Below are 72,089 nucleotides of genomic sequence, written 5' to 3'. Positions count from 1 at the left end.
TTGGTCATGCTTTCCATACTTTGTATAGCCTCTTTGCATTTTAGCTTGTTGGCCTCGGGTGTGTGAGTCTTTAGCATGCATTACTTAGGCTATTTCAATGATTTGGAATCACTTATCATGCCATTTCAGTCCATGTTTTATGCTTATATGCTTGCATCTACCACCCCTTTACTGTCTTGAAGAGTTGTGGTCTTATGCTCCATGTTTGGGCCATTGTGCATGCCTCTTTGTTTAAGTCATTTAGATGCCATCTAAGTGGGTTTTGGGGGAGATTTTGGCATATTGAAACTCTAATTTTGGTTGCATAATCCATGCCATGTGTGGTCATGATAGTTGTAGTGGAATGCTCCCTTTTATGCCTTATTTTTAGGCCCATTGGTGTGCATGTTTGCATGAGCATTTATCCATCATTTCCATCATTTTTGGCCACTGTTTATGGCAAGGCTGAGGTCTGCCCTTTGCGGTTTAAGCCCACCATTGCATATTCATCGCACGTTTGTTGCATATTTGGTTCATTATGTGTTAGCACATGCTAGTTCCATTGCATTTTTTTTTATATTTGCTACATTGCATTTTGCATGCTTGGCATATTACATATTTGCATGTATAGGTTGCATTGCATTTGGCATGTTTCGCTAACTTAGCCTCATATTGCATATTTGATGCCGTTTTGTACACTTGAGCCATATTGCGTACATACATTGCATTATGTTTGGTTTGGGGTGCCAAACCAAACATGGGGAATGAGGTGTGTTCGTACTCAAAGTGACGAAACACGTCTCAATCCTCGGTCACCGATGCCCTTGATCTCAACATGATAGGGCGTGGAGCATTCACTCGTTTGTTGCATTCATTTACATTGATTTGCAAGCTCAGTGCCTTTGCTCATCATGCGTCGAAATGCGTGGTTGGTGGCCCGAGGACCACACTCCCTTGAGGCTATAGAATGATAGGGAAAGTGGCCATGCACACATTGCTTTGAAATTTCCTTGCCATGCACTATCTGTCCTCTGCTGCTGTCAAAACAGGATTCTGCAGGAATATTTGGCCGGCCGACTACATACAGTGCCGACCGACCAAAAATATCTGGCCTATGGCTTCACAACTGGTCGATGACCATTTATCAATGGCCGGTGGATCTTTACCTTGGTCGGTGGCACCCCAAAATGATCAGGGAGTGGTTCTGAAGCATCAAGAATATTTTCACAATTCTCAAAGGTGCAGAACAGTGCAAACAGAGGCAACAGTGGCATGGCAACAGGTTTCTGGGCGAGGCAAATCGAGCATGCATCATCCCATCATTCCGAGGCTGGGCTGCAGCCACCTCCCTTCTGATTTTAATTTGTTAATTAATTAGAAGCTCTGTAATATTTAATTAGCTAAGGTAGTTAATTATTTATTTGGGTTTGTATTATTTATTCGGACCCTCCGAGAGAGGGCAATGTTGTAATAAGTGTGCGTGTGTGTGATGCATGTCTTCCAACCCCCATTTCTTTCTCCCTTTTATTTAACCGCTTACGATGGTTAGATTTAGGGCATATTTTAATTAGCATCCTTATGCTATGCATGTTTGCATCGTTCATATGTCTTATATGCATCGGGCTCGGCGCATCATACTAACTGCATTGTGTTTCAATTCCAAGTTGAATACGTGTTAGTTGTAGCATCTCACATGCCATCTTAGAATAGCCGAGCCTATTTCTAGTTGCATTTTGCATGTGTTGCATTAGCCATTTTAACATAAACTAGGACCATGCATGACTACTAACTAGTTTCCTGTTTTAGCTCGGAGTACACTATGAGTGTTTATGCTTTAGCATCTTGCATGTATGTGAATGTTAACATGACAGCATGCTTTCCATGAGGCTAATTGCTTAGGTGATATAACTGCCTGAATACCTGTGGGTGAAGGTTGGATTGCTTGAATTGGGATAATTCATTGAAATCCGTGTTTTAGCCTACTTGCGAGTAGCAAATTTCAAACCATTTCCAAACAAAATGGATATGCGATGCTTTGTTCCAAATTAGGCGATCTAGTCTATACTTGTGTGTTGTGCGCATCACATAGTAATTCTAGCTAATTAATCGGAATAAGAACGCATGTGTTTTTAAAAACGAGATATCATGTTTAGTAGTGGCCGATCTTTGATCGGGCGAGCGGGGGTGCTCATAGCTGACCTTCTCCAATCGTACCCAAGTTCTCGAGCCGAGGCAACTTTGGTGATGACGGATATGTGGCCTTAGGCAACGAGTCAGGGTTTCCTAAATTTCTCAAAAATAAAATATTTAGGTGGCGACTCTGTATCTGGCAAAGCAGTCCATGTTTGGCACTTTCTTCTAAAAATTTATTTTTCAAAACGATTTGTTAGATTTGGACTTTTTGGTGATTTATCAGTCTTGCATTGCACTTTGCAAGATCAGGTTAAGAACCGTGACAATTTGAGTCCGAACTGTAGTGAGCCCCAATGAACAAAACGGGATTTCCCTCCCAGGACGTTCGGGGACGTCTACACATGTCTAACACTTGTTGAAATTTGAGAAAAGTTTACAAGTTGAAGTTAAACCGAGATTATGTTTAACACTTGTTGAAACTTGAGAAAAGTTTACAAGTTGAAGTTAAGCCGAGATCATGTCTAACACTTGTTGAAACTTGAGAAAAGTTTTTTAGTTGAAGTTAAACCGAGATTATGTTTAACACTTGTTGAAACTTGAGAAAAGTTTACAAGTTGAAGTTAAACCGAGATGATGTTTAACACTTGTTGAAACTTGAGAAAAGTTTACAATTTAAAGTTAAACCGAGATCATGCCTAACACTTGTTGAAACTTGAGAAAAGTTTACAAGTTGAAATTAAACCGAGATAATGTAAAACACTTGTTGAAACTTGAGAAAAGTTTACAACTTGAAGTTAGCCGAGATCATGTTTAACACTTGTTGAAATTTGTGAAAAATTTATAAGTTGAAGTTAAACTAAGGTTACGCCCAACACTTGTTGAAATCTATGAAAAATTTACAAGTTAAGGCCAAAACTGAGTACTTATGTACTTGCCGATGTAAATCGTTGGCGGGTATAGCCGAGGTATTTGACCCCCAGAAAATTACACAGATAGAGTACATATTAAAGAAATTCAAAATATTCTAAGTATGGAATCATACAAAGAACAGTAAAGAGAATAATACAAGCATGCATGAAAGGACGCTGCATTAACAATCAAAAGGAGGCACATCGGCCACATGGAAAGCTTACATTGTTTCAAAAAAGAAGAAAAAACAAAGTGCAAGGCACAAAATGAAGAAAAAAGACATCAAAATTAAGACTCCTCAGCAACAGCAGATGGTTGGGTTTGAAGCTCCGAAGACTGCTAGGAAGACATCTCGACAGCCTTCTCAGCCACAAGCTCGATATCTATTTCTTGAAGGGTTTGATCGAGGCTCTTGTCAGCGAAAGGCACATCCGATGATGCCTTCTCAGGAGTGACATCCTTGGGAACCTTCTCACCCTCCTCATCTTGAGTCAAGTCTAGGACTTGCTCATTCTGAGCAGGGCACTTGGCCCCAACAACTTCTTTTGATTTCCTAACCAAAATCTCCTCCTCAAACTCAGATTCGTCATCGGATTGACTTGGAGTTGGAGTGAATGGAAGAGGAATGACGTCGACGTTCCTGAGGGGCGAGACCTTGGGGACTTCAAGCTTTTTTAGAAGAGACATTCAACCAAGGGTGAAACCCTTGTTGCATGTCTGCTTCACCTGGTTTTCATAGTCTGCCGTGACATCGACCACCCCCTCGTTATAGCCCTTCTCATCGGCGGCCTTGACTTCGACCTCTTTTGTGGCCAGGGCTTCTTGAAGTTCCTTCTGGGCCTGGGTCATCTTTTCCTCGGCCTCTCTCTTTTCGGCCTCAAGAACCTTCTTGATGGCCTTGGCGGATTCTGTTTTTTCCTCGGCATCATCCTTAGCTTTGATAGCAACCTCGGCTTGATCTTCCAATGTCTTCATCTTTGATTGCAAATTTTTATTAGTCTTCTGTAGACTAGCAGCCTCCCTCTTCTTGTCGGCCAACTCCTTCCGATTCTCAAAATCTTGCAGTAAGAAAGAATGAGCATGCTGGATGGCCTGAAAGTGAACAGAGCAGAAGTTATTAGAAAAATTTTCTAAATACAAGAAAAGAAAGAAAGATACCAAGTATGAAGACTTACTTAAACAAAGTGTTGGAGCATCAAGGCAAAATTTTCATACTCGCTTATATCGGCGTTCCGGTTTAGATCGTCGGGAAGAAGCAGTGCGGTACTAAGGGCGACGCCGACATTAACATCGTCGGTGCTATCGCCAGCTCTGACTGGCCTATCTTCCAAAGTGATCTGAGGGGCCCAGAGGGAATCATGCTTCAAAGATCCCGAGGTGGTTGCAAAGGATGACCTCGGCCTCTTTGATCTAGCAGACTCAGATGGTTGGGTCTCGGCAGGCCTCTTTTCAACGGCAAAATTGGACGTATCACTCTCAGCCAGTTTGGAGATTGGTAAGGTGTCCTCAGTGTCAATCTGAGTCACCTTTGCCTTTGGCTGAGCCTTCTTAATTCTTTTTTTGTTTTGACTTCGGAGGCTGGGTTTGTGCTAGCTAATCACCAACTTCATCAGGAATATTGGCCAAGAGGTCCTTTGCAACTGCTTTCTGACGGCCCATCTCGGCAGCAAAAACCGTTCGTCGCCGGCGTTGGCGCTGGGATATTGGGATCAGATATGGAGCCGAAGTTGAAGGCTGCTCTGCTGGATCAGAAGTTGATCCTTGGTCTAGCCGAGATGTGGAGGCAGCTTGAGCAGTTATGGAGGAAGGAGGAGACAGACTCTTCTTCCTCTTCTTTAGAACGTCAAGAAGAACCGACTTATAGGTCGGGATAAAGTTGAGTAACAGAGGAGCTTTGCGCTTGTGGACTGGAAGGTCCAGTAGCTTCTTCAGACCTTTGCTGGGGAAAAAAGACTTTCGAAAGCCTTTTTCTGGTTTTGGAAGAGCTGCAAGAAAAAACAAACATTAGAATAAACAAAGTATTGAAGACTTTAAAAACAAGTAAGTGTGAGCACAGGACTCTTACCATTACCCTCTACAAAAACTGTTCGAGGAAGAGGGTAGAGGTAGAGGTCCTCGTCTGGAGCGAACTCCCAGTTTCCCGAGGTGATGAAGTAATCATCCCCAGCTTCCTTGTTGGAGTCTGGGAGGTCGGAAATAATTTTGTACTCTGTGGACCTTGGTTTGAGGTAGTAAACATAGCCTGTATCTTTTTTGAGGCCACACATGGTATAGCAATATTGGATGTCAGCTAAGGTAACCCTAACATTTTCTTGCTTGGCTAAGGCAATTATACCATTTATGACTCGGTAGGAATTGATGACAAACTGCATTGGGTTCAACTTATAATAATGGATTATCTCACGAAAAAGGATATCGAGTGGAAGCCGAAGTCCACACTTGATGAAAGCTACAACTAGGAGAGGCATAGAATCAGCTGTGGGCATGATAAAGTCATCCTCCCCAGCCAACCTCAGATTTACGTCGGCAGGGATAGAAAACTCTCGCCTAAAGTATTCTAGCTTGGTCGGGGTGTCTATCCTATGCCTCCACATACCCATAATATCGGCTTAAGTGAAAGGTGTGAGACTTCGGAAGGGAATGTTTTGTGATGATTTTGAATGACCTCGGCTAAAATTGACGACTGAATACATTTCAGTTTTTCCTAAGAAATTGTGGGCTTTACAAACAAATTCCAAATCTAGATCTATGGAAACAAAGATTGGAGGGAAACAAAGATTGGAGGCAGGAATCTGGAAAAAACACAGAAAACAGAAAACAAGAACGTGTTTTAGAATCAAAAACAAGGATGAATTACCAAGAACACTGTGACAGAGTGTGTGCAAGGGTACAAGGCCAAGAACAATGGCAAAAGCGAACAAATGTGTGTGCAGGTTGTGAATACTCAAGAAAAGATTAAGTAAAAACAGAGTCGCGGGGCAACCATACTCAGAGACATGAACAGATTAAACTAATCAAGGTCATAAGCAAGTTCGCAAAAATGGCAGAGATTCGAGATACCATCAGAAACTGAAATGAGAAGTTAAATCGGGAGGAAACAGTAACTCACCGGAGAAAAGAAGTCGGTGTTGAGTTTGTCGAGGTCAGACAAACAGCAGTTGCGGAAAAGATTAGTAAGAACCTCGCCGGAGGAGGTGGACGAAGCAAGTTGCAGAGCTTTGGAAGCTTGGAACAATGGAGGATTTGAAAAAGCTAGAGAGAGAGAAAGCCTCAGAAACGATGGAAAAAAGTGAAAAGATGGAAGAGGGGAAAAGTTTTGTTAAAACTTGAAGCGGCGGCAAAATAAAATTAATGAGCCTAGAACGACGGATTCGTCAGACAGCGCACGCAGGCGCGAGACAGCGTACAGGCGCGTCACAAGCACAATCCAATAAGGGAAAGGTACGTGGCTAAAACGGTTGAATTATTGTGTATGACAACTCATATGCTTAAGAAAAGTCCTTGGGATCCTTGTTCTTTAAAGAGGCATGTCGGCCTTAACGGTGGTCTCGACTGAGATACTTTAAGCCGACGTACTGGAAGGAAGTACTGATATAGGTTCCATCACCTCAGAATGCCGAGGTAATAGAACCTAGGGGGCAATTGTGGGGATATATTTTCTAAGTCCCAACACGTTGCTAAGGTGACGCCGACGTGTCAGCCGAGGTGCCACATGTCCAGGTTATGACGCCAAGGTGATCTCGGTTAGGCCAAGGTTATCTCCGAAGATATCAGAATCCGAGATAAACGGATAAGGAACAAGAGTCCTAGAATGAGGAAGGACTTCAACATGGATAAGGATAACACTCTTAGGGAGTTTATCTTTATCTCTTGGAGAGTCCAGGATAAGCACTGAGCTAAAATCCATTGAAGCTAGGCTTCTATAGGGACTAAGATTGAGTTAGCTATAAAAGAAAGGCACCCCCGATGGGTCTAAGGTACGTAATTTATACTCAGAACAGTGAGTTTAGCAATTGATTATCTTTGAGAGATATACTGACTTGATCGTCGAAGTGCCCCCGGGTGGACGAACCACTGCCGGAATCTTCTCTTTCTGTTGCAGGTCAGCCAAGTGTCATCTATTCTGTCAGTACTCTCCAACTGAATACTAAGTTGGCGGTGTGATCGGAAATTCACTCACACAGTCATCTATTCTGTCACTATGCATCCGAATGCCCAAAAATGGGTGACTTTTGGTGTAGTAAGTCTTGATAATACAGTTGTTTTCTTTCCTACCAAATCGGGTGATGGCATAGAAACTTCGATTTTTTCGAACGAGGGCGACCTGCGAAACTTGAAGTCAATAAAGAGCTCCTCTCATTTGTTTCCACTCCTCCCGCAAATGCTAAATTTCCACTTCTCAACTCCTTATAAATTATGTGTAATTTCTTTGCTTGCATCACGTTGAGAATATAATCTAAATAATAAAATAACAATGCTATTCAGATTTAAAAATTAAGTCTATTTTCTAGATTTAGTGTTGTGTTAACAAGATGATTAGTTGATAATTAAATATTCTTTAATTATCAATCAATCAGCTTCTTCACTTATTACTAACTTTAAAAAATAAATTTAAAAGTAAACTTTTATATCATTTTTCATAATAAAATTGTCCCTCTCTCTAATAAAGTTTAATGTGTCAATTTTAGTTGTTGATGGTTTTTTTTTTTCCTAGTCTCTCTTTTTGTAATTTTTTATTATCATTAATAAAATATTGTGTTTTTTTTACCGATTAAAAAAAGGGAAGAAAAAAGATGTTCAATTTTTAGTCTTCATATTCACATTTTTTTTTTCGATAGTACTACATGCATCAATTAATTTACATACTAATGTACTAATTAGTGTTATAATATTATTATTGACCATACTTATTATACAAGTTACAAATATCTAAAATCATACAAATAATATCACATTATCTGTTAATATATTAATGTGTACATTAATTAACATATATAATTTTTTTTTTTTTTGACAAGTCATAGTCACTTTCATTGCCATTAATGTTTTCTGGCGTGGCAAATCTCTGACACTATTTAATTATGGAATGTATTGTTGAATTGTGATGGGTTACGAGTACCACATATGAGTGCTAGCACGATTGCACTCAAAAATTTCTCGTACTAAGCCTCTCACGTTGGTAGAATTTATATCGGATGCCTTCTTCCCTTTCGACATTAGGACACTATCAAAAATATCAGAATTTATGCCATTACCCAATCAATTTTTTTTTTTTTTTTTTTTTTTTTTTTTTTTTGGATCTTTCCCTCACCAGACTCCAAAATGTGGCAACAAGCACACCGGGCTAAACCCAAAGTCAGGACGATGTGGTGAAACCCAAAAGTGGTAGCCGTAGTGGGGATTATTTTAGTTTAACCCAAAACAATAACTTCGTATATTCAATCAAAATTTTGAAATTTTAATTCTTATTATTTTTAGATAGAAATTTACTAATAAAGGCAGTGACGGAGTCAGAAAACTAAATTAGAAGGGACATTTATTGTTTATAACTTTATTTTTTTTTTCATAACCACCAATAAGAAGATAATAATAATATTTGAATTAATATTAAGTACAAAAATTTTAATAAATTATTACAAAAGTATTCCATATAAAATTTTACAGTTAACTTCAAGTAAAATCGAAAAGAAAGTATTGCATGTAACTAGTGTATTATGGACAATATAAAAAGTCATATATTTAAGTCTTAAAATAAATTATATAATGGTAAGATAAATCAAATTTTTTGAGTAAAAATTTCATATAATAGTAATATCACGTCATTATTGACATATGATATCACGAACCAATAGTAAAGCAACATATGAAGGGTGAACTTCAAATGCAAATATAACTAACACTCTAATAATTTATATATATATATATATATATAGTGAGATTAATTGTATTTGCATATTAATAATGATGGATATTCGTTTTATATTGAGATTTTTTCACAAAATTTTCATTCATAAAAATATAATTTGTTGTAGTCATTTCATTTTCAATAAAACAATAAATTTAAAAAATGCTCTTGATATTTTATTCTAAATATTATTTTTGTTTAAAATTTTATTTATATACATATATAAATAAATAAATAAAATTCAAGAGGGGCATGGTCGCCATTGAAGACAACACATATTAAACTTGAAAATAAAAAATATATATTTTCTCATGGTATACCTTAATCACTTCTACGTATTTTTCATATTCAAGTCTCTATCTTTTTTCTCAAGTTTTAATTATTTTATCTTTTTCTTCCTCACTCTAAACCTCCAATCCATCCTATCAAAATCACCATTATCATCAATGTCATTGTTTTTTTATTGCGTTGTTACTTGCAAATAGAATAAAGTTTGAATAAAATCAAATAATGATGAAAATAATAATTAAAACTATTTTTTAAAGCAATCCATTAAAGAGAAAGTAAGTATTCACATAAATATCAAAATATAATTATCACTACAACAAATCTATGTTTTTTACGTAAAAACAAATATCCAGTCTCCTTTACGTCAATACGATTCAAATTTTTAAATCTGAACAAAGTGAATTTGTTTGGATCTAAAAGTTCGAACAAAACAATCTTGCTCAGCATTAGATAGCCGAACAAGATGACTATATTCAGCTTTATAAGTCTGAATATAGTGACTTTATTATTTGAGTATATATAAAATTAAAATATTATATTATGATAATTTTTAAAAATATATATATATAATATATTAAGTCTAAATTATATATTTAAATAATTTAATAAGGAGTAATGAGAAATTGAAAGATGCTTGTTTCCTCTCTAAGTAGTCCAAAAATAATTTTTAGGAAAGATTTGTAAAACAAAGCTGTCTGGTTTGTTTTTATTTAACAAAAAGGGGTGATTATACTTGTACTCAAATGATAATTTAGTACGCTCAATGAAAATTTTAATTTTATTATATCTTAATATAAATTTATTAATAAGGATAATACAAATTAAATTTTAAAATAAAATATTATTTTTTTCTTATGATACACTTAAACCACTTACATGTATAATTCATATTCAACTACCTTCATATTTTTTTCTCAAATTTCTATTATTTTCTTTTTATCTTCTTTCTTACTCTAAAACTCCAATTCACCCTACCAAAACTCATTATTATCATAAACATCATTATTTCTTGTTATTCTATTACTTGCAAATAGAAAGGAAAAAAAAAATTGAACAAAATCAAACTTTCGAACATAGCAAAGATATTATAAATAGTTGAAATACAATATACAGCACCACCCTCACTCCTTAGGGGCCCAACAACCACGAAGGAGGGACACCCTCCCAAGTACAGCACCCACTTCCATTAATCTCAGACTTAGCCACCAAATGAGTAGCCTTATTCTCAACCATTCTGTCATAGCATAGCTACTAACATTCCTAACTGAAACGAATCATGAATAAGCATACCCACACTCTCAACCTCCTTGACCCCATTACGATATCTATAGTTAATACTAATGGATTTAATTGATATTGACATAGTACGGACACCGTACTTTTCAAAGTTATTTAATTTAGAATTTTTGATTTTTTGAATGATAATTTAGAAAGAAATATTAGTGTTTTAAGAATAAATTATAATTCTAAATAATTTAATAAGATGTATTGAAAAATAAAACGTACTTAATGATTTTTTATGGGCGAATAAAATTCCTTCAAAAAGGGCATTGGTTTGGGTCTTGACACTTTTAGGCCCATTAGGACATCAATAATGACTCTGATTCACGAAAACTTGATTTATCAACTTGCCAAATAGCTTCTATGGCCAAACCAGTGTTATTTTAAATGGGCAAGTTTTTGAAAATATAACTTATTAATATTTATACTTCAATAAGACTTGTTTTTGACAAAGGAAAAACCTTCATTTTACAATTTAGCACAAAAATCCCAATTTTACATATTTTCACATTTTTATTAGCATAAATTATAAATACACCTCTTGAGATTTGCTTAAAATACGAATTGTCTCATGTGGTTTGAAAAATTATAAATACCTCCCTGTTAGAATTTTTTATTTAACAGAATTAATTGAAAAATAAAATTTATAACTGTTCTCCTATACAATAATAAAATTATCTGAATTATTAATTGAAATAAAATTTTAACATCATTAAAAATTGTTAATTAACTTGATGATTTATTAATAAAAAGACTTATTTATTATGAAATTAGAAATCTTAGGAGGCATTTTGTAATTTCTAAAATTACAAGGGGTAATTCGTAATTTAAATAAACTTCAAGGGGTGTGTTTGTAATTTCGTCTTTCTATTAATTAGCCCTAATCACGTGGATTCTAGGTTCTCTCAAGTGAACACACACCAATACATTCAAGATAGCTTCAAAATTAAGCAAAATAAGAATTCAAGTTAAGAAAAAAGACCATTCATTTTTTGAAAAACAAATGTTATGAAATCATTTGGTTTCAATTATTAGATTAATTTGATTTTTTTTATTATTAAATGTTTTACAATTGGGAGTCTAAAAAATTAATAGATCATATCATCGAAATAGGGTTCGTAGTGTACACTACTGACCTTGATCGAAGAAAAGTTACATTTGACATATATATATTTCAAAACTGGAAATATCATAAATTTAACTTCACAATGCTTTTTTTTAAAAAAAGAAAAATTGACTTCACAATGCTTGTTTGATACATGAAAAACACAATACCCTATCCCTATGGTAGTATATAATATAGTCTGTAACTCCAACCATTGTGTGAATACATAGTCCAACTAAAAATCACCCTTTAAAAATGATACAAGAACCTGAGTCCATTAATATCATCATCATTCAAATCTTTGGTAAAGTCAGAACCAATACTAGGCCACATGATAGAACCACCATCACTACTGTGTCCAAGTCCAAGAGTAGGTCCTATTTCATGCAACCCAATAGTCCCTATGTCTAATGCACCTGGTACTTTACCAACACCCCATTTCTCGTCTGCATCGAAGTCAAGCCTTCCATCCTTCAGTCCAAATGCATGAGCCAAAACTCGACCAGGGCCATCAAAGTTGCTTCCATCTCCATGATTCCAAGTCAGAAATGCAATTTTCATATCAGCATGATCAAAATCTGTATTTTTATTAAACGTGAATCGTCACACATGTGCCCATTTATGAAAAGCTTGAGCTACAGGACTGAAGGCATCCTAGGTGTCCCCGGTTGAAATGCATAGGTAAGATGGTACTTAGAAGGAGGCCATATTATTTTCCCGGGGAAGAAAGTATAGTAAGAGCCTATATCGATGGAGTTAGGATTTCCTAACTTTAACTGCATCAAGTTAGTGCCATTGATGATATCTGGCACTCCACGAGGCATCATCATCATTGACACCGTATTAGCATCGAGTGTTCTGGTGACATTAAGATGGAAATTGAGTTGGTATAGTTTGATGGCGGACTCTAAGAGATTGTCAAATTCATCATTAGTGGTTTGATAGCTTAGGTAACCAAAATGTTGAAGCAATTTTTTGACCTTTTGGAGCCCTTTTATGTTGTCTCCCTTCCTAGCACCATTCAAGTGCTTAATTAAATGAAAGGGTGATGATGATTTCTCATCTTTTGTGTTGTGGAAAATTTTGCATTGCATTGGAGAGGAAGGAGTATGAAGAGAAGAAAACTGCATGAGAAGAGGTGAGAAGCTTTGAGTGCCATGACTGAGAAGGAAAATGAGTTATTACTCTCCCATATGTTTTGATATATATTTATAGTACTTGTCAAGAGAATGAAACTTCAATAGAGTATTTAGCACTTGGTCCCCTCCTCTTCTCTCATTGGTTAAGAGAGTTGAAATCACAAATTTGTGTTGGATGATTGAGAGAGCAATATAGCAAGCCATAGTACTAGTGATTAACAGAAAGTTCCGTATGAATTGATCTTGACACTTAAATTTCCTTTCTTTTTTATTTATTTTTGTTGTCCACAAATTTGTATACAAATTTTAGATCCAAATACAATCTTAAGGGGTTATTTGGGGTGCCCTTAATAAGTGCACCTTTTGACTTTTTGGACTAAAAAGTACAGGGAAAAAATATGGTTGTTTGAAATAACTTTTTGTCTTTTTACAAAAAAAATATGTATTAAAATATTGTATAAAATAGTAAAATTACTTTTTTATCCCTACGTTCTAGACTCATCAGTGACAGTGCTGCAGAAGGACCGTACGGAATGGTTGAAATGGTGAGAAGAATCTAAACCAGTTTCACAGGTACTGTTGGGCCCGTGGGGGCCCACCACGGGTCCCGTTTCGATAATCCAACCGTTCAATGTGTAGAACTCGTTGAGTACTATATGCCTATAAAAAATCACTTTGATTGGATATCGATAGATATGTGATCAAAACAGTTTTGTATGAGAAAAATGGACGGTGAAAAATAAATGACTGGAAAAAATTTAATTTGATCACATAGCTATCCATATCCGATCAATGTGATTTTTTTCAGGCATATAATACTCGATAAGTTCTACACATTGATGGTTCGGATTATCGAAACGGAATCCGTGGCAAGCCCCCATGGGCCCACCCTCCAACTTAATGAATATATATATTTAATTTTTTTTTTTTTGTACCATCACTACGAAGATTTTTCATCACTTCAATACCATCACAGTGTAACTTTTTGGATTGTACTAGTATTGTGAAAAAAAAAAAAAATTTATATTTTTAATTTGTGAATAGTGATAATTTTTTTACTTTTTGAGTAATTTTTTGACTTTTTCTCAACATGCCAAACCAACCCTAATTTGACAAAGTAAGTGCAATAAGAAGAAAAGGGTATCCAATTGGTAATTAGGTATTATAGACAGTTATTTAGACAATTCTTAACTAATTACAAGATTAATGTTTAGGCCTCAAAATAAACCAAGGGAAGTGTAAATTAATGATATCAACATTTTTAATGCATAGGTAAGAAGATATCCACATTTTTACCCATTCTGGTGTCTGTGTATTGGAGCACGCTAAGGAATCTATAGTTGATTAGATTATCATGTCGAGAAATTAGTGAGAAGTGAGATAAATAATTACGAAAAAAAAAATGGAAAAAACAGAAATTTTTGTAAAGTGGAACATTTATTGTGTTTTTCTACTCAGAAAAGAATTGCGCTCAGTCCACTTTGTCACAAACAGGACACTGTTTTTGGTAGAATATCACGTGTCTAATTTTTTTCACTTCTCCATCTCACTTTTCTTTTTCCTTCTATAAAACTCTAATCAAATCCAACATCTAAAGCATAAAGAAAACACCAAATTTTATTTGGCCACACTAATTGAATAGAATTTTTCACTCAATCTTGTAATGAGATTCAAATCATTTAGATTGTGTTTGGATCATAACTTCAAGTAGAAATTTAGAAAGAAAAAAAATAAAATAAAAGAAGAAATATAAATAAATAAATAAATCCATTCCCCTTGCCTTTTTCTTTTTCTTTTAAAATTCCTAACTAAATCTATGATTTAAACGCTACTTCGGCAAACATGTGCACGAGTTACATCTTACACTTTGGAGATTTTGTGCATTTTTTAACTTCTGTTTGTAGATTTTTATTTTAATTGTAGATTTTGGGGGGTAGTACGTTAAGGGCATGAATTCAACAAAAACTAAATAGTTATGCTAGAGACCCCAAATAATTTATTAAATTTTCTACCAAACCTCTCACATAAATGTATGACCCACTCACATAAATTTGTGTGGATCTCACATCTATGTGAGAAATTTAATAAAAAATTTGATAGATTATTTGAAATTTATAACATTTTCCAAAACGAAATTGCACAAAAGCATTAAACATAAAGGCCAGATATAAATCCGAAGCTTGATATTATTACAAGAATATCTAACATTACACTTTTATCAAAATCTTACTTAATCCTTAGCACTATTATATTTTTACTTAAATCTCATTGTAGCCCATCTACTATAGTCCATCAGTCAATTTTCAAATCTACGTAATAAAACTGATCTCAATTGCAACTTCACTCGAAATTTAAAAGTTGGAACAACTTAACGGTAAATGGGTAAAATGAAATTAGGTGTAAAGTACATAAATGCAAAGTAGAGATTATCATGATCTCACCATCACTTCTCTGAGAAAGGAGAGAGAGAAGGTAAGGTAGAAGATGCATTTGGAGGATTGTGTGCATATGCAACGAAGACTTGCTAAAAGGGGTCATATAAAGTTGGTTTGTACCTCTATAAAAACATACAAAATGGATTAGTCTTTGCACCATAGAAACCTTGCCTACCATAATATACTTGCTAGTATTGCTCTTTTGGGGTGCATTTGTCACCATTCCCTCAATTGCTCATAATAACAATCATAGCAATAAACTCCTAAATAAGGAAAGCCAAGTAGTTCTTGCTAAGCATCAAGATTGGCAACTAGAAAACAAGACAACTGTTCAATTTCATGGTGCTAATGAGTCTCATCATGGGGACAATGATAATTTATTAGCCTCCTTAACTCAAGAGGATATGGAACACCAACTGCCGCAGCCTATAGGCCGCTGTGATATGGACGACCACGGCCAGAACGACCGACAGGACCTTGACGACTACAACGACAACCACCACCAACAGAAACGCCAGATGAGGAAACCCTATGGCCAGAAGATCTGTCACCACAAAGATGGCCACCTCGCGGACCGCCAATAGAGCCACCAAAAAGAACCCCCACCGCCAGAAGATCCGCCACCATGAGGTCGACAATCGCAGCCACCACAAAGACGACCACCACGTGGACCAAGAGGACAACCACCTCATGGACCGCCAATAGAACCACCTCCACCAGAAGAACCACCACCACCGGAAGAAGAACCACCAAACGAGCCACCTGATGAACCACCACCAAAACCGCCTCAAGAACAACCGCCAAGGAGACGACCACCACAGCGGCAGGGAAAACGGGCAATAAGACCACCAGGAGTGTTGCAGCTATGACCACCCACAGAAAGCTGGTGGCTAATAAAGCAAAAGCCAGCAGTGTTACAACTTGATTTCTACCCAAAAGGCCGTCTGGTGAAGAGTGCTAAAGAGTAACAGAGCTACAAACTACCTAATAAAGCTTTACACCAACTCCAACTACAATATACAACTCAGTCAATAAATAGTGAATGTGAAATAAGAGCTATTTTTGCTCCACAATTGTATGATTCTAGTATAAATCGATACAATGCACCCATAACACATCAAAAAAAATGTATATATCTTCATTGGAACCTTTTGCAACATTATTTTACCAAATAATAATATGATAGTATACATTATCTTGATAATTTACGGTTTGCTAAAAGTAATGCAATGATGATGCAATTGATAGCACAGAACAAGTATACATTTTTCTACTGAACAAGACAAGATGCGCAAAGCTTATCAACATGCTGTAGACTCAATTTAAAGAGCAAGTATTGAAAAATAAATAAATCATTTTTTACAAAGATGGAGTTACTACAAAAGCCAATTGACTTTCGAGTGTTTAATAAGAATATCAAATCGATTAAAAGCATCAGAGACAACTGTACAGATACTTCAGCTGAATCTAAAATTGTTCCTTTACATGCATAATTTTACCTGGCTTCCGGCATTGATGAACAGAGAGTATCCATTCTTTAAATTCAGGAAGGTATAAAAATGCACATAAGAATGTCCCACGCACTCCTGAAATCACAACCATGACAGAATGTGGTTGAAAATGTAAGCAAGCAGATTCTTGCAAGTGGGAATGCTGATCTGCAAAGCAACGTTCAATTGAAGCAGATTAATAATTATTAATAATAATAATAATAATCATTATAAAAAATTTAAAAAAAAAAAAAAAACTAGAATTATATAAATAAATGGAGTAAAGTTGAGTAACATACAAGTTACAACAATTTAATGAGATACATTTGTTGAAGTTGATCAAGAACTTCTAGTTCTCAACATAAATTCAATACTCAGCAGTAGAGGAAGCACCTGAACATCAAAGATAAGTGCATATTTTATGTGCAGAACTTATGATAGAACTCACAATATGAAGTTGATCATGTTAAGCTTAATCCAAATTCAAATCATGGAGCACAACCACTCCAAAACAAAAGATAATTTTTTGAACTCATACAATGCATGTCATGGAATTCCGCAAAGTTATAATGAATTCCTAGCACAAGGGCTTTATGAATTTTGCAGTCACAATGATATAATCATGTTTCCAAAGTGCATCACACAAAGTAGAACAAAGGTCTAAGAAATTTTGAATATTCTTTTTGACAAGAGCTAGGCCCCATATCAATTACAGGATACCACCTAAGAAAGAATAATAGGTAATATGTTTTGGTATTTTTAGAAAGTTGAATTAACTTTCTCAAATTGGTAAAAAGGATAGGCAGGAAGTATTGTAGTTTGACAGGTGGCATTTAAACCAGGTGCCCAAGCATGATTTAAATAACTTCTAATTCGAAAGATTTCTAAGGAACTCGAGTAAATTAATAAGAAAACTTTTGAATAGGCAAAACAGATAGGTTCGGGATTTGTAGGTGAAACTGGACTAAAGTTGGTTTGATTTCAAGTGTTGTTGCTTGCTGAATTTTCAGAGCTAGTGCTGTTAGAAGGCTTGGAAAACAGCTATTTAATGGGGTTACCATAGTAGGTAAGGAAGCAGTTAGGGTTTACTTGGGGTTTTGGGCTAAAATGTTAACTTTTGGAGGGTTGTGACCTGAGAATAGTAGTTAAGTATTTCGCTAAGAGGAAAAACAAAAGAGAGAGAGAGAGGCATTTTAACCTCACAAGAGTAGCAAATTCACACAAATAGAATCTCGAATTTTATAAACTGAACTCCATAAAACAAAAGAATTAGATTGACATTTGCAAAACTATCTTTCGTAATTCTATAAGAATTCTCTCCAACTAACAAACTTTAACCAACTAGAATATTGTAGACCTTATAAAGGCTTACCTATCTGAGTTCTTAGAGGGCTCATCTCCATCCAATGGCACTGATACTAGTACTCTCTCAACAGAATGTGGACTCTTAGGCATTTGAGGACCAAACTTGAATCATTTTCTACCATCAGTCACAACTTCCACTAGTACCCATGCTAGTACTACCACTGCATCCCCTTTTGCCCAAATAGATATCTATGCTAGTTCCTATTATTCCTCCACTGTTCTTACTCTCTAGATTATCAATTTCGGTTGCTATTGACCACATGATAGGTTCTTCAAGTTCTTTCTTTAATTATACCCCATATTCTGACAAGAATAAGGTTAGGATGGCAGATGATTCTTTCTAATCTGTTTCAGGAAAAGGATTTATTCACTGTTCTCCATCACCAACTCTTTTCGCCATGCTTCATGTTCCTAATTTTACTACTAATCTAATTGTCCATTAGTAGAATTACTTAGGCTTTGAATTGCGAAGTTACATTCTTTCCAACCTATTATGTTTTACAGGAAATGGACATGGGCATAATGATTGGCTGGAACTCGTGTGTGTGGGGTTATATCTACTGGACTGTGGCTCCTCTTCACCTTTACCTCAAATTTTCTAAAATTGGTCAAGCTCCAAACTACAACATTTGAAGATTTACATCTATGGCATAGGCAACCAAGTCACTCGTGTTTTAGTGTTTTAGAAAACTTTCCATCTATAGCTAAGTAGGGTAAAATACTAATTTATTTGATACTTGTGAGTTTGCCAGGCATAAACGTTCAACTTATCCTAGTTGTAATAATAAGAGCACTGCTCTTTTTGTGCTTGTTCACTATGATGTTTGGAGTCCATCTCAAATTATCTTTTTATCATCAATGGTTTGTTATATTTGCTGATTGTTATTCTAGAGTAACACGGAGCTGTCATATGCATACCAAAGTGAAATGTTTTCTTCAATAATTTTCATAAGATGAAGAATCTTAGTTTGATTCAAATATTCGAGTTCACAATAATGACAACGGAACTGAATAGATCATGGCCAAGGTTTCAAATGACAGTTGTGAAACGAGTGTAGCATAACAATTGTGGCAACTAGAGCTGTGAAATTTTTTTTATTTTTTTGGATAAATTACAAATACACCTCCTAAGATTTGCCTAAAATACGAATTGCCTCCTGTGGTTCTGAAAATTACAAATACCCCCTTGTCGGGATTTTTTTATTTAACAAAATTAACAGAAAAAATAAAATTCCTAACTACTCTCTCATACAACAATAAAATTACTTGAATTATTAATTGAAATATATTTCTGACATCATTACCAATATACCATTTTTTTTTTTTTATCTAGAATCACATTTGTTGAGGTTTAAAATAATTTTTGAAAGATTTAGTATATTTCTTTTAATATTATCTAATATATGTCCTAAATTTTATATTATTTTTAAGTTGCTATGAAGAGAGATTTGACATCTTTTGCTTTGAACATTTAATGATTTCATGAATCACAAATTCATAATGTACCACTTATTGTTATTTATTTTGTTAATAATAATTATAGACTTATAATCTTATGTTGTGTTTCAAATTTGCAAACGTATGTTCAATAAATAAATGTGACTACTACTGATGTTATTTATTAAACAAACTAAAATCATATAATTCATATATTCAAGTTATACAAATAACACAACATACAACTTAATAAATTACAACTATATATACGTCCAATCTTTAACGTTGAATAAAAAAATAAATGAGTAAAAAAAAAGTGCTGCTATTAGCATCCCATCAATTACTCCCCATTTTTTAGCTTTTTTTTTTTATTACAATAATAATCTCAAATGAAATTACTAAAAAGGATATCAATAATTTTAGGACACCCCATCTCATAATTAAGTTTGCACACCCACTACATCATGAGTTAGAATTTATGAGAGCTTCCACCTCCATCACCACCACCACCCATTCATCTTTCCCTAATCCCACCTTCAAAACCTATCCACCCTCAAAACTTTAAAAATCCTTCGCGGCAATATTCCGGCAGTAATGGTGGCAACCATTTAATTACCTACACTTCTCTTGTAATGACAATGAGTGAAACTTTTTCCGACAACCGCAACTCCATGAGACGAGAGGCGTACAACAATAAAAGCTCAGAAGATGTTCATAACTTTAATGGTGTTCTTAGCTCAGAGAAGATTGGCCTTATAAGAGTAAGTTTCTTGAAAACAATGGCAAAAATAATAAAAATTGTTCATCATTTTTTCAGGACATATGACCGAAATTCGAAAACACAGGTCCAAACATTGTTTATTTGTTCGGGAACAGGTAACCGAACATTTCTTATTTGTTTGGGAACAGATAATCGAACATTATTTGTAAAATAAATTGATAGAGAGAAAATAACTTGTATGTATTATTGATTGATGTATCTTATATTACAAATGGTGAGGGGCTCCTTATATAGGAGATGTAGTGGAGTAGGTGGTAGTAGGTGGTAGTGGTAGGTGTGTAGTAGATGGTAGTAGGTGGTGGTAGGTGTAGTAGGTGGAGTAGGTGATGGTAGGTTTTAACAGCCCCCCGCAAACTCAAGGGGGATAGGAACTAACCAACTTGAGTTTGGAGAGAGTAACAAAACAAGAAAAATAATCTGAAAAATAAAAAATGGATAGAAGACACTGTATGGTCGTGTCAGACCGTTGTAGAAGACTGTATGGTTATGGCAGACCGATGTAGAAGACACTGGCTCGTGTTGGACCGATGTAGAAGACAGTTTATAGGGTCATGTCGGACCGTTGTAGCAGACAATGTTGTGACAGTTGTTGTGACAGTTTACGGAGTCTTGCTGGACCCTTGTAGAAACTAACCGGAATCAATGTCGGGACAGTTTACAGAGTCTTGTCGGACCCTTGTAGAAACTAACCGAAATCAATGTCGGGACAGTTTACAGAGTCTTGTCGGACCCATAAAGGAGCTAACCGGAATCAATGTCGGGACAGTTTACAGAGTCTTGTCGGACCCTTGTAGAAACTAACCGGAATCAATGTCGGGACAGTTTACAGAGTCTTGTCGGACCCATGAAGGAGCTAATCGGAATCAATGTCGGAACAGTTTACAGAGTCTTGTCGGACCCCTAAAAAGTCGCACCCTCAAAAGGTGGGCCCAATCTGTCAAAAGGCGTGCCATCAAAAGGCGTGCCCAATCCATAAAAAGGCGTGTCATCAAAAGACGAGCCCAAGTCATAAAAAGGTGTGCCGGACATGATGGCGAGGCGCGTCACCACATTGGCTTGCGCGCCCGTTTTGTCGTCTGGCGTCAAGTGGCGCGCGATGCGCGTGTCTACCTTGGCTATTTAACCAAGACGGAGGCTGAGGTTGAGGCAGAGACAAAAACCTGCTAAAAAACCTTTGAAAAACTCTTTGTGTGCTGAGAGAGATACTCTGTAACACTCTGTTGCCCAGTCCTTCTCTGAAAGTACCAGTCGGAAATCGCTGCTTCGCTGAAACACTCAGCAACCCAAAAACATGGCCTCTTCTTCCCGTCCAGCTACCCAGAACATGGCCTCCTCGTCCCGTGGTCTGCTCACGCTCTTTCCAGACCTGAACGAGTCCACAAGAGAAATAACTGGTGCGGTGGCCAGTGAACCTCAACCAAGCGCCTCTGGTTTTGCTCCGTTGAACTTTCCGATGCGGTCGGTGGAGCAAAAAATGGCGGTGCAAACGGATATTGAGGCCAATCAGTATACTTTGAAGTCATGTGTTGAAACCATGATTGCGGTCACAAACTTGTCGCACCGGCTGCAGAGTAGGACAAATGAGGTACACCAGTTAAACGCCCAGCTGGCTCTGCTCCAACGCATGTATAAGGATGCGCGAGCAGAGATAAGCGTGCTAAAGGCGGAAAACAAGGAGCTGAAGCGGAAGGCCACCGTGATGTTCCGATTTGGAGGTCCACCATATGCTGCAGTGGAGGAGCAGGGGGGAGGGAACGTGCTCGGTGGATTAGGAAGCACGGAGGCAGCACCGTCAAGGGTCGCCCAGGACGGAGGCAAGAAGAAAAGACCGGCGGAATAGGCGAAGAAGTGAGGCCGGTTGGTGGCCGGCTGCAGAAAAGAAAACAAAGCTGTTGGTGTTGTGTGGTGGTTTGTCGTTGTTGTAGTTTTTTTTTTTTTTTTTTTTTTTTGTGTGTAAAATTGTAATCGGGGTGGATCCCTGAGATGAATAAAATATGGTTTGGTGTGCAAAGTTATATGGTATGAAGGGAATTGGAAAAAGATTAAAAAGAATGTGAAAGAAAAATAAAGAAAAAATAATAAAAATATATTGGAAATCAAAAATGAAATATGGGGGAAATAAGGAAAGTGGTTTGGAGAAAATAAATAAAAAGAATGGAGTTGGAAATCAAACGGAGGAGAGATGATGATGTTTTTTTTTTTTTTTTAATATAATATAATAAAAAGAGATATATATATATATATATATAATAAAGAAAGTGGGGAACAAGAGTGTAATGAAAAGAAAAAGTATAGGTTGCATCGTGGGTCACATGGGTGAGTAAAAGAAAAAAATAAAGAAATGAGTGGTGGTGGAAAAAAGTAAAGTGGATGAAAAGAAAAAGGTGAAGATGGGTTTAAAAATAAAAAAGGAGTATGGGTGTGTGCAAAAAGTGGGTGGAGAGGTTGTCTGTGTGTTTTCCGGAAGAGAGAGTTGCCGAGAGGGAGAGGTGATGGGTGTGTCTCGTGAGAGACCCAGCTAGAGAGAGGAAGAGAAGAGAGCCCAATGAGTCTTCCGTTCCGTGGATATCTCGCCGTGGAGCGTCAGGTCACTTGGCTCTGAAAGAGGTAAAATGAAATGTTCACCTCAGAAAAAAATAAGCTACAAGAAAAGAGTGTCTTATTTGCTCCTCTTCTTGGCTTCACTGTACAGAACAACTCCGATGACAGTAAGCAAGTAGCCCATCATCCCTGTTGCTGAGATGGGATTCTTAAATATTAGAATGGAGATAACCACAGCAACAGCACCTTTAGCATTTCCCAGTATCTGGAGAGTCAGATCCGACTTGAGGAAATTGGAACGCCATTGCTGGAAAATCTGTGTAGCTGAAAGATCTTCAAGCCACGACGCCATGGTTGAGATCGAGAAGAATCATGGCGGCAATGGAGAAGACAAGACAATGGTTCAAATCTCTCTCAAAACCATCGGTCCTTCTCCTCCCTCTCTCCTCAATGTCCCCTCTCTCATCAAAGTGCAGGATCTGAGAAGATTGATTGCTGGGAAGGCTCATTTACCTATTGAGAATTTGAGGCTTATTTTGCAAGGGAATGTGTTGCATGACAACAAAAATGGTTTAGATGAATTCGTCCAACTGAATAATGAAGATTCGCTGATTGTTGCTGTCAAACCAAAGCCACCAGTTAAACATATTCAGGATGGGCTGGATGAAGATGATGATGAAGGTATGTGTAGAAAATTTTAGCGGACTAGGTTGAGGTCCGGCGGGCGGCCAAGGCGAGGTTGCCGCCCGCCGGCGAAGCGAAAAATACTAAATGCTTAACCTTGCCCTGATACCATGTAAAATAAATTGATAGAGAGAAAATAACTTGTATGTATTATTGATTGATGTATCTTATATTACAAATGGTGAGGGACTCCTTATATAGGAGATGTAGTGGAGTAGGTAGTAGTAGGTGGTAGTGGTAGGTGTGTAGTAGGTGGTAGTAGGTGGTGGTAGGTGTAGTAGGTGGAGTAGGTGATGGTAGGTTTTAACATTATTAATGAACATTTGTCAAACTTTAAAATCACAAAACCTAGGAAAGATAAGGAATAAGAATTGAAACTATTAGAGAATTCAAAGAAACCCACCTGAGAGATCACAGATCCAAACTCGTGGAGATCGCAGAACCTACAAAAATAGAATTTTGAATCAACAACAAAAAAACCCTACATTTATTTTCTCAGGTCATGAACAAATATGTAGCGATGAAATAGTAATCACTTTCGTGGATTTTGTTAGGGTTTTTGAGAGAGAGAGAGGCTTTTTAGGATGTGGGGGTGTGCATTCAATTGAATGGGTGGAATGTTTTCACAATGATAATTTTGATATTATTTGGGGTGAGAAAAGAAATTTTAAGGGTTTTAGAATTTATAAGTGAGGTCCAAAATAATTGATAGAGTACTAATAACAACACTCTAAAAAAATGGCTTCTATAGTAGACATTGTCACCACTGTTGCATAACTGCCATAACGGTGTCATAATGGCTAGTTATGTGACGGTGTAGCTAGTCGTTAACACCCATGAAATTCAATCATGTTGCTATAGCAATTGTAACAAGTAGTGGTGACTACCCATACAATTACATAACAGCATTACGTAATTGTTGCGGTCCATTTTTAACCACAATCATGGCATCCTCCATCAAAAGAGCTACGTTGAGATACTTCACCAGAAAACAATGTTTCAAAATGGAAAAACCGCTATTTTTTAGAGGCTGCTAGACCTTTTCTATTCACAATAGCTTTTCCAAAACCTTATTGGGGTCATGCAATCCTAACTGTTGGATAGCTTGATATGCATTGTTGGACCCATTTCCTAATAGCTTAAGCTTTTGGGATAATTGGTGACTTAACATGGTATCAAAGTTCAAGTTCAGATAAGTCTAGGGGGTTCAAGTCTCTCTGTTACTTCTTGTTTTTTTGTCCCCATTTGATTTCTTCTCTATTTGTTTGTTTGTTTCTCCTTCTATTTGATTCTCTATTTATCTCTTTACATGCAAGACGTGATTGCACGTTAAGGAGTGTGTCGAATAGCTTGATATACATCGTTGCACATGGTATCAGAGCTCAAGTTCAAAGAAGTCTTGGGTTCAAGTCTCTCTCTTTGTATTTTGTATTCTATCCCCATTTGGTTTGTTCTCTATTTGGTTATTTTGTTTCTCCTTCTATTTGATTATCTGTTTGTCACTTCACGTGCAAGATGAGGTTGCACATGAGGGTGAGTATTGGATAACTTGATATAAATGCCTATTAGGCCTATTTCCTAACAACTTAAGCTTTTGAGATAATTGATAACTTAACACTGACTAAAGCCTATTTCATCAATCAAATGTCTAGCAGTGTTCATGGGTTTAAAACTCCTCTTGATCTTTTATTAGATAGCCAACCTTTGCATCCAATTGCTCCCAATGCTAAGTAGAACAGACACAAACATGCAAGATGACATGGACACATTAAGAAGTCAATTTTCAAAAAATGCAAGACATCATACACACGGGACATATTAAAAATATATTTTTCCATAAATTTATCATATGTTAAATATATAAATAATTTATTCAAAGGTAATGAGGAGGGAAAAACACTAACTAAAATTAAAAAGTCATATATTCCATAACTTAAACATCAAGATATCATTCACATTACAATTGCAATTTAAAGAATGCAAAACAATTGTAGAAAATTAAAACACACACGATGTATTCATCATATAAATTATTCAAAACATATTTAGAATATAGAAGTTGCATTCCGAAAAATATAGAACCTTGTTATTATGAAGAGATTCATCAAATTGGTTATGTTCAAAAGGTTCAAGAAGTGCATGTAAAGTGTCAAATATTATAAATTTTAATTTTAATTAAGATACAGTGCAAAAATGTTGAATGTGCTTTTCAAACTGTTGTATCCGACACTACACACCCTTCTCCATTGAAGTGTATGTTCTTAGTCCCAAAGTGTTTAGTTGGGTGTCTACTATTCATGAGTATCATTGCTACTAGTACTAGGTAAGATTAACCCTAAAGCTCTGAAGTGTACTTTTAATAGGTATTGATATTTTAGCCCATACGACCAAGCTAGGATGAATTGTTAGGCCAATTTATTAAATGGGCCAAGCTTGGGAATGTTTCATGCAGCCCGCGCTGACCCGATTATTAATATATTATATACATGCATATTTATTAGTGTATATTGTCTTACATGGACTCCTCCATTTCGCCCAAAGTACTCGTGTCTGCCGGATATGACAAGGGTAAAGGTGTTCAAGGGGTCGTGTCTACCGGATATGACAAGGGTAAAGGTGTTGAACGACTTTGACACCCCTACTCAATTAAGACACTCGTATCATTTTTTTTTTCTTTTCTTTTTTAAATAATTTTTGAACAAGAACAAGAAGAAACTCACATTTCTAGCCTCCACACATAGATGAGAAATAGAAATTCTTATATTTTTCTTAAATCTTATTTTCTTCCAAGTACATTTCTACAGAATTTAAAACATGTTATCTAACAATATATTATACAATGTGCAATATATACAACTATCTATAATGCGTGCTCGTACTCATATCTAACTTTCGAGCACATATCCTAATATCCCAATGTTATGTTTGGTTCATTGAAACATTCTTTAGTCTCCTAATGGAATGACCATTCACTTAACTAGTGAATGATGAATCCATTTGCAATGTATATTTCATATTTTTTTAGTGAATCAAATGTGAGAATGGGTATTCTAATGAAATAGTAATTCCATTCTACCTTCATTCCAATGAAACAAACACCACCTAAGATTCAGATTTATAAAGGTTTGAAGCTTAAATAAGCACCCGCACCCAATACTCATATGATGTAAAATAGTGTGCATATACATTGTTAGACTTATTTATGTGCTGTTTGGTAAGTTTAAAAGTTACTACTTTTAATTTATAGAATACATTAAACATGTTTTAAGTTTATTTGCTATAAAAAAAAATTATAAAAAAAAAATTAAACAAAAAACACATTTAGTTCACACATGTTTTAAATACTTTAAAACAAGTGAAAGGGTGGTCCGCATGAGGTTGTCGTTGATTGGAGATGATGGGCGGAGGTGGTTGTCAACCGCCAGAGGTGGCGGCCGAAGGTGGTTTGCCAAATGCAAGAGATGGTAGACAAAATGGTTGCTAGTGGTCAAAGTTGATTAACAGTCAGAGATGGTGACCGACTAGCCACCAAAGATGGTAGCTGAAGGTACTTCCTGGCAAGAGATGATAGCCGATGGTGGTTACCAATGGTTGGAGGTGGTTGGTGGCCATGGGAGTTGATTGCCAACCAACAGAGGTGGTTGTCAATGGAGGTTATCAGGTACGGTGATGTGGTAGTTATGAGCAGTGGGTGATGGTCAAAAGGGGTGGTGAACAAGTGAAACCAACTTTTTTTATAGTTACAAAAGTTTAGTAAATTTTATAAATTGTGATCACTTATTAAAAACGAAAATAGAAACCAAACAAATCCTTTTTACAATTTTTAAAAATTCTGTAAACATAAACAAAAAAAAAAATAGTAAATATAAGCGTTAATAAATTGATTGATGGGATCAAGCCAATGGATATCAAAACACAATCTTTAAAGCAATTGTTTGAAAAGAAAAAATAAAAGAGAGGGGGGAGACACAAAGGACCATTTCAACATTACAATGAGTCAAATAATATACATAATACAAAAAGAGAGCAGATATAAAATAATTATATTTCATCTATAACATTATAAACATTGTGCATCAATAATAAACAACAAAATCAAGCATTAATGACTTTGACACCTTAGGTTTGATATATTTAGGCCAACTGTAAACAGCTAAACCAAAGAAGCTCAATCACTTCCTCTGGTGCACAAAGAATGCTGAGAGGACATTACAAGCACTGAACTGAACCTCTATAATCTTATCTAAGTTCACCATATATCTGCCTTGAGAAAATGGCAGGCAATGAGGAACAGATTGTTGAGCAACGCAGTCTGTCTCCGAATTGGAAGGATCTCACTTGGGCATATATCAAAGACGAGAAAGTTCTGCATAAGGAATATGCAGAAACACATCAGTACAGGAAGAACAAGAAGAGATCATAGCATAAACTGTATACTGATGAAGATGAAACAGACAAGAAATTCATAGGAAAAGAATATTGAGTTTGAAAGAGCACAAGCAGACACGTTTCACAAAGTCGAAGCAAACTAAGAAAACAAAACTGAGTGTGAGAGACAGAGAGACCACAAATTGAAGTAGAAGACGTCACCAATGAATATTATTACAAAGAAAATGCCAATGGCAGCTTGAATAGCACAGATGCGCACTCAAAATGTAGAAGATAGATGGGTTCCTCAGTGTTGTAAGGCTCATTGTTGGACCAGCAATCTTCCATTTAGACTAATATCTTTACACTATCTTTTCTTCTTTTTTTCACTTTTCACGTTTCCATCTGAAACATGAGCATCATGTTTTGCATACAGAAACAAATACAAGCACTGTGTAGTCAGACACACAACTATACTCAATTCAACTAAACAAGCAGTTGTCCCAATTACCTGGGGTAACCTGCATGGATCCAGTTCCTCCAATTGACTCTATTCGAAGTTGTATCCCAATATCATTAAGTCAGGTTAAGACAATCATGCCATTTTTCTTCACTTTAACCTATATTTTCCTTCGCCTTACTCTATTCTTACTACCCTCCACATGAATCAAAACATTCATTATGGGCACATTAATGAGTTCTATGATCCACATGGTCATGACTCATACCATCTCAAACAACTTTCCCTCATTTTATCATCAATTGGGTGCCACTTCAAACTTCTTTCTAATGAATTCATTTCTTATCTTATCTTTTCTTGTAACACTGCTCATCCAACTCAACATTCTTCAACTTCATAAATTTTCAGAGCATGTTTTTCTCTTAACTGCCAAACATTCAGGCCTCATTTGGGAACAGGCTAATTTAATAACTTTTTGGTTATTTGGCTAAAATATGAGCTAAAAAAAACTAATATGTTTGGGATGACTTTTTGGCTTTTTACGAAAAGATGTGCAAAAAGTAGAGAAAAAAGAGAATCTTTGACTTTTTGATATGGGTTGTTGGCTTTTTGGCTAACTTTTTTGGCTTTTTGGCTAAACCGGCCGCTTCCCAAACGAGGCCTCAGTCCCATAATCTTTCTTTTTTTGTGCTTGACAACTAGGAAATATTTAATAAATACAAGAAAAAATGGGCATACAAAGAGGTTCAAAGACTATGAAAGGTCTTCTAAATTGAAAATAAACAAAAACAAAAACAAATAACATGTAGCTCTACAATCTCTAGGATTCTGATACTGTTATTCTGAACAATATGAGCTTCCAAATCCTTTAATGTTCTCATCCTCATCAGAGTCATCAATATGCTCAGTAGAGCCATCCCTGGAATCATCCTCATGGTCTTCAAGGCCAACTACGCCTTTCTCATGGTGGGCCACTTTGTCGATGGTATCGTGAAGATATGTGTGTATATGGTATTATGAGATGAAAATGAACCAAATGTCAATTTCTTTGGAGGATTTGTGAAGTGGACCAACTCCATTAATGTTGTGTGCTGCTATCACGAATACATTCTCTTTGTTTGTTCATCATCATTGTTGATAGAATGGAGAGCATGAAGATGAGGGGTAAAATCGTTCAAAGTATAATCTCATGCCAATTGTGTGTCTGTCAATTCGGAAAAATCAAGGAACCTAATCCATTAAAAACTGTTGGACTGTCCAATGATAAAACTGTTGTGAGGGACTTTGCCAATTTCCTATAAAAAGCAAAATTGAATATACTCTTGTTTTTATTCTGAAAATTCTATGCAACAAATATAAACTGTTTTAGCCTAATCATGGCATTTAATATTTGAGGATAAAACTCTCCAAAAAATGAAAAAAAGTATAACTTACGAACCTATAAAAATAAGAAACACCATGCCATTCCACCAATAAAACAATAAGAAATAATAACTAAAAGATCCTTAAATTTGCTAACCTCATTCATTCTCCCCTCCAATCTATCAATTCGCAGCGTGGTACATACAACTTTGTCACTTGTACCTCTGCTTCAATATCATTTACTACACCGCGGCATCTTGGAAAACCACAATAACAAGCAAGCTGCTCGTCAATCGAAAAAAATCTGCAGTATAAAACAAGAATGGAGAATGCATAGTTAATATCAGATCTGAAGGTACAGGATTTTATTATGCAAGCCAGTGTTTTAAAAAACTCTGGGCGCATTGAGGCACTAAGGTCTCTTGGAGCTTAAGCGTGAGGCGCAAGGCGAAGCGCGCGCCTCACCGAAGCGAGGTGCAAGTTTTTGAAGATAACCAAAATATTAATATAGGCAAAGTTTTTAACATAAAACATATATTCTTAGAATTTAAATTTTTTTTAAAAAAAAGAAAAAGAAAAAGAAAGAGAAAAAAAAAATGACATTCAATATTTCAAAAATCATGAAAAATAGCATTCAACATTTCAAAATTTTCTCAAAAATAACATTCAATCTTACTTTGCCCTATACTATTTATCTTGCTTTATCAATTTCTTAACGTGATTCATTTCTTTTTTAAGATAAGGAACTCACACTATATAATATCTTAGTGGTTTTAATTTTAAATCGGGACCAAATTGCCAAATAACTTCAATCATTAGCCCGAAACTATTGTAATTTACTATATTGAAAGGAATCCCAAAGTCATATATCCATCTTGCAATCCCAGAGTTTTTGCTTAACGCCTAGAGCTTTTTTTGATATGAAAATTGAGACTCAAAACATGTGTTTACATTTTATATTAACAGGGTTGTAATTCCATATGCTTACACAAACAAAGAGTAAGGATGGAGCAAAAATTTAAATAAAGCGCATGAGGCGTGCACCTCGTGCCTAAGCCTAAGGCGCACACCTCAAACGGGCCTTTCCTACTGCGCCTCGCCTCAAGCTGTCTAAGGCACCTCCGTGCGCCTCGCACCTAAGCATGCAGTTAGGCACGCCTTTTAAAACACTGATGCAAGCAGTATAGGAGACAGAAATTTTAAACAAAAAAATCAGAAACCGTGTAGTTAAGAAGAATGTAACTACAGAGAAATACTTCGAGAAATACCTGTAATCATATGTCAGTTCTTCCCAATGTTCAATATCTCTTTTGGCAAATATAATTATATGCTCATCGCCATTCACACTTATAACCCTTGAGTAGCAATTAGGCTGCACAAAAGAACAGAAACTTTTGTCTAAGAACCAAACTATAGTACCATGCTTTCATTTAGAAACAGATGCAGCGTTAAGTACATCCATACACCATAGTAACGCTACTCTCTCTGAAGTATTCCTGAATGGCAAAAGAAAGTTGAGAGTTTTAGGCTGCGTTTGGTTCATGGATTTGAAAAGGGAAAGGGAAAAAATATGTGAAATGTTGGTGAAATCACCTACCTTTTCCCTTTCCTCTTCCAAATCCTTCTCCAATCCATGAACCAAACAAAGCCTTAAGCAATTGGCCATGTTTGGGAAGAGAGCCATTTTGCAAAAAAGCCACTACAAGTTGTCAACTCATCCTCTCTACATTTGCACATCGTTTTGTAAAAAGCCAAAAAGCAACTAAAAGGCTAATTCCCAAAGAAGCCTAATATTACAATTTCCCATATGTGAACAGGGAAAGACGTGGTATTCACATTTCTTATAAAAACAGTAAAAAAATGCAATACGCCATATAGGCCTTCAAATAAGGAAGACATTGATTCAAGGTTGACTTCGAGAAAGCAGAACCGGCCCTAGGCTTAGGCCATTGAGGCCTATGCCTTAGGCCCCAAAAAAATGGCCCAAAATAGGGCCCCCAAATTTAGAAAAGTATTTTAGTATATTACAAATATAAATATGCCCAAATTATTTTTGTTGTTTTAGGGCCAACCTAAAGGACCCAAAAATATTTTGTTGGGCCCATATTTGTTTATAAGCGTGGTTTGGCCCAATTGAAATTAAAATATATACAAAATAATGGTAGCCCTTGAATGAGAAACACTACATACACATACAAAATGTTAGTGGCCCAAAATAGGCACCCTAATTTTTTTTTACCTTCTTTCTTTATCAGACTTTAGTGGAATAAATAAATTTGCCCTATTTTTTTTACCTTCTTTGTTTATCAAATTTTAGTAGAATAAACAATTAACTCAATGTCAATCACACTCATACACAACATATTCAATAAACAACTATGCAACCACACTCATAAACAACATATTCAATAAACAACAATTAATTCAATGCATATCCAATACAATTTAATTGAATAAAGTTTTCCTCATTTTGGTAACTTTTTTTTTGGTATGAATACATTTTGATATCTATTTTGGTATCAATTGACGGTAGTGAGACCAAATAGGGTGAATTTTTTTTTTCTTTGTGAATATAGGCGTCCGTTTTTGTTTCGCCTTAGCCCCCAAAAACTCAGGGCCAGCACTGCGAGAAAGCCATGTGGAATGGGGATTTTTGGATTTTACCACAAAGAAGAAAGCATTTGGAGATAGGTGAAGGAAATGGAATCAAGGTTACCATTTTTTGTGTCTAATCTTTGGGTGGTGGTTAAAGCAAAGATGGTACTTGTTTCAAAACTATGAACATATCACCTAGTAGATAAAAGTTTTTTGTAAAGAATGTTTTATTCAAGAAATACACGAGTAATACAGCAGTGGATAATACATACTTCGCACGAGTGATTAATTAAATGTGCAATGCTTCCGGCCCTTGTGGCGTCAATGACACGCTCATCATCAATACGAAACATGTAAGTCCCAGCACCCTGAGAAAGAGGAGAGGGAGAAGGGGACAAAGAAATAGAGGAAAAAAGAAACCGTCAAGTACTTTTCCAGAGATGTTACTTCCCACTTTCAGCAATCCAGTATCTACACATCAATTAACTGTGGCAACTAATCCCACGATTGAAATTAATGCTGTTCTTTATGACTTTCAACACGGGACTTACAACTACATAGATTATCAGATACCACATGCATGAGTATAGAGAGAATATATTGCATCATTCAGAGGAATTTGCAGGAACACTATACAAACATATTCAAGGCAAATTCGTTAGAGATAGCTCAAGAAATTAAACATATATGTCTTATGAAACAGAGTGCACAGAACCACAAGCAAATGATTCAACCATACAGCTCTTCTCCTGAAATTGTACATGTACATTAGTTGTATATCATTAGGTTGATGTTTGTGCATAAATATAAATACACAATAATGCAAGTATGAATGTGAAGAAGATATGAACATTCACACAAATCAGGTTGATACGGAATTTTTAAAATCATATCATCACAACAAATAACATGACCTCCTTCTCAAGAAGATAATACTGCAAATTAGAGAAGACAACCCAATCTGCTCGTGTGATAGAGTAGGGGATTCGAATGTTGAAGCAGTTTAACCAACAAGTTGATATGAACTTAATGTTCATCATTGCAATACTACTCCATTGATTATGTTTTATCAGAATGTAGCAACATCTCCAACCAAAAAAGAAAACACATCCAACCTATCTCAAGATGAACTTGCTTACTCTTTCTCTTCTTTATATTTGATTTTTTTTTTTTTTTTTTTTGGGTCCATAAAATCAAAGGTATCTGATTTTGGTTAACTAATTTCCTTAATTTCCGGTAACCTCCTAATAGCTTGAGGAAGAGACTCTTGAAAGACTAGGTTAGAAATTTAAATGAAGGAAAAGTGCTCAGTACTCAGATACGAAAACAAGGGTTATTTCATGCCAAGCCTTAGCCTAGACCCCAACTGTACCTCTTAACAAATAATGACACCGTATTTCAATAATTGGCCGTGCAACTTTTTGGCCACCAACTTCGCATATGGGGGTGTCCAAAAACTTAGCATTTTGCAGTCAACTTAGATAACCAGTAAGCACCAATTTCCAAAAATTCCAATTAATTACTGCAAGTTTAGTTTTTGCTGCCTCCCACAAAAATGTATAATATGAAATCATTTAAGTGACAAACAACAATTTGAGTAAAGCGAACAATTTAGCTCTGTAGAAGCAATATATATTAAAGCAAATATACATGTACATATATGAACATGGCAAAAAATTCTCTGGTAGAAATAACAGACACTGAAAGCAATACAATCAAAATGAAGCAACCAAGGGCATAGATATCAAGTTGAAAAAATCCCCCTTACAATGCAAGAAGATCATACAAATGCTTCTCAGTCACTTGTTGCTTTCAACAAAAGACATCAATATAACACACTGAAATTAGATTTTTTAGGTAACTTTTTACATATAATAATTCTATCACTTATGGTCAAGGTTCTGAAAAGCGGTTGCAGTCGCCGTAACGGTGGCGGTGACGCGGTTGCGGTTGCGGGGTGTAAAGGCCGTAGTGTAACGGTTGTGGTAATCAGAACCGTGAATTTTTTTATTTTTCGCACAATTTGAAAAAAATTTACCGATACGCATATTTTTTTTCCATGATCATATTTATTGGGTTAAAAATAAATATTGATCAATTTTTGCAAATTTTTAAGTATGATCCAATATATTTCATATTTCTAAATCACTATAAACTGAGTTTTTTACATTTTATTTTAATAATTAATGACTTTATATTATACAAAAAATCAATTACTAACTATTATATATAAAATAAACAATGACAAAAGTAAGAGAATAAATAAAAGTCTATATACATATTTTAACCAAGCCAAATAGATAATGACCACACTTATTATTATTATTATTATTATTATTATTATTATTATTATTATTTTCAAACAATATATAGATAGACACACACAAACAAAATGATTTAGTGATAGCAGCTGAATAGAATAGCATAAGTCTTACAGTTTTAACAAATCAATAATATGTTAATCATCTTCCCTCTTCTCTCTCTCTATCTGTTGCTCCTCCATTTTCTCTCTTTTATCTTCCCTCTTCTCTCTATCCCTCTTCCCCCATTTTCAGCTTTTTTTTTGTGTTTTTTTTAAAGAAACAGTTTGGCACCGTTACGTAACGGTGCGTAACAGGCCGTTATGGCTGTTACGGCACCGTTACGACCGCTACGGCAGCCGCTACAGCCGACACACCTGTGAATCTCAATCACACTGCAAAAGCGGCCGTAACGGGTGACGGTAACCGCCAAAACCGTTACGTAACGGTGTTACGTAACGGTTGCGGCCGCTTTTTAAAACCTTGCTTATGGTAGAAAATGTCAGCCTTACAGCTGAAATTGATGCTCTGATGAATGCACACATAGTAATTAGCGCGCAGAACATATTTTATGTACTAACCACCATTGAATTGTATATCAAGTGTTCTCTTCGGTCAGCTACTGAGGGTCTAACAACTTCGCCTGTGTATTCAATCACCTACAAGGGCATGAAAAAAATACTAAACATTTCAAGTACTTCAAATTTTCAAGAAGTCATATGTTTAATCACAATCAAATCATTTACCATGTCTCCTGCTCTGTGTGGTTGTTTTGCAAAGATTCCAAATCCATGTATTCCAGATTTCCCTGGAGCCATTGACAATCCCAATAATCAGCTACAGAAATATGTCAATCAATCTTCTTCAATAACAAAAACAGTAATATAAAAAATCATATATACGTAAATTTTGGTTATATGATAAATTTAAACGAAAACAAGATCTCATGTATATAATTATTTTTTTATTATTATTAATTTATATATTTACAGGGTAAAAAAGCACCCCAGCCAAATCCATGTTATCATTCCTGAAACCTTTATGAATGTATATAATGTATTGGAGGAGAAGTAAGACTACCAGAAACGAAGATGGTAAATATATCACAATATGAACTAAGCTAAAGAGATTAAATTAGTATTATCTATATAAACTCAATGAACAACAAATGAATGCTCCTCCCAACTTATGCTACAATAATTCTAGAATCAGCAGAAAATCATTGACTGTGGGGCCCCGATTCCATCAGGTTACTAAAAGATTTAACACAATCTCAGTAAATTAAAACACCAAATAGTTTTGAAAGAGCAAAACAGAAAGAATACGAAGAAATTCCAATATGACCAATTAATGCCATAAAGATATAAACAGAAAAGGAGAACCAAGATGTTTAAAAATAAAAATAAAAAGACAATAAAACAAAAGAATAGACCATTTCCTGGATGGAGAATCTATATGTCATCTATTAAGGAGCTTTTGAGCATTAGACATTTTAGACAATTTAATCAAGCCTTATTAGGAAAATGGTTGTAGAGACTTACCTTGGTGGAGGGTTATCTTTCATAGAATGTGGTGAAGAGCATGGCATGGAGGATGGCAATTGGATATAGAGAGATTAAGGCCACATTTGTTTGACGGATTAAGTTGGATGAGATTGTTAGTGAAGAGATTGTTAATGTGTGGATTGTTAGTTAGGAGATTAGGTGAAAGTGTGTTTGTTTTGATAATATAATGTTGAAGATGATTAGTGATGGGATTGTTAAATTATTTTTTTTTAAGTCTAAAAAAAATAATTTCTATAGTAAAGAATATCTAAAACAAATATAAAATTTTCTTTTTACAGGTTGCAATTCCCCCCCCCCCCAAAAAAAAAAAAGGGTTCCGGTCAACCGACCAGATAGACCCAATCCACTCACTGCTTTCCTAATCCCAGGCTTTTCCCAACCAAGCCAATCCCCTTACTGAGGGGGATTAGTAAGCCGCTCACACTATCAAGCGGCCCTTCCAAATCATCACCAAACATACGGTGGGTGCGACCCACAGCCATCCTACTCTGGTCGAGTCGCTCGCGCGGCCAAACAAACGGGGCCTAAGGGAGTTTTTAGTTATGATGTTAGATTCACGAATGGTGACGAGAGCATACTTAGATTTTTGCATGAAATGTGTAGAGGGAATTTGCCTTTATCACTAGTTTTTTCAGATATAAATAACATTGCAGTAACCAAAAACACATTGGTCTTAGACTATATGAAAAAAATAGGGCAAATTACAAACACCCCCCTCGAGGGTTGGTAAAAATAAAAATTCCCCCTGAGGTTTGAGAAATTACAAATTGCCCCCTGAGGGTCAAATTTTCATAACAAATTAGGGGAAATTAGGAGAGAATCTGTATGAAAATAAAAACCTCATGGGGCAATTTGTTATGAAAATATAAACCTCAGGGGGCGGGATGTAATTTCTCAAACCTCAGGGGAGAATCTGTATTTTTACCAAACCTCGAGGGGAGTGTTTGTAATTTGCCCATGAAAATAACAGGATTAGGGACAATTTGGAAATCTGCCTTCACCCATGCTCTGCAGACTGACAATAGGAAGCTGTTAGTGAGTTACTTTGACCATTATCTGTGACAGGTTTTTTGTAGAGTGAACAAGAAGATAAGAAAAACTAATGAAAGAAGGTTCTTGATTAAATCCTAGCATTCTTTCTCAAAAGGTGAGGCAGCTAGTCCTCTTGAAGAGGCAGCTAGTCCTTCTCCTTTGAAGAGCATATGGAAGCTCAGCATTCCAACCAAGATGACATTCATTGTTGAACTGCTGCTTTGGATTTAATTCTAACCTTGGATAACTGAGGCAAAAGAGAAATATGCTTCCCAACTAGTGTTGCAAGTCTCGTGAGTGTAAAACTCAGTCAATCATGTTTTGCTTCATTGTGATTGTACGAGAATCGTGGAGCATTCTTTTCTCTGAGTTTATTATCTCTTGGGTCATATCAGACTCAGTTGTTTGTTTCTACAAGAGTTCAGGAGGTGGGCGCTATGTAAATAGGGTGAGAAAAACTTGGAACCTTTGTGTTTAACGTGGTGTATATGGAGTGGACCATAGTACTTTTATGCCAAGGTGACAGCAATGCATAGCCTAAAGCCAACATTCCTACTTTCCTTTCATTTTTCTCTAAAAGTGAGGTATGTGTCATCTTTCTTTTTTATTGATTTTATAGGGAAGTTCAATTTTTTATTTTTTTATGGTGATTATTTTCTGTATACATCTTGTATAAAACAGTTGCACTCCCTTTAGTGCCTATAATGAAAATTCATAAATAAAAAAGCAAATACATGAATAGATGAATATTAATGAAAATTACTAGACCATTAATTAAAAAATAAAATTTAACCCTAAACTAACTCAAAAGTCATCAATCAGATAATAATTGGGGACTCGAATCCAATAATTTTTTGACAGGCATTCCTTGAAAAAACACTATTCAAGGTTAAAGTTCAATAGTGTCCTTGGCAGAAGACACTTGAATTCATAACAATGAAGCCACACCAACTATGAAGTAACAACTTTCCAATTTTAAAAGGGGGATCAAAGGCCCAGAAATAGTTTGGCCTAAGCATGGTGGTAAAATTCTTAGAAGTAGCTTCAAGGCCCCATTGCAAGGATCCATTTGTCTCATTGGCCAGCTAACTAATAGAAACAAACAACGTTCTATTCCAAAAGCATTTAACATTAGTTTCCAAAATTATAAAGCCAAAAATAAAATTGTCCCAAGGAGAGGCAAATAATTTAAATCATGCAAAAAACAATCAAATAAATAAAATAAGATTAAAAAAATTACACCAACTTTGGTCCCCATTGGATGGGGGATCTGGGAGGGGTTGAATTGACATAGACCCAATATTTGGGATATATTGTGCACAGTAACTTCCAACAAGCTCGAAACCAAAACCTCAAAGTTAACAAGCCAAGTTTTAACCACTAAACCAGTTGCCCCTATTAAATAAAATAAGATAAAAGAAAGAAATATGTATTGTTCATATGCCATTTTGTAAGGACCGATTTAATGTAACTTTAGCTACACCTCCAATCACATAACACAAGAATGACAAAAGAATGCAACAAGCCTCCTTCTGTAAAGCATGTCAAAGGTGCAAACGTCTTTCAGCTAACACCACGCCATCCTAAGGTCTTTAATCATAAATGCACATTGAATGGTAATTCAAAAAAATAATATACTAGTGTTTTGCTGGCTGTGCTAGAAACAGGGAACAACATAAAATGGTATCCAAAGTAAAAACATTTAAACAAAAAAAAGTAAGTATGCTTACCAAATGCCAGTCTCTTTCTAAAGGTTTCCCTCATGTATTTGTATTTCTCAGCCATAGAAATTATGCTCTTGGGAGCATCAAGCTGATAGGTCTTTAGCTTTTGAAGGCCAAAGGAGAATTTAGAACCAGAAAGTGCAGCAGAAGATAGTGTATTCCGCAGGGCATCATGTTGGCAGCATCCACCAATCAAGTAAGGTCTATTCTCTACAAATAATCGCTTCAAGGATACAGCAGCAAGAGCTTCGGGTTCCTTCCTCCCTCTTCTCCCAAAATAATTATAAGGCTCTGCCCAAAGGGAAGAAAATATTACAATGGCTGTATATATGCCAACAGAACCAAACATGATATAGAACTTTAAAATTCAAAATAAACAGTAAAACAATAGAAAAAACAAGGTAGCATCAGAGAGAGAGAGAGAGACAAAGGAGTTTCCGTCTTGTGAAGTGATCAGGTCTAAGAGAATTATAATTATAACAATGAATATATGAAAACATACCACTGCGAGCACAACCAGATGGGTTTGATGGAGGACTGTAGTCTGAATATTGACGGGCAATTGGCACAATTTGATCATCAGCTGTTAAATGCCGGCTAGAAGGTGGCCTGTGCTTCTTGCAGTAGGAAAGCAGCCGAATGCACTGTTCATCATCATCATCATCATCCATAGAAATGAGATGTAGTCTGTCCTCATCTTCAAGCTATATAAATATACAACAATAAAAATGTGAATAACAGACATATAAATTACAATATCTGTGGGTGTACCCAAAATAAATGTCAAGCAAAACATGTCTACAATATTTTACATATATTTATTCGTATGCACATATGGAATCCAGAAAGGCACATAGAAGGAGAAGGTACCTCAACACAAAAACCAGCAGCACGTGCACAAAGTGGATGATATGCCACACGACAAGTATTGTTCGAACACTGTAATTGCAATTTTGCAGCAAGTTACTATAGCTAGACAATATATATGAAGAAATGCTCAAAGAGCTTATACCACAAAATTAAGTCAATTCCCATTAAAGGAGAATATGAAGCAATCACCATCTAGTCATATAAGTACAGTATGGATGCTAGTTTATTAACTACACCTACTGAACTATTTTCCAACTACAAATTCCCTTTAGACGTACAAAGATCATGCTCATTCTTGGGAATTAAAAATAAAAAATAAAGGTTGTGTTTGGTGCAGCTTTGTAATCATAATTCCCCCCCTCCGTTGCATGCATTGTTTGGATGGAGTTTTGAAAATGTGATTCTGTCACACATTTCAAAACATATTTCTCTTTTACGTTTGGCTACTCTCTCTCTTTTGTGTTCTCCATTCTGAAAAGCAGAAGATTTTTGAATTTTGGGTTTACCCGGTCATCCTCCCCGACGTCCGGCCGGTTGACCGGAACAATGTTTTTTTTTTTTGCAATTGCCAATCGCCACCTGTTATTTGGAAAAAAGTATATATATATTTGTTTTTGATATTTTTTAAATATAAAAAATATTTTTTTAAGACCAAAATGACACCAAAAAAAATTGAATTGAATTTTAAAAAGAGTTTGGTCATGAGTTTTGAATAGAATTTTCAATAGAGTTTTGAGTTGTGTGTTTGGTTATGAGTTATGAGTTATAAGTTTTTGAATTAAGTTTTGAAAACTCTTTTCAAAACTCATAACCAAACAACTTTTCTTATTTTATATGTCACATCAAAAATTCAAAACTCATAACCAAACAAATTTTCTCTTTTGAAATCATAATTCCAAAACTCACAAACTCAAAATACAACTATATTCTTAAATCATAATTCTAAAACTCTACCAAACGCTACCAAAAAAGGCCTAGAGAACTTTCCTAAAGCAGTCTCTGAAAAACAATATCCTCTATTTTGTTCAGGAATTGTCACCCAAATTGAACAGGCTGGAGAACAAGCCAGCCCGAAATTGCTAATATTGGCTATTTGTTAAGTTGTGCATAATACAGAAAGAGTATAGAATTACGTTTGACCATCTGGTACCTTCTTGGGCCCAACAGATTGCTGTTAGAAAAATATTTCAACCACCAGTCAACACAAAAGTCTTCGAAATGCAAAGAAGGCCCAAGGATGATGGAGCACACACCTGGACACTATTCTGATCAAACAACACGCTAACCTAGAATTTTTACAGAGCAACAAAAACAAGGAAGAGGGGAAACTTAAAAGAGAGATGCATGCCGGAGAAAGATGTGTGAAACAAACCCCAAATTACGAGGATAAATCTCACACGGTAAAATCATAATTACAATAATAATGATATTTCATCTCATGCATCTATTTTTCCTTGCAACTCTTTTGAATTCAGCAAGCTTATGGCACTTGGCAAGTAATTTTGTAACCAAGATCGGACCCAAGAAGTGGAGAATAGAAAAATACACCATCATACAAAGATTAAGGCTGAACAATAAACAATTAGAAATAACACCCACAGTGATTATACAATTACAAGCTTACCTGGATGCAAGCTCCATAAGACACACCACAGATGCTACACAAAAGCTTCCAACGGTCCTGTCAGAGAGAAACAAAAGCATTACAATAGGGGAAAAGGATGATCTAGCTCAACCTCAAACACTCTGAATATTTTGTGTTCTTTTGTTCTTTTTTAGTCCTTTTTGGACAGAAATGACATAGTTGTAACTCCTCATGTTCATATTGGAGATTACAAGTAATAATGAGGGTTATCTTTATCATCACAAGGAAACCATTATAAATCTAATTTTAAGAAAAAAGAACACTGGAAAAAGGTCATTGTAATCCAAAGTATAAAAAAATAACAAAGGGAGATTACCTTATTGATTCTACTCAGCCCATCAATCGGCTCCATTTTCTTGATATCAGATAAGCATGTTTCTGAAACATACTAGGGAAGTCAACAAACAGATTATAAGATGCCATAGAGGAAAAATAATATGTTAACATACACTCAAAAACCTGGTATCCATATGGCACAAGCAAGATGAGCCCAGCGTCCATCTGTTGTAGGCTTCATAGCACCCCCTGGAAAAAAAATTAATTTCATATTTAATGATGTATAACCATTGATGCAACATAAAATAAATAAATTAAAAACAAAAAATGCTGATAGGGCAAAAAAGGAAACAAACAAGAAAGAAAGAAACATTAATGACACTGAACTACCTATAACAGGACAAAGACAGCAACGTGGAGGAAACTTGGGAGCCCCCGGACAACATAAGTTACATAACCAAAGTACCCCATCAACAGGCTCTAATTCCCCGTAGCACTTAGCATGAACCTGAGAAAGCATAAATATCTGTAAAATTATGAAGTGGCCAAGAGAAGTATTATTAGCATACAAACTTCTTCCAACCAGAATAGCAACATGATCTGAAACTGATACAACACACTGAGACTATGATGCATTGAAAATTGCTCCCTCCCACTTCACCAACATCGATATACTAATAATAGTCCATGTATAACGCTGACAAACATGTCAACACATACACAATACGACACTGATGCATTAACGTGGCAAACTCTACAGAAGAGATAAACAAGGCAAGGAACACATTTTAATTGAGGACTATGATTAGCTTTCTAAATTAATATAGTAACAATTACATGATGTGGATGATAAAACTCAGCGAAAGCTCATATACATAATTAAACTACACATACTACGAATAGTATTACTATTATAATCTCCTCTTCACAACTTGTCTTTTCCCATATTTGAAAGCATGCATTGCATGTTTGACTTTGGAAAACATGTCTACATATTTAATTCTTATTCTTTTCCTTTTTAAATAAAGTGGGAACTCCAAGAGGGCAAGATATGGCTGCTATTAAGTACTGGCCACATGTCTAAGAAGCTATCACAGGAGTGTGGTTCAAGAGCCAAAAAAACATTTTTAAACACGTACTAGCATCTGAATTTGAAAATAATTTTCAGATGCAGATGATGATCATGTCACTAATATCCAAAACAATGTGTAATTTTCTATTTTTCATTTTAATAAAATCATAAACAAGTATGAAGATAGAGTAAAACTTGATGGCCAAGTGCAGTATTTTGGATCAATTATTCATAGAGAGAGAGAGAACTAAACATGAGCATATTGAGGGTCTCACGCACACATGTAGATGCGACGAAATGGTGCATCTCACGCAATCCCATCATAAGGCAAACTAAACACGCACACATTGAGAGTGCTAAAAGAAATAGAGGAAGAGGACATGCATTCAGGCAATAAGAAAATACATGATTGCCTTAGATAAGCCAACTAAAGGAGATAAATCCATGTAGTCAACCTTACGTAAGTGGGACAAAAGCTTGAGCTCAGATGAGTTTAATAGATCTTAAGCAATCACTGAAACTATAAAACCTCATAGTTAATGAACCACAACCAAAGTCACTCATCAACACGCTAACCAGAATCTTAGCATTGGGTTGACCAATATTGTCACAAACATTAATAAGAAAATATCAATTCCATTTATTAATAATTGACAATGCTGAAAATAAGTTTAATTATTAGAACCACTGCAATGACAGGATCCCATGGTACCAAAAGCTGCATTTGCAATTAGAAAACATCATCAGTGTCATGCAAAGAATGGCCTCACCATCATTCTGCATTTATCACACTGCAGAAACAGATTATTTGTGTATTCCTGAAAACAAAAGAATCTACATCAGCCGATGACCATTTAAAATGACAAAAACTTTATACACTAAGAATGACTAAGAAAAGGGAGAAAATTAGACCAGAAGAAAGGCACAATGATTTTCATTCAATGCATTTGTTGGAGGTAAAAGAAAATCTGGTTTTTCACCTCATCCATGTGACAAACATTGCACTTATCAAGGTCTTTCCATTTAACATGAACGGGTCTGCAACCAATAGGCAGATCTTGCAATCTTCGAGAAGTCAACTTAGACAAAGAGGATTTTGAGTGAAGTTTCGAATTTGATAATTCCTGTCAATAAAAAGGATACTAGTTTTAGGCTCAAAGTTTCAGTAAGAAAGCAGAAATACAAGTAAGAATTTCCAACTATAGAAATAGCACCCATTTATCTCCATTTATGTTCCAGATAAATGAACAAACCAGGATTACAACCCAACAACCGCCAGTATAACGGTATTCACTAAAGACAGAAAACAGTAAAGAACAATGACATCAGTCTGTGTTTTAACTCTTTGCCTATGCATGAATTATACACGTAGGCATAGACATATATAAGAACAAACCATTATAGAGTGATGTATGTGCATCTGCAGATTAGATGTGACTACATGTTGAAATTTATCAATAAACCTACCACCACTACCACCTCACCTACTCCACTAAACCTAACCCACTACACCACTACCACCTCACCTACTCCACTAAACCTAACCCACTACACCTACATCTATATAAGGAACCATTTGTAATAGACAGAATAAATCAATCAATAACAATCAATATTACATAAATTACAACATGGTATCAGAGCAGGTTTAGCACCTAATATTTTTTTGCTTCACCGGCGGGCGGCAACCTCACCTTAGCCGTCCGCCGGACCTCAACCTATTCTGCTCATTTTTATACACATACCTTCCCATCACTTGCCATGTCTGCAGTGCTTGCTACTTGTTTCTTTGTTCGAAGGCATCGCATAAGACGAGAAAGGCCTCGAGCTTCACATGTTCGTGAATTCCACGGGATGAGTAGTCGTCTAGTGAAGGCAATGCCAAGCCTAATTTTTACAGCTGTAGTAGAGGATAATTGTACTTCAGCAACGTGCGCTATATGTCTTGAAGACTACAACGTTGGAGAGAGGCTTAGAGTACTGCCATGTCGACATAAATTTCATGCGTTTTGTGTTGATGCTTGGCTAACCACATGGAGAACCTTTTGCCCTGTCTGCAAACGTGATGCCAGAACTAGCACAGGCGATCCACCGGCATCAGAACGCACACCGTTGCTTTCGTCAAGCCCGGCTTCTGTTGCTTCATCTTCGGTATTGTCATCCGTAAGATCATCTTTAGCATCATCTTCAGCAATTCCAATGGCTGATGCTTCTGCAACGCCCCTACATGTGAAACAAGACAATGAAGAAGAAGAACAAGATCAAGAACACTCCAAAACCCAGAAACGAATTTGCGATTTCTGTGGAGAATCTCAAGCTCTCTTGTACTGCAGAGCCGACTCTGCAAAGCTCTGTTTCTCTTGTGACCAACAAGTCCACTCCACCAATCAGCTCTTCACAAAACACACTCACTCTCTTTTTTAATATTTCAACCCACTCTTTCTCTTGCCCCACATGGGCATGTCTCCCCCCACTCATTCTCTCTCTCCTATTTCTACTTTCCAACCAACCATTTTAATATTTCAACCCACTCTTTCACCCCGTGCTTTGAGCAGTGATTGATTTTTTTTTATTTTTTATTTTCCTCTTCTTTTTTAAAACAAACATCATCATCTCATTTTTTAAAACCACTCTCTACGCACTAGCATCTTAATATTCTTTCTTTCTTCTGTTTTTTATTTTTCTTTCCCTTTCACATGCCCCAAGATATTTCCCTTAAAAAAAAAAAAAAAAAAAAAAAAAAAAAACCCCAACACAATTTACAAATTTGCACAACCACTCATATTTTATTCATCTCAGGGATCCACCCCGATCACAATCTTACACACACACACACACACAAAAAAAAAAAAAAAAAAACAACCCAAACAACCACATCCACAGGCGGGATTTTTCTTCTCTACTCTGCCGCCGGTCTCTTCTTCTTGCCTCCGTCCTGGGCGGCCCTTGACGGTGCTGCCTCCGTGTTTTCCACGCCACCGAGCACGTTCACTCCCCCATACTCCTCCACTGCAGCATATGGAGGACCTCCAAATCGGAACATCACGGTGGCCTTCCGCTTCAGCTCCTTGTTTTCTGCCCTTAACACGCTTATCTCTGCTCGCGCATCCTTATACATGCGTTGGAGCAGAGCCAGCTGGGAGTTTAAATGCTGCACCTCATTTGTCCTACTCTGCAGCCGGTTCGACAAGTTTGCGACCGCCGTCATGCTTTCCACACATGCCTTCAGAGTATACTGATTGGCCTCCACATCCGACTGCACTGCCATTCTTTGCTCCACCGACCGCATCGGAAAGTTCAACGGAGCAAACTCCGGGGCGCTTGGTTGAGTTTCCAGTGCCACCGCACCAGTTCTCTCTCTCGTTGACTCGTTGAGGTCGGGAAAGAGGGTGAGCAGCCCGCGGGAAGACGATGAAGCCATTTTCTAGGCAACAGAGTGTCACACAGTATATCTCTCAGAACTCTCTCTCAGAAAACAGATTGTTACAGAATCTCTCTCAGAAATCTCTCTCAGACTATCGCTCGCAGGTTTTTTTTTTTTTGCCTCAGCCTCAGCCTCCGTCTTATAGCCGAGGCAGCCACGCGCATCGCGTGCCTCTTCCCACCAGCCGACAAATGGGCACGCCAACCAAGGCACTCACGTGCCTCGCCATGATGAATCCGGCACACCTTTTGATGAATTGGGCTCGCCTTTTGATGGCACGCCTTTTTATGGATTGGGCACGCCTTTTGATGGCACGCCTTTTTGAAAGATTGGGCACACCTTTTGAGAGTGCGCCTTTTTAAGGGTCCGACAAGACTCTGTAAACTGTCCCGACATTGATTCCGGTTAGTTTCTACAAGGGTCCGACAAGACTCTGTAAACTGTCCCGACATTGATTCCGGTTAGTTTCTACAAGGGTCCAGCAAGACTCCGTAAACTGTCACCACAACTGTCACCACATTGTCTGCTACAACGGTCCGACATGACCCCATAAACTGTCTTCTACAACGGTCCGACATGACCCCATAAACTGTCTTCTACAGCGGTCTGACACCGCCATACAGTGTCCTCTACAACGTTATGACACCACCATCCAGTGTCTTCACCAATGGTCTGACACGACCATACAGTGTCTCCTATCCTCTTTTATTTTTATGTATTTTCTTGTTTTGTTCCTCTCTCCAAACTCAAGTTGGTTAGTTTCTATCCTCCTTGAGTTTGCGGGGGACTGTTGAAATTTATCAATAAACCTACCACCACTACCACCTCACCTACTCCACTAAACCTAACCCACTACACCACTACCACCTCACCTACTCCACTAAACCTAACCCACTACACCTACATCTATATAAGGAACCATTTGTAATAGACAGAATAAATCAATCAATAACAATCAATATTACATAAATTACAACACTACATATTCAGGTTATTCAGTTGTAAATCAGTTTAAACATGTTCGTCAATCAAATGTTGAGGCCCTATTAGAATACTCTTTCTTTTTTATAACCAAACCAAACTAAACCTTGTGTCCCAATCCAACTAACAAAATTTAGAATTGACTGTCAATAATTGAAATATAAAATTGGATTAAATTTCTGAAACAAAATTAATTATCAATCTAGGTCAGACATAACATTAGTTATGATCATATAGATTGGTGATTCCAGCCATCATTAGCCATTTTATCAAAATAACAACCGATAAGACATAAAACAAGCCTTGCTGCGGTAGAGCAGTGCTTCATTATAAGAAAAACTATATATAAACTTATTTTGTGATTATTGCACAGAATTGTTATATTGTACTAGTTAAGTAATTTTCACAATTATAAAATAGTAGGCATCACAAAAAAAATGTCACAGAAAATAATGGACTGTATAATTGAGATATTCTTATTCAACTAAACTATAAAATTTTCTTCCTTTGACAGGCTAATAACTTTCGGGACCCTGTTCTAAAGGCATTTGGACATGACCATGTATGTTATGAATCTGATATTTCAAAAAAAACAAAGCATCAATATCGTATGTTATTATGCTCAAATCAGCTCCAAAAAAAAAAAGGAGGAAGGCACAACCACTTTTCCTAATCATTCCAACTCTCCTACGATAGCAAACTCCACACCAACATTGTAGCATTCTTACTACACAAAACAAGATCTAGTAAACCCCAACTATGCTTAGTAGCAAACTCCATAGCTCCCATGCTACCTGACAATGAGGGAGAAGATGATAAACAGTTTCCTTCTCGGCCCTTTGATCTAAACATGCGCTAAAAGTTGGGATGTGGGGCTTTCCAATACTTCTCTGGCCATTTTTAAGGTTCATAAACACGGATAAGCGTGGAGTTTGTAGGAAATAAAGAATTTGTTAAATTTAAAATTATAGTTGTAAAACCATTTGCGTACAAATACAAAAGTAAAAAATCAAAAATTAAAAATCAAATAAACATAAAAATGTATAAAGGAAAAAAAAATTCTTAGAATGTACAGACTATATATATCCTTTGTTGGGTCCCTGCATGGTTGTGACTTGTAATTCTTAAATTTAGATTAGTAAGTTTTTATACTTTTGTATGATGAGTGGATGTAAAAATACTATTTACTGTGTTTGGTTTGAGTTTTCTGGATTAAATTTTTTGAAAATTGAGTTTTTTGATTTTCGTGTTTTTTTGTTTTTAGTGAATATTTTTAAAATTTTAAACGTTTTTTTTACTTTTTTAGATGCACCTTACTTAGATGTGTCTAAAAAGTAAAAAAAATTGTGAAAAAATATTTTAAAAAATTAAGAAATACATAAAAATACAAAAAATGTACTAAATTCTTAGATTTTTTTTGTATTTTTGGTATTTAGTGAATTTTAAAAAAAAAAATTTACAATTTTTTTACTTTTTAGGTGTATTTATGTTAGGTGTGTCTAAAAAGTAAAAAATTTGCATAAAATATTAAAAAAATTCAATAAAAACAAAAAAACACGGAAAATAAGAGTGTAGAATTTTCTGAAATCTGTTTTTAAAAAATGGAAACCAAGCAAAGTGATTTTTGTTGTATCCTGAATTTCTTTTAAGAATGTTATGTCAGCTTGTCCATGTTGTATTGTATCCATGTACTACGTCCCATGTTTGTGTCCTTTTTAAAAAATGGATGTAAAAACTACGCAAACAAAAAGGGGCAAACCAACTTTTTGTGGCATCTACGGGTTTTTTACAGCGTTAAAAAATATGTTCAACCACCAGCTTGAGGTTTAGATTAAATCAGAATAAACAGTGCGTAGCATAACTGTGAAAAGCTTGAAAATTGGAGGGTAGTAGTGACAACAGAAGCTAACACAATTAGAACTGTGAAAACCTTTAAAACATGTTCAAGCTTGAGTAAAGCTTAAACATAAGTTAAGACACCATTTAGAGAAATATATGCAAAATATGTATAATGTTTTCAAAATATTATGCAGACATGTACGTAATCACATACCTGTATAAGTTTCAAAACCTCAGGATTAGAAAAACCAAACATATCAGAACCAGAGTCAAAGATCCCCTCAAACCCCCCTTTGGCTATAAAACCATTAGAACTGTCTTGTCTCTTCCTTATCCTTTTGCGGATTTTATTCCAGCAAGCAGATGGAGTGGATCCTTTGAACTACAAGAAGAAATTATTAAAAAACAAAACTACATTCAATAAATGAAATGGCTCAAAACTGTCTTACATCAACTGAAATGGCTTATAAATAGTCAATAGATATATAATAAAGTCAGTTGTACAATAATATTAAGATTTTAGTAAACACAATATTGATGAAGGGTTGACTCAAATTTATAATGCTCACACTTCAGAAGTTCTGCGCAATTGACTTCACAGAAACTAGAAGACTAGATGTATCATGCAGGAAGAAATGCTTTGCCACTTCATTCAGTGATTAAGAATCTTAGCAATCATTTATAATTTGTATATATCACACTGATCTTCTATTGTTATCAAACTGTTAAAACCTATCACCTACTCCACCCACTTAAACCTACTCCACTAAACCTAACCCACTACACCACTACCACCTCACCTACTCCACTAAACCTAACCCACTACACCACTACCACCTCCACTTCACCTACTCCTTACCTACTACACACTCACCCTCTTCTATATATAGGAATCATGAATCATTGTAATAAATATCAAGATACATCAATCAATAATACAATTATCTATTTCTCTTTATACATTAAATTTCTACATGGTATCAGAGCAAGGTTAAGAAGCTAGTAATTCTGCTTCACCGGCAGGCGGCAGCCTCGCCTTGGCCGCCCGCCGGACTTCTACACATACCTTGAATTTTTTCACTAACAAGGCCCGGCATGTTGCTATACAACCATCACCTTAAGATCAGCTGTGATTCATGATCCGACGGTCCAATTTTGTTACTGCTTTTCAACTTCAATAGACCGTACAACTTCCGTATCTCTTTCACTGGACTCGCCGGAGTCATCCGCCGACGGTCTCGGCGACGAGCTCTCCCAAGATCTCCGGCCATATTTTCCGGCCACTCTGAATCGCCGTTGGTCTGCAGCACCGCCGTAATCACAGATTTCAACGCCCTGCTTGGCGAGGTCCGGTTGGCGACCAAGATCTCGCCGATCTCCGCCACCGTCAACATGGGTCGTATGCACAGTCGTGGTAAGGGTATATCAGCTTCAGCTCTACAATACAAGAGGACCCCACCAAGTTGGTTGAAGATCTCTTCTCAGGATGTTGAGGATAACATCTGCAAGTTTGCTAAGAAAGGCATGACCCCTTCTCAAATTGGTGTCATTCTTCGTGATTCTCATGGGATTGCCCAGGTGAAGAGTGTCACTGGAAGCAAGTTTTTTTGCGTATTCTCAAGGCCCATGGTCTGGCCCCTGAAATACCTGAGGACCTGTACCACCTCATTAAGAAAGCAGTCGCAATCCGGAAGCATCTGGAGAGGAACAGGACGGATAAGGATTCCACGTTTAGGTTGATCCTGGTTGAGAGCAGGATCCACAGACTTGCTCGTTACTACAAGAAGAAAAAAAAAAAAAAAAGCTTCCACCCGTCTGGAAATACGAGTCTACCACTGCCAGCACTCCACTTCTATAAAGATGAGACAATTAATGTTGGAACAGACATCTGCTAAAGCCATTGCCCCACATGGGCATGACTCTCACCGCCCACTTTCTGAATATAATATAACCCACTCTCTATCTGATGTTTGTCCTCCACAATGGACAACCACCCACATGCCTTCTCTCTCTCATCTTTCCACTGTCCAACCCACCATTTTTTTAATCACTCCACTCTCTCTCCTCACTTTGCATCCACCGCCCAAACTTTTTTATTATACAGCTTATTGGTGCACTCCTTGTTCCCCACTTTCGTTATTTTATATATATCTATATATATCTCTTTTTATTATATTATATTTTTTTAAAAAAAAAAACATCATCATCTCTCCTCCGTCTGCTTTCCAACTCCATTATTTTTTATTTATTTTCTCCAAACCATTTTCCTTATTTTCCCATCTTTCATTTTTTATTTCAATTATATTTTTATTATTTCTTTCTTTATTTTTCTTTCACATTATTTTTAATCTTTTTCCACTTCCATTCATACCATATAGCTTTGCACACCAAACCATATTTTATTCATCTCAGGGATCCACTCCGATCACAATTTTACACACACACACACACACAAAAAAAAAAAAAAAAAACACAACAACAGCTTTGTTTTCTTTTCTGCAGCCGGCCACCAATCGACCTCACTTCTTCGCCTATTCCGCCGATCTCTTCTTCTTGCCTCCGTCCTGGGCGGCCCTTACCGGTGTTGCCTCCGTGTTTCCTTGTCCACCGAGCACGTTCACTCCCCCATACTCTTCCACTGCAGCATATGGCGGACCTCCAAATCGGAACATCACGGTGGCCTTCCGCTTCAGCTCCTTGTTTTCTGTCTTTAGCACACTTATCTCTGCTCGCGCATCCTTATACATGCGTTGGAGCAGAGCCAGCTGGGAGTTTAACTGTTGCACCTCATTTGTCCTGCTCTGCAGCCGGTGCGACAAGTTTGTGACCGCAGTCATGGTTTCCACACATGACTTCAGAGTATACTGATTGGCCTCAATATCAGTTTGCACCGCCATTTTTTGCTCCACCGACCGCATCGGAAAGTTCAACGGAGCAAAACCAGAGGTGTTTGGTTGAGGTTCACTGTCCACCGCACCAGTTATCTCTCTTGTGGACTCGTTCAGTTCTAGAAAGAGCGTGAGCAGACCACGGGAAGAGGAGGCCATGTTCTGGGTAGCTGGACGGGAAGAAGAGGCCATGTTGCTGAGTGTTTCAGAGAAAGGTTGGTTACAGAATGGCAACAGAGTGTTCTAGAATCTCTTTCTCAGAAACGGAAGAGTTTTTTTCAAAGGATTTTCGGCGGTTTCAGACTGGTTTGCACAGCCTCCGCCTCAACCTTGGTTAAATAGCCGAGGCCGACACGCCACTCTGTCGCTCACGTGCCTCGCCGCGTCTCCGGCTCACCTTTTGATGGCTCGACGCTTTCTGTCAGGCACGCCTTTTGATGAAGTGGGCGCGCCTTTTGAGGGCGCGACTTTTGAGGGCTCACTATATATCTCCATATATATATATATATATTTGGGCAGCCTATATACACCATCATACAGTGTATTTTTTAAGGATCCGACAAGACTCTGTAAACTGTCCCGACATTGATTCCGGTTAGCTCCTTTATGGGTCCGACAAGACTCTGTAAACTGTCCCGACATAGATTCCGGTTAGTTTCTACAAGGGTCCGACAAGACTCTGTAAACTGTCCCGACATAGATTCCGGTTAATTTCTACAAGGGTCCGACAAGACTCTGTAAACTGTCCCGACATTGATTCCGGTTAGTTTCTACAAGGGTCCGACAAGACTCTGTAAACTGTCCCGACATTGATTCCGGTTAGCTCCTTCATGGGTCCGACAAGACTTTGTAAACTGTCCCGACAATGATTCCGGTTAGTTTCTACAAGGGTCCAGCAAGACTCCGTAAACTGTCACAACAACTGTCACAACATTGTCTGCTACAACGGTCCGACATGACCCCATAAACTGTCTTCTACAACGGTCCGACATGACCCCATAAACTGTCTTCTACACCGTTATGACACCCCCATACAGTGTCCTCTACAACATTATGACACCACCATCCAGTGTCCTCTACAACGTTATGACACCACCATACTGTGTCTTCACCATCGGTCTGACACGACCATACAGTGTCTCCTATCCTCTTTTTTTTTATGTATTCGTCTATTTTCTTGTTTTGTTACTCTCTCCAAACTCAAGTTGGCTAGTTCCTATCCCCCTTGAGTTTGCGGGGGCTGTTAAAACCTATCACCTACTTCACCCACTTAAACCTACTCCACTAAACCTAACCCACTACACCACTACCACCTCACCTACTCCACTAAACCTAACCCACTACACCACTACCACCTCCACTTCACCTACTCCTTACCTACTACACACTCACCCTCTTCTATATATAGGAATCATGAATCATTGTAATAAATATCAAGATACATCAATCAATAATACAATTCTCTATTTCTCTTTATACATTAAATTTCTACACAAACTAAAATCCAAACTTCAAAAACTAAGACTAAGAAGCAGTGTGAAGTGAGCAAAATAAAGCTCCAAGAGAAGAATAGTTTATGACAGAGATTAGAGAGCAAAGAAACAAAAAATCATACAAAATGAACAAGAAAATCAAAGTAACCACACATTAATAGTTTTAGCCTCACATCATCAGGTTACATCATACCTGCTCTCCATTATCCAATGTAACTCTAAATACAGGCCTGGTCCTTGAGTCGACATCTCTCAGGACTTCCATCTTATACAAGGCACAAACACTTGGATCTGAAGCCTCAAAGCAAAAGTGAATAGAAATGAAATGTTATGAGAACACTTAGAATGACCAAAATAGGTTGAGTGAAAGATATGTCAGAGCTGCAATACAAGAAACTTGAGAGAATTTTTCAAGAAATGGTCCACCTGTTACAGAAGGAAACTTCCTCACAGCAGTATATCCTTCAGGCCAGATAAATCTCTCATCCTGAAAATACTCCGAGTCCTTAACAATCTTTCCTGTATGACATTTGTATGCACATGAGTTGAAGGAATGAGTAGTCCTCGAACTCAATCAGTTAAATAAGAAGCAATGCTATAATTTCCTATATGAATTTGAACAATTATTAGTGAAATTGCATGATCCACAAACATGTAATTTTTCCTTGTTGATGCCTTCAAATAAATCAAGTATGAAAAAACAAATGAAGTTGTCATGCCCTAGAATAGTTAAGTGAACAGTAACATTGAACTCTCATCAATGACAACCTCATCATCACGGGGTTGCAATGCATGTTCAACCACAAATAAATATAATGCATGTTCAACCACACATAAATACAATGCATTAGATTTTAAGGAAGGCAGAAGCAGCTTAATACTACATAGAATTACCAAGACTTATCACTTGCAAATCCCCTATCTCAAACGAGCAAGCTTCAAGGCCCTCTAGCTTTCTATGTATCCCTTCATCTTCTATGCGATCTTCACCTGAATCAGCACTATCTTCATCTTCTTGACTTGCACTGTCGCAATCATCAGACTCAATGCCATTTTGCATACTTAGCATTCTTTTTGGAAGCTTCTGTTCACTGAGATACCTGATAAAAAGAAGGATATGTATTCTTCTTTATTATGGGAAAGTTTAAGTTGGGAAAAAAAAAAGAACAACGGAAATAAACCGGTGACAATAATCTTATCAAATGGCATCCTTCTCCTTTTCCTTACTTTCAAATTAAGTAATATATATACACACACCAGGTTACATGGCTCCTTCTAAATTTGTGAAGTTCCTTTGTCCCCATACTCAACGTTTGGGCTAGGGTATGGGATATGTATTCAGTTTCCTTAGATGGGCATGCACCCAACAAATATGTATAAATAGTAGAGTTTACTATGAAACTATGCATAAGACTTTCACTCTATGCAAAAAATGCTTATGTTAATTGGTGAACACCTTTTTACCCTAAATAAATGAAAGAATTATTCAAGAAATAGAAAATTTAACCGTGTCCCGATGTCCTTGAGCATGAAAATTAGACAAATCCGACGCTTAGACACATAGCCGCATCCGACCCCATATCCTAGTCCATGGAACATAGTGTGTATATATAATAATGTTATGTTTAGTTGGCCTTAGTAACCCAGCCCTAGCAGTTGAACAAAGTGACCTGGCCCATGAGTAGGTTGAAATCCATTCCATTTTTTATAATTATGATGATTGCAACCATAAAGAACGAGCTAATGTTACAAATAGAAACATCAGAGTGCTTCATAGCAGAACTCCCAGGCAAACCCACATTAAGGTGTGGAAAATGATACCAAAACAGGGACATGGACTGGAAATCAACAATAAAGAATAGGCCTGGTTATATGATGCACTACAAATAGCTTAAATATTAGACACAGCAAACTGGGTAGACTGGGCAGCACATGGGTAAACTGGGAGGAATAATCAAATTACTTACACTTACTACCCCGTGTCTATATACTTCTGTATTGTTTAAAACTTTAGGATCCGCCTAATACGGAATAAACACATAAAAGATGCCCTAAGTTGAAGAAATAAAGGCATGATTTTATGATAGCCACGTTGGTGATAAGGAATATATATATATATATATGTTAGTGAGTTTAATACAAAAAGATGGCTAAACATGCCAATGTAATGCAAAATAATAAAGAGATGCATTTGTACTAAAAACAGAAAACGGAAGAAAGAGGGATAATAACAAGTTAACCGTGAACATCATTTTCTCATATAACTAAAAAGTGTGAAATGAACTCTCAGAAGATAAGCTCACATTTTTGCTTCTTCCAAGCTTTGTACAAAATTTGGTTTCTTGCACTTCAGATGGAAAGAAGAGAGAAGTCCTCTAAGAAATGAGTTAACTTGTTTCGTATTAACCCTGGACAATCACAGAAAATGATAATGCTGTAAACTTAACAGAGAGAGATGCATTTAAGTCTATATTTTACTTCAGAATAAATACAAAAAAAACTAATGTAGAAACAAAAAATAACCTTCAAAATTACCTTGCAAAGTCATGGGTACCAAAAAATTGCACTGGAAATGATTTCCCTCCTGAATTTCTGTTTAAACCTCTACGATTTCCAAGAAGAGATTCATCCACAACAATTGCAGGCCACATAGCATGACCTGAATCAAACCAATTGAAATAAAGCGTTGTTCGGTAAACAAACAGTTAACTGATGGGAACAGCGTATTAGCAGTGAAATTTATTGAGGCATGTCAACCAGACCATTCAGAAAAATCCTTGTGACAAGTAGGTTAAACAACATTAACAAATGGATCTTACAGTTCACCTATAATTTAATTAATTCAGATGCATAAGCAATTGCAGTTTCACATGCAAAATATACCTACAAGGGATCTTTTAGGGATCTCGAATTAATTCATATAAGCATCTCGAGGGTCAATAATTAAGAGCAGCAAATCATAAATTTAGGGCATATAATTGAATGTGTGATGTTAAAAAGTTCTCCAAAGCTGAAGTCTTGGAATGATTTATACATAAAGCCAACATATGTTCTGTAATTATGTGTGAATTCAAGCATAAAGTCTCTCACCAGTAATTTTGGCCCATACGATATCCCCAGGTCCAAGCTCGTGGCAGTCATTAAAACTAGCAGCCAACATAACCATCTCATTGAAATCAATATCTCTATCTGATGTTTTAATGTTGCAACTCAGATTTAACTGCTCCAACTCATCATGAGAAACATAAAACTTGACTGTCTCATTTGAAAGAATAATATTTTCTTTGTCACCATCCTCGTATAACACCTGCATTACATTCATTGAATTACCAATTTTTTCCCACAAATCTCGCATCCATAATCAAAAACTATATAGACATGTACTTAGTGCACGGACGCATATATTGGTTCATTTGATTGCTAATTCGTAGAATAGTCATACATGATGCTTATCAGTCACCGCGTCATATCCAACCACTCGACCCGTATACCAGTCATTATCCAGAGGCCAGTAAATCTGTTGCATCAAACTGAACTTCAGGATCAATGTAGGCATACATTTATGCAGTTTAATAAAAGGAATCCCCTAATTTAACCACAATTACATAGCAAGTTACTGTCAAATTTTGATTTGTGACAAACTCACTCATGTAAGACCCAATTCACTTGTCATGTCATTGTGAGTGAATTGTGGGTATCTACTATTTTCTCTTAGTGTATGTTTGATTGGGGGATTTGAGAATGGGGGATTTGAGAAGGGATTTAAAAAAAGAAATGAAAAAAGTAGGTAAAATGTAAATAAAATATACATAAATTTTACCAAATTTCACACAACTTTTCCTTTTCCCTTTTCCTTTCCAAATCACTTCCCAAATACCCCAACCAAACACAAGGTAAATAAAATGTGTATAGTATTATAAAAGGATGGGTAAGTGATGAAAGAGCCAAAGAAGTGCTTGCCTTGCATTGTAATCCAATGAATTTCTTTGAATCAACATCATCAAAACTCAACCTGTATCGTTCAATTCACAATTAAGATTTACTCAAATTTCCTTTAAATTCCATAATTAAAAAAGCACAATTTTGAAACAAGAAAAAAAAATGAGAAACATACCCAACCCATCTCTTAGCAGCAGAATTAACCGCTTGGGTCTCATCAAAATTCTGGGAATTCTCCAAAGTAGCACGCTTTCGTATCCGTCTAACATTACTATAGTTCAAATTCCGGGATTCTCTCAACCGAGGCACATCATCGAGCTGTCGCAACACGCTCGAATCAACACCCAAGCTAACAAGCTCAGTCCTACCAAACCTCCTCCCTTTCGTCTTCTGCTTTTTCTTCTGCACCAATCTCTCGACACCATCATCCTCCTCCTTCTCCACTCTTTCTTCTTCTCTCACTTCTACTTTCACTGCTGCCAATGACAACCCATTGGACTGACAATGCCGAATCCTCTTGGGATGGCGGCGAGAGTAGACGTGGATTATCGGCGGCGGCGGCGGCGGTGGTTTGAGATCGGAAGAAGGGTGGTGGTGGTGGTGGTGGTGGTGGATGAGCTTTCGGGCTTTTACCTTTTTGGACATGATGGTGTTGGATGTGGAGGAGTACAAGTCGCAGAGAGGAGCGTAGCGAATCGGAGAGTCGGTCTTCTCAATCTCGTCCTCTTGGTGTAGTGGTTCTACTACTTCAATTTCGACATCTGATTTGGCAGTGAACGCCATGGAATGAGGGGTTTGAGTGAATTTGGGGGAAAGAGAAGGTATTTGATGAGCTATCTATCACTCTTCCATCGTTTTGTGTTTTTTTTTTTTTTAGGGTTTTTGAGAAGAAATTGGGTGGGGTGAAAAGGTTGATCTCTAGTTTTTTTGGAGGGAGGTTGATTCCCCAAATGTTACGTTTCCCGCCGTGTGCAAAGTGCGACCAATATAGACCTAAACTCAAGGTTCCATCAAAATACACTCATGCCTATTTTGGCAACCGCAGGCCTTTGCTACCAAAATATAAAAAAAAAAATAATAATAATAATAAAAACAATTCAATTTTCAAAATAATCTTTAGAGGGTATTTGGACTTTACATATTTTATTTTTTTTGTTTTTATAAATCTTCTTTTTAAATGTTTTATTTCATTTAATCCATGCTTTTTTTAGTATTTAATTAAATCTTGTTATGTAATATGGTCAAATCATCATTCCTAACTTTTTACTCATGTTTCTATTTTGTAACTAATACATAATAATAGTCCATCACTTTATGAAGGAAAATCTCTCTCTCATTTCTAAAGAGAAAATCTCTTCATTATTCTAAGAATAAAATCTTTCTCGCATTCTATGGAAAAAATCTCAAATTATGAATTTTGAACATTTTTAAAATTTTAAAAATAACGCAACAAAAAATCTGAATGAAAATTAAAATACAATGTGAATGTTCACAATAAACAACAAACATACAACTAATTTTTGAAAAAACAAAACGCATACTAAAATACAATGTGAATATTTACAATAAACGACAAACATACTACTAACATTCAAAATAGTAAAATTCATATCAAAATACAATGTAAATGTTCACAATTTATAATTAACATACAGCTAGTCTTAAAAAAAAAAACACATACTAATGTAAACATTTACACTACAACGTTAAAACATAAAACAAAATTGAAAAAAAAAAAATGAAAAATGACTATTTCAATTGCTCAACGGTAACAAAAATGACTGTTCAACTAACAAATATAGTAACAAAAACAACACACATGCAATTAACTTTCAACAAAATAAAATTTATACCAAAATACAATGTGAATTTTCACAATTTACAATTAATATACATCTAGTTTTAAAATGAAAAATAAAAAAACTCATACTAGCGTAACATTCGCACTGCAACGTAAAAATATAAAATAAAATTGAAAAAAATGAAAATCAACTATTTTGATTATTCAATAATAATAAAAATGATTATTTAACCAACAAGCATAGTAAAAAAAAAAAAACAAGATACGACTCACTCACTTTGCTTGGTTTCAGTTTTCAAAATTCACATTTCAGAAAATTCTACTTTTCCCTTTTTCATATTTTTTCGTTTTTACTAAATTTTGTTTAATATTTTCAAATTTAAAATATTAGTCAACCAATAAAAATGATATGTATAAAATCAAATTTAAAATTTATTATTTTCAAATTGTATATTTAAATTTTTATGTTGTAACGATGATGTTGATGATATAGTGGTTGCGGCAGTGGTGATGGAAGTGGCATGGTGGTGGTCGTCGTAGCGGTGACGATGATAGTGATAATAAAATGACGACGGCACTTATGACAACAATGATAGTAGTGACAAGAGTAGCAGTAGTGGTGGTAGCGGTAGCAATAGCAATGATAGTCACTATAATGGCATGATAGCGGTGGTTGCAGTGGTGATAAGAGTAATGGTGGTGATAGCGGTAGCAGTAACGATGATAGTCGTAATGATGCCATGATGGTGGCGGTTGTAATGGTGGTCATAATGGTAGTGGTTGGTGGCGTGGTGGTGGACAGATAGCAGTGGCAATAGTAGTAGTGGTGGTGGTGGTAGTGGTTAGGTTATAATAGTGTTCATAGCTCGGCTGATGAATAGATAATCCCTATCATGCTATGCAGATGGAATTAAGGGGCAATTGAGAGGATAATTTTTGTGAAAATTGAGTCGAGCTATGAGATGGACTTCATGGCCCGAAGTACGAATGACTGGGTAAAAAGGCCGAAAAGTTACTCCGATCCAAGAGAGATAAAGTTACTCCGGCCCAATAATTGTAAAGTTACTCCAGCCCAAGAATTGTAAAGTTACTCCGGTCCGGAAGCAACTTGGAGTTAGACCGGTCTCATTGGTAGTCCGGTCATGATGTATTGAGGTTAGAACGGTCAAAACCTTGCTACTCGGTAGCTCGGTCTAAACACGCCATGGGTTGAACAAGAGAGAATCGAGATAAGGAGGAGTGAAAGTAAAAACCGAGCTAAGGATAGTTCGGCCTATTCTGTGGCTCGACATAGCCAGTTTTATTTCGGTCATGTGGTAGTTCAACCATGGTAAAAACCATATCACTTGGTTTAAGCAGTGAGGGGGGTGTTGAAGGATAAGCATTATCTTTCAGGAGTATGAATCCTAGGAGGATTCTACATGGAGGAGTAGAAGTCCTACTAGGATTGTGCCACACGAAACATATAAAAGCTCGCAAACATCACCTTAGGAGAGGTAACACACAACTTTGCTTTCTGAATAAAAAGTGCTTTGTCTATTTGTCAAGTTTGCTGACTTAGGCATCGGAGAGGTTTCCGGCACACACCCGCCAGCTAGCTCACGTTTGTATTTTCAGGTGACAAAGTGACGTCGTACGGAGGAGCACGGACTTAGTCAACAGGATTATATGAGAAGAATTATTTATTTCCCGTACATGTTTAATATTTATAAATCCAATTATAATTAAGTAAGTTTCAAATGATTTTTTTTATTTTTTAATTTTAACCTATATTTTAAGAGATATTTAAATTTTTAAATGATATCAAATGAGCTTAATCGATTGTTAGTTAATACATTCAGTTTTAAGAGTTTTTCCAACCCACTAGGCATGTAATGGTTGTTACTCAAAATGCCTAATATAACTCATTATTTTCAAGTTCAATGCACTAGGCATATAATTAGATATTTTCTACTAAATTCACATTTACTAGCTACATGCAATCAGCATTCTATAAAATTAACAGTATTTTGATAAATTTTTTAAAATTTAAAAAATGACTGGAGTTGAAACATAAAAAAAAAAATGGTAGATAAAATAAAATGAATACTTAATAATAATATTTAAAAAAATAAAATGCCTACTGATATTTGAGATCGTCCAAGTGCTCAATCAAATTGTCAAACACCCCAACCCAAGTCACCAACTCATTTGATTTATACATTTATACATATCTCAAACTACTTTATGATCTAATTTCAATCATAAATATATAATAATCAATAAATCTGGTCCAACTTTCTATTGCCATATTTTCTTTTCTTTTTGTTATTTTTCACAAGTATCCGAACCAGCTTAATGCGCACTTTAACTAATCTCTACTCGCAATGAGAACTTGTCAGGACTCGAATTGGAAAACAAACTTAGTCAAACCCCATAATATTACCAAACGGTGAACACGCTACTAAGTCACAAGCTCATAGATAACTTTCTATTACCATCTGCATACTTGAACATGAATACTTTGTAAACCTGTACAACTATAAATTGAACTAATTATATTTGAAAACATTATAACAATCACAACAATAACAATAATTATATTTATAACATTCAAGATCAAAATTTATATCTCAATTAAAAGGTCAAATTGAGAAAAATAAGTACCAAAATTATCGAATTGAGCCAGCAGGATTATAATTTCAATAATCTACGTGACTTTACTAATAAATTAAAGTAGTTCACTATCATCAAATAACTTTGCTCAAAAGCTTAGGTAGATAATGGTATGATGCATCCATTACGCTGCTCGTCATATTTTTTAAATATTTTATTTTAAATTTATTAAATTAAATGTATAATGACAATCATATATATATATATACATATCAATAAGATAGTCTTAACATGGGCGATGGTGCTAAGGGCATAAGCTGTTGGTGTATGGATAGTTCGCTTGAAGAAACTAATGTTGTTTTGGCTGAGTAACATGCCACCTTGTAAGCTGAGGATGAAATTAAGTCCTAAGATGAAAGGATGATTTTGTCGGGTATTTCCAATCCAAACCTGAGGTAAAGGGAACCACTCTACATGCTGATCTTGAGAACCTAGATGATGAAAACTAATTTGTGCTCTATTGATGCAATGTGTGTATATCTGTTTAGTGCCGTCTGCTATACTAACTAAAGCTGGGGTTGTTAAAGTCGTGCTCCATCCTGGGGGAACTACTTGTTGTTCAATATATGATTTACTAGCTCGTGTATCTATCATGGCATCTATGCTAAGGGTTTTGGCTGCAAACTTGATTACACAAGAGATCTCGACTAGATTTGGTTTAGGTATAACTGGATAATTAAATGGTAAAGATGTAGTATCTGGTTGGGCTTTAGAGTATTGACTAAAGGGTTGAGAATCAACTAGGTTGACTAATTCTAATGAATTCATATGTTCTTCAATCAGTTTGTCTTTTAGTGGGTACTTGTTATGAAATTGTTCTAGCTGTTGTTTAAGCTGTCTATTTCTAATTCTAAGCATTCTATGTCAAAGCTAGTCTTGGTTTTTATCTCGTGTATTTGTATCTTAAGCTCTCTTACTTGTAGTTCTAATTCTCTAATTGTTAAATGTAATTCTCTGCTTTCTAGACTATAATCTTCCTTAGTATTTCCTAAGGCTATCTTATGTGTCATATTTAATTTTTCTAGACAGACTACACAGTAAGTTATGCTGCATAATAAACATTGAACTCGTTTATCTTTGGCTGGAAACCAATTACAATAGCTGCATCTGGTGGTATCAAATCCTAATCCTATTTGAAAGTTATGCTGACATTCAGTATCTGGATTACATTCCATCATAAAGAAAGTTTCTTGGGAATGTGTTAGTCCTATTTCTTGGTTGAGTTGTCCTAAAAGATTATCTATATTAGTATCACTTTCTGAATCACTGTCTGAACTTATGGCTTCTATTTGATATTCATAATCGTTGACTATACTATATATTTCTGAATCATCACTAGTTATGCTAACTATATCTTCTTCTAAGTTTTCTATAATATGTAGTCTTTCTATCTGTTTATTAGTATTTGGTCTTTGTCTTTTTGGGCAGTTCTTTGCAAAATGATTGGGTTCTCCACATATAAAACAATTGCATTTTTTACTGTTGGGTTTTCTAACATATCTTTGTTTTCTTTTATCTTTTTCTTCTCTGGGTAATTTCTTATAATTTGTCCTATTAAAAGTTCTACTTTTTCTAATGAATTTTTGTTTTCTCCATGGTTTTCTATAATTTTTCTTCCAATATTTCTCTTTTCTATATTTTCCATATTTTTTGTATTTTTTCCTATTATGTTCATCTTCATATTGCTGAGGAGTATATATTACGCTGCTACAAAAGTCGTAACTTTGTTTTTTCAAGTCTTTCTGTATTTTAACTTATATACATTTTTCTTTGAGCTTATAAAATGTAAAAATTATTCTAGGTCCTATTCCTAAAGTTCCTCTTATTCTTAATTCTCCAGTAGCTATTCTTGCTGGTAAACGTGCATAATAAGCTGACCATTTATTTTCTATCTCTCTTCCTAATTCTCCTGGTAATTTTCTAAAATATTTATTTCCTATTTCTTCATCAAAGCTTTTTCCAGTTCTTGCTGCTATGGCTAAATATTCTCTACTAAAAGGTACAATATATTTCCAACTTCCTAATGTCATTTGGTCTAACTCGGTTAATGCTATGCTTTGAGCGGAGTCATTTCCTCTAGAAGGATCATATCCTATAAGTATTTCTTTAATAAAATTTGTAAAATTCCACGGGTTATTTCCTAATTCTTTGAGCTGCTTAATTGTTTCTTCATATTTTCCCTTGAAAGTTAAATAAATATTATAAGCTGAATCTCCTAAAAGTGTCTCCATATATTCCCACATATCTGTTGATTCATAGGGACTAGTCATCCATGCTTTTACTGCATCTTTTTCCCATCTTTCTATTACTTCCTACCATATCTGAGGATCGAATCTAGCTAAATCTAAAAGGGTTCCTTGATTATGGACTGGCTGTAATTCTATACTCCTATCTGGCTGTCTACGCTTTCCATGAAATCTATAGCTTTTATCTGGGTCTGCTTGACTACGTCCTGAACTAGCTAATGGTCTTCTTCCTTCTACTGCATACTGCATTGGTTCTATTGGATCTTCTACAGTTGGTTGTGGATTATTGGTTCCTGAGCTTTCTGTAGTCATATAAAAAGTTTCTTCTAAGTGGTTAGGTTGTTCTGGTATTCTAAATATTTTGCTGGGATGTATATTATCTTCTATGATATCATCTACATATTCTGTATGAAATTCCTAATCTAAAAATGACACTGCTTCGTCATGGGTATCTCCTCTGGCTAAGTATTCATAATATCTGGCATCTAGTATTTTATTCATGTCTTCTAGGGTAAATTTTTCTAAATCTATCTCATCAATATTATATATATTATTTTGTGATATAGTTTTTTCTTCCGTCATTACGTAAAGCTGATTTATTTCACTACGATTATCTTGATTTTCTTCCCTATCTATACTACTGAATTCATCATCTTCAGATTTTTCTGGTGCTACATAGGTATACTGAGTAAATCTTACTGCATAATTTCCATCTGCTGTTTGGTATAATAAATTATCTTGAGGGGCTAATCTCTTTTGTCCTAGAAAATCTCCTAGTTTCCAATATAGTGCTGCATTATCTTCAGAATTAAATTTTTTAGCTGGTAATGCTTTTATTCCTTTTGCGCCTAATAATTTAACTATCTGATCATTAGTAAGTCTATAGTGAGTATTGCTTTCTGAGACTGATAGACCTAAAAATCCTGTGCAAACTAATAAATTCTTTTCTCCCTTTTTCATTTTATATCCTCTACTCTTTATTCATATTTTTATCTTTTTATGAAAGGTTGAGGTTGGTAATAAAAAGTCTGGTGTAAAATAAACTATTCCTCCTTTTAAATTCATATCTAGTTCATAACTTCCTAAAATACTCTGTCCGACATCATTAAACCTATCATCATAGAGGCATATAAATACTTTAGTTCCTAAATTTTCTCTGGTTAAAGCCTTAACTCCTACCACTACTAATCCTAAATGAGTCATTTTAAGATGTTCATTTACTGCATATTTATAGCTTTCTCTTTCTATTAAATTTAGCTCTATTTTCTCATCTTCTTGAGTTACGCTAATCATTCGTTCACCATAGTGTTTAAATAAATATTGTTTTTTATGAATCTTACCTAGCTTATACACATATTTAGTTGGAATTAACTCTAACTTTTCCTTTTTAAATTTTTCTATCTGCTGTTCTACATCTATAAATTCTTCCACTTTAACATCTTCATCATCATTACGCTTTTTACTACTACTTCCTTTTATTAGCTGTTTAAACATTTTTATTTTCTGTAAATTCTACACACTGGTTTCCTAGGTAATTTAAGCTTTTCAAAATATCTAGCTATGTCTTCTTCGTTTACTTGAGATTGAGGTTTGTTGGATTGTCCTTCTATTCCTTTTTCTTTCTAAAGTACTATTTTTTCTAAAGATGCTAGACGATTTTCTAAACTATGTAGTTGTTCTGATAGGTATTCAAATTTTTCACACAATCTTATTAAAAATAAAATTTCTATATTATTTTGTCTTACTGTTATTTTATCTGATTGACTTACACCATGATAGCTACTGATTCCTTCTGGGTTATTATGAAAGTCTTCTGCTTGTTTTAAAATAGTCTGGTAATCTCTATTAGCTTTCTTATCACTACTCATAAACTAAGACCTTACAAGTTGTTCTAAAATTTCTAATTTTTGTTTTAAATTATCTTGAAATTGATTAATTTGTTCTATTTGTTTAGCTATTAGATTTGTAGCTGAAATTAATGTTTCTATTTCTAGCTTAGTAGGAAATTTTTCTAAATTTAAATCTATTCTTTTTTGTAGGATAGAACTACACTGATCTTGGATATAATCTAATTTTTTATCTTAATATTTAATTATACTACGATTATTACGGAGATGATCTATAGATGAAATAAAAAGATTACTAATTTTATCTATATCTTTTTTAATATTTTCTGGAAAATTAATCTGATAATCTATGATGCTATTTAGCTGAGGATTATGTTCACTACGAAGCTGATGTGTAAAAGTTTCTTCAAAATTACAACGGAAATTATTTTTATTTACGCTAAGGCGACGGTTATGGCTGCTGAGTTCTAAATCTAGATACTCTACTTTTTTCATATACAAAATTAACTCCTACTATAAAATTATTACAAGCTACTATAATATGAAATTTATAACTAAAATCTCCAAAAATAAAAACTACTCTATTACCATAAGCAAAATGCATAAACTAATTTAAACTGTCCTAAAATCGAACACTGCTCTGATACCAATTTTTTGGGTGTGTGGGGTTGAGTTAGTGGTTTACCACTATTTTGAAATTGGGCTGAGAATTATCTGACTAATTCTACAGTTATGCTATGCTACTAGATCTTCAAGCTGTTGTATGGCTATTTTTAAGGCTTCTTGTTTTTCAGTTAGCTGTTTATTTATTTGAGAAAATTTTAAACTGTAATTTTCTAGGGATCTGCCAGATGCTAATGATAAAAGAAACTGATATCTAAATATCTGATCTTTTAGTTCTTGTATTAGCTCGGTACTAATTTTAATTTTATTCCTAAGGTCTTCGTCTAAGGGCATGTGCTTTCCTGATTTTTTAGAAATTTAATTTCTAAAGTCTACGTCTTAAGGGCATACAACTTTTTGGTTTTTTGAGATTCTTATATGGACAATATTTCCTTAATATTTCTACTCGGGTTGCTCTCCTTTTATTCTAAAAAAATTTTCCATGGTAAAAACTATTTTTAAGAAATGTTTGTTTTCATTACATGTACTCCCACCTTGAGACTAAGCCTCGTTCAACATAGTATATTTTTATTTTCCATTTTTTACTTTTCCCTTTCTGCCTACAATTCGCCCTCCAACGCCTAACCACGGCTCTCACAGGCACTTCAGCTAAGGTCACTCAGTAATAAAATAGAAAATTAAAAATACTACGAAGGTTCAAAGCATGTAATATTAATGAGCAAACAAGCATTCCATAAACTTAGTTTTTCCCAAAAGAAAATAAATTTTTAGAATAGAAGAATTACCCTTTCGAAATATTTAAGGAAAAAGAGAAACTACTCACGCTTCATATTAATAAGAAATATACTTACAGATATTATATTACAGACTCTGGAACTCTGAAAAACTTAATACACTTAGTGGTTTTTTGAGAGGGGTTGGGAAATTTACAACGCAGAGTGAAGTGGTGTTTTTTCATTCTGCTTCTTTCGTTGGCATGCAAGCCAATTTATACAACTCAAAAGACTAATCTATGTCCTATGACTACCTAGACTAATCTATGACTACCTAGACTCTAGGCTTTTTAGGCCTTTTGAAAACTTATGCCATCTTTGAAAACTTTGCCATCTTTGACGGAAGATTGAAATGGCATGCATATAAAGACAAGACCCATATATATACAATTATATGCTTGACTCAAATCACGATATAGATAGATTTTATCAATAAAGGATTAGGATAATGATATCGGGTACTACTTTGGGCCTCATCGCATATCATTCAATCCTTTCTTTTTGACAAAATTTTGACACTATAATTTATTATAAGACACGTATAAAGATTTTCATAGCTTTTCTTTAATAAAGTAGGATAAGAGATATCTACTTTATTAAAGTAGTGATTGAAGGAAAATCTTCATTACTGACAGACTCACAAAATATCTACAAAAATCTTTTTTGTCTTTTCTTGGCATGCATTTTTTATGATATCTGAGGAGAATCTCTATTTTCAATGGATTTTGTCTTCTTTTGACGATGAGCCAGTTATTGATGCTGACCCATGGAGTGATGCTTGCAAGATTGAAAGAGTCACGTAGAAATATTACAAGATTAATGGAGTCTTGTAGTGGGACCCTTTTTTTTTTTTTTTAATCCATACATTCTATTTGCTAGGTCGTCAAGATCTGCTGCTGAAAGTTGGTCGTAAAAATCATCTCCATCTTCCATGGGTGGTTCATCTTCCCATTCTTGATCATTTTCTCCCATCACTGGTGATTCATGAGAGACACCATGTTGGTAGTTTGGGTACTGACTTTCATCGATAAATGTCTCTTTGCTGAATGGATATCCTGGGATGGCTAAATTACAATGTATCTTCTGATGTCTATCTTCACAGACTAGATGTCCATAATTTCCATTATAGGCTAGGAGAGAGTTTCTAGCAAATTTTCTCCATTTATTGAGCTGGTCTTTGAGTGAAAATCTTCTGCATGGCCAGGGTCTCCTATTGAGAAGTCCTGGGTATCCTGGAAATGTGGAAGTTCCTCTGAGGTACATTTTGTGTTTAGCTGGATTGCACCATATTTCCTTCCACTCTGGTAGTTTGCTATCTATTAAAGCTTCCACATACGGATGATGTTCTTCCATTACGCACAGTACTGCATGAGCAAGCTTGTGTCCGAAGTTATCTGTCTGATCTGGATCTGTGAAAATTAGTCTAGAGACAAAGCCGTAATCTAATAGTTTTGGAGCTGTTAGATAACGAGTTTCGCCCCTAATGTCTATCTCCAGCGGCTCGAATGTAGCTAAATTTATCTGGCAAAGGCAAATGCTGAAGTCTAGGTTACACTGACGTCTACCAAAAAGTTCTGACCTCTTATTGCATCTTTCTTCATCTAAGCAGGGTTGCTCTTCATCTTCATAGGTATAGGTCCATTGGTAAGCTAGGCCGGGGCAGTTGACTCTTGCTATGGAGAGATCTTGAAGAAACTGCTGAATAATGACTAACTCGTCATTTTTGCTATCTCCAGCTAAGGTATAAATATAGGGTTTTAGGTCTTCCATTACTTGGCTTTTCTCACAAAGGGATCGAATGATAGAATGCCTGAAGAAATACATTCTAGCACTCAATTGGTCAAATTCCTCACTGGTGAGTTGTTTGATTTCTGGACTAGGTAAGGAGGTAGGTGTTCTTTCTGGAGCTAATTTTTTAAGTTGGTTGGTTAAGGTTCTAATGGTTGCTCTCAATTGTTTTTCTTCGTCTCGGAGCTGGTCTAGCTCTTCACTGACCTTCTTGCCTTTATCCATAATTTTCTTGAAATTTCTGGAAAGGCCTTCACAATGTCTGCACATTTGGAGCGGATTCTGGGAATCTATCTGAGGATTAGAACTACTGCTGCTTGTACTACTGCTTCCACTTGTCTGGCTAACTGGAACGCCACTGGTAACAAAGATGGTAGATCTCATCTTGCTCAATGTGTCCAGGTAATCTTTAGCTATCTAGCTAATAAAGTAACTGGTTCCTATTTGTCTTCGGGCATAGGTACTGGCTGACTCAAAATCATAAAATCCTTTAAACTGAGGTGTGGGAAAATTTTTGACTAAAGGTTCTACTTCTATCCAATCATGGTAAATACCAGGCTTGGTTCCTTTAGCTACTACATAGAAAGAAAAACTTTTAGACAGGGGCTTGTTTTGGATTTTTGAAAAATATATACTGAGAGAGTTTAGGGCTGAAAGGTGTTTAGCTGGGTGGTTTTGGCTGGTCCAAAGGTTATCTAAAAGACACTGTTGAACTGGGTCTAGCTCAATCCCTGTTAAGGGTCTGAACTTGGTTCTGCCTTCATGAATGGGAAGAGAAAATCCCCCAAAGTTCATGGTCTTGCTGTTCTCCATTATCTGCACAAAAATTAAACTGGTTATCTTTTTTTTCTAAATAAATTTTTCTACTTAACCAGTCTGTTAATTTATTATTGCTTCCTTTAATATGCTCAAATTCTACTTTATATCCCTGTCCTACTATACAATCTAAAAATTTTGCCCATCTTCTAGTACTTAATTTGCGCTCGTTTAGTTTGTTATGAAATCTAACTATGGCTTCACAATCTGTCCTTATCGTAAAAGGTTTGTGCAAAAATAATCTAAATTTATTTATTGCATATACTACTCCTGGTATTTCAAAATCTAGGCTGGTCATAGTTGTATCTTTTTCTTTAAATTTTCCAGAACTGTACCTACAAATGCGTTCTTTATTTTTACTGTCATATTTACTGGGTTTAGCTAATAATATTGTTCCCCATCCTAATTGACTTGCGTCTGTTTCTACAACTATGTATTCAGATTCTAAGGGAAGTTGTAGGTCTGGTAGGTTTTTACAAATGTCTTTTATTTTTCTAACTAGAGCTATATCTTGCTGATTGAAATATTTCTGTCCAGTAGGTGTGGTCTTACTATAAAGGGGTCCTATTATTTTACTGAGGTTAGGAATATACATTCGTGCATAATTTAGAATTCCTAAAAAGGATTGCAGTTGCTTTGTATCTTCTAATTTATCTGGATAGTCTAAAATTTTCTTGACTATATGAGGTTGTAACCTAATTTTTCCATCTCCTAGCTCCATTCCTAAAAGTTCTATGTAGGGTTTGTTTAATACCATCTTTTTCTTGCTGATTATTATTTCATTATTTATGAATTCTTCTAATGTTATATACAAATGATCTATGTGACTACTTTTATCTGGACTGAACACTAATATGTCATCTATATATACCAGTATAAAACTATATTTATTAAATATACTATCCATTTTGCGCTGGAATATGGAAGGTGCATTTTTTAATCCAAAGGGCATAACTAGCCACTCATAATGTCCTTGAGGGCAACAGAAGGCTGTCCATGGTATGCTTTCCTTTTCCATTTTTATCTGCCAAAATCCTGACTTACAATCAAATTTGCTAAATATTTTTGCTGTTTGTATTCTATTTATGAGTTGGTCTTTATCTGGTATATTATATTTATCATCTTCTGTATTATCATTTAATCTTTTATAATTTATCACCATTCTAGCTTTTCCTCTTTTTATTTCTGCATGATTTCTAACCATAAATGCTGCACTCCTATGCGGGCTATTGCTGGGTTTAATTACTCTTAGATCTAGTAATTCCTTAATCTGTGTTCTAAATTCTTCTATGTCTGCTGGTGTATGATCTATTTGTGCTGAAGTAATCCTATAATCTTTGTTTTTTATATCTAGACTAGCTAAAATTTTATTTCTTTCCCAATATTTCATGGGCTGTTCTCCTAAAATTTCTGTTGTTTCAGCTAATCTTATTATCTCATCTAAATCATTTTCGGTTCTCCTGTATATTGGTTTTTTCTTTATTTTTCCTATTTTTGCAAAAATTAATTCTAAATTAGCTGGTTGTTTAAAATCTTCTAGGTTCCAATAATCTTCCTTAGTTTCAAAATCAAATTCTTCTAAATCATAATTTTCTGTATCTAAATTTTCTAAAGACGTATTTGCTATCTCATTAGGTATGTATTTTTGGGCTGGGTCTGGAAAAATATTTCTACTTGGAAATAAAAAACTAGCTGGAACTGAATCTGGTACTTTGTCTAATAAGGAAATTTGGTACACACAAAATATATATATGCATGTAATTAACAAAAAATAACTATGTTGAGTTTAAAATAAAATTTGTATTTTATAAATAAAATTATATAAATATATGTTTGAATTTATATATAACTTAAAAAAAATCCTCAAAAATTTATGAAACAAAGTCTCAAAATTCCATTCACAAAGTCTTATTTAACATAAGTATTTAGGCCTCGTTTGGGAACCACCCCATTTAGCTAAAAAGTTACTAAAAAGGTCAAAAAATCAACAATTCATACAAAAAAGTCAAAGATTATCTTTTCTATTTACTTTTTACACATTTTTTCGTAAAAAGCTAAAAAGTCATCACAAACATACTAATTTTTTTTAGCTCATATTTTAGTCAAATAGCTAAAAAATGATTAAATTAGCCTGTTCCCAAACGAGACCTTAATTGTGCATCACGTATTAAACAAAAATATACAACAAAAACAAGACTATTCATGACAGAAAATAATCGACTCACAATATAAAA

General features: G+C 35.6%; 2 protein-coding genes across 33 annotated transcripts; one reads left to right on the top strand and one right to left on the bottom strand.

The window, feature by feature from the left end:
* Positions 1-15,273: 15,273 nt before the first annotated feature.
* On the bottom strand, positions 15,274-58,363 carry LOC114315427 (histone-lysine N-methyltransferase ATX2). Of its 32 annotated transcripts, none has more exons than XR_014333309.1 (29): positions 57,481-58,363; positions 57,327-57,378; positions 56,809-56,883; positions 56,457-56,673; positions 55,902-56,025; positions 55,670-55,774; positions 54,261-54,466; positions 53,793-53,885; positions 53,560-53,657; positions 49,200-49,367; positions 43,722-43,865; positions 43,512-43,559; positions 42,060-42,177; positions 41,853-41,918; positions 41,710-41,771; positions 41,373-41,429; positions 39,749-39,817; positions 39,381-39,582; positions 38,885-39,169; positions 35,304-35,365; positions 35,139-35,216; positions 32,530-32,625; positions 30,931-31,034; positions 29,820-29,966; positions 27,591-27,838; positions 23,876-23,915; positions 16,964-17,057; positions 16,674-16,832; positions 15,274-16,184 (listed from the first exon to the last, which is right to left on the bottom strand). XR_014333309.1 is itself a non-coding variant. In XM_082875097.1 (26 exons), exons 1-24 carry the CDS (start codon positions 58,086-58,088, stop codon positions 29,825-29,827), a joined length of 3,279 nt encoding a protein of 1,092 aa, XP_082731223.1. In that variant the 5' UTR covers positions 58,089-58,363; the 3' UTR covers positions 16,473-16,832; positions 23,876-23,915; positions 29,820-29,824. The 32 variants fall into 32 exon arrangements, 5 of the variants coding, with proteins under 5 accessions (XP_082731223.1, XP_082731224.1, XP_082731221.1 ...); XR_014333308.1 differs by having other exon boundaries at positions 15,274-16,064; XR_014333310.1 differs by having other exon boundaries at positions 15,274-16,057.
* LOC145793696 (uncharacterized) lies at positions 23,139-27,895 on the top strand. The gene is made up of 2 exons (XM_082876562.1): positions 23,139-23,469; positions 27,753-27,895. The coding sequence occupies exons 1-2, from the start codon at positions 23,139-23,141 to the stop codon at positions 27,893-27,895; spliced, it is 474 nt and encodes a 157-aa protein (XP_082732688.1).
* Positions 58,364-72,089: the final 13,726 nt, after the last annotated feature.

This window comes from Camellia sinensis, chromosome 6 (genome assembly GCF_055761805.1).
Source record: "Camellia sinensis isolate YWXY chromosome 6, ASM5576180v1, whole genome shotgun sequence".
Lineage (NCBI taxonomy): Eukaryota > Viridiplantae > Streptophyta > Magnoliopsida > Ericales > Theaceae > Camellia > Camellia sinensis.
Note: the sequence above shows the minus strand (reverse complement) of the source record. Positions and strands in the feature narration are given on the sequence as shown.

Excerpts from the sequence above, each read along its gene's own strand:
- LOC145793696 (XM_082876562.1), top strand. The coding sequence starts at position 23,139 with ATGGTTGAGATCGAGAAGAATCATGGCGGCAATGGAGAAGACAAGACA. Across the intron at positions 23,470-27,752 it reads GGATGAAGATGATGATGAAG|GCAATGAGGAACAGATTGTT; the intron begins GTATGTGTAGAA and ends AGAAAATGGCAG.
- LOC114315427 (XM_082875097.1), bottom strand. The coding sequence starts at position 58,088 with ATGGCGTTCACTGCCAAATCAGATGTCGAAATTGAAGTAGTAGAACCA. Across the intron at positions 53,886-54,260 it reads TTTGCAAGTGATAAGTCTTG|GAAAGATTGTTAAGGACTCG; the intron begins GTAATTCTATGT and ends AATGTCATACAG. Across the intron at positions 35,217-35,303 it reads CACACAGAGCAGGAGACATG|GTGATTGAATACACAGGCGA; the intron begins GTAAATGATTTG and ends ATGCCCTTGTAG.